At 40.4% G+C, this 72,089-nt stretch overlaps 3 protein-coding genes across 7 annotated transcripts; 2 read left to right on the top strand and 1 right to left on the bottom strand.

The window, feature by feature from the left end:
* Window positions 1–19,282: 19,282 nt before the first annotated feature.
* Window positions 19,283–21,460, top strand: LOC111259733 (uncharacterized). The gene has a single exon (XM_022831942.2). The coding sequence runs from the start codon at window positions 19,718–19,720 to the stop codon at window positions 21,317–21,319; it is 1,602 nt and encodes a 533-aa protein (XP_022687677.1). The 5' UTR covers window positions 19,283–19,717; the 3' UTR covers window positions 21,320–21,460.
* Window positions 21,461–22,599: 1,139 nt separating this feature from the next.
* Window positions 22,600–40,988, top strand: LOC111259731 (small G protein signaling modulator 3). 2 transcript variants are annotated; one of them, XR_002679805.2, is made up of 15 exons: window positions 22,600–22,927; window positions 23,935–24,101; window positions 24,628–24,943; window positions 25,994–26,191; window positions 29,481–29,560; window positions 30,660–30,807; window positions 31,085–31,251; window positions 32,133–32,387; window positions 33,047–33,208; window positions 36,815–37,042; window positions 37,233–37,366; window positions 38,410–38,632; window positions 38,845–39,053; window positions 39,396–40,353; window positions 40,648–40,988. XR_002679805.2 is itself a non-coding variant. In XM_022831938.2 (14 exons), the coding sequence occupies exons 1-14, from the start codon at window positions 22,858–22,860 to the stop codon at window positions 39,529–39,531; spliced, it is 2,493 nt and encodes an 830-aa protein (XP_022687673.1). In that variant the 5' UTR covers window positions 22,600–22,857; the 3' UTR covers window positions 39,532–40,988. The 2 variants fall into 2 exon arrangements, 1 of the variants encoding a protein (XP_022687673.1); XM_022831938.2 differs by having other exon boundaries at window positions 39,396–40,988.
* Window positions 40,989–41,444: 456 nt separating this feature from the next.
* Gyg (glycogenin 1) lies at window positions 41,445–55,016 on the bottom strand. Of its 4 annotated transcripts, none has more exons than XM_022831941.2 (6): window positions 48,898–49,996; window positions 46,570–46,886; window positions 46,095–46,403; window positions 45,662–45,817; window positions 45,210–45,399; window positions 41,445–42,422 (listed from the first exon to the last, which is right to left on the bottom strand). In XM_022831941.2, the coding sequence occupies exons 1-6, from the start codon at window positions 49,109–49,111 to the stop codon at window positions 42,313–42,315; spliced, it is 1,296 nt and encodes a 431-aa protein (XP_022687676.1). In that variant the 5' UTR covers window positions 49,112–49,996; the 3' UTR covers window positions 41,445–42,312. The 4 variants fall into 4 exon arrangements, with proteins under 4 accessions (XP_022687676.1, XP_022687675.1, XP_022687674.1 ...); XM_022831940.2 differs by lacking the exons at window positions 41,445–42,422; window positions 48,898–49,996 and adding exons at window positions 42,905–44,508; window positions 54,548–55,016; XM_022831939.2 differs by lacking the exon at window positions 41,445–42,422 and adding an exon at window positions 42,905–44,508 and having other exon boundaries at window positions 48,898–50,065.
* Between the last annotated feature and the right edge of the window lie 17,073 nt (window positions 55,017–72,089).

Raw genomic sequence — 72,089 nt, 5'->3', positions numbered from 1 at the left:
TGGGCAACTATTTATACTGGAAAATGAACGATCTTTCAAATTCTACAAAATTGCGTTCAACAACAAATACGGATCTTTAACAGTTCTTCGACTGAGTAGCTAAACAGAAAATTGTTCAGCTCTGATCTGATATGGAAGCTGGGAAGCAGATCAATTGTAATAGGAAGACGAGACAAGAGTACCAGAGTATCGAAGCTATCACATCTCAACGGAACTAATGGTAACAGGGTAATGGGTTGACGGCAAGCCAATGGAGCCACAATTTGGATTAGACAAAAAAGTGTGATACCGGCTTAATTGTAATGAAATTAGGAGTATTACGGTAAAAAAAAAATAGCTAATCTAGTTAAAAATAGAATCGCGTTGTTCTTTTGATGTTTTTGCTAGAAGATATTGCTGTTACTACGACGCAACGTATAGATGTAATGTATCTACTAAGCTTTGAGAACGTTCGTAGAAAATTGTGCATTGGGGTACCCGCTAATGAAATGATTAGGGGCATAAATATCAATTTCGTTGATCACTTCGAAGAACAACAATTCTTTCGACGACATCATCGATGGGGTACACGAATCGCCTCGGGCACTCAATTTACTTGACAGTTTTTATCTTGTCATACAACTATATCCTACCAATCATCCTTCTTAACTTTACAGCGAAACGAAAATGATCGGCCACCACTTGTCCGACGAACTTATTGTAACTAGAATTGCCAGAAGAACGTTTAAAGGTGAGATTGCCACGATATCGAGGATCATATTTTATTCTTAAAGAAAATTGATAGAATCTACTACGTCAACGACAATTCTCGTTGCAAGCATGTTTCATAACGTTTACCTACATGACTTAAGAACGGGCCATGGAAAGCGTCCTGATTTTCCTAGGCTTATCGGTGGTCAGCCATAGACTGCGCTCAGCAATGTACGAAACTCTCAGTAAATTAAAACGTCCTGTAGGAAAGACAGCTAATTACAAAATATTGTAATTAAAAGTGTGCCATTGGTTGCCAAAAATGCATGTTCAGTGGGCGACACGTATTTCGCGCATTCAGTAACCTGAATTGTAGCCGGATGTATGTAAGATAGTTAGTTAGTTAGTTAGTTGAAAATAGGAGGCAAAACCAAGTGCTTCCTCAAGCAAATGTTACCAAATAAATAAATACAATGGCAATACGTACATAAAAAGGAGCTCTTTTAGCTTTATCGAAATATATAACAATTGGGAAATTTGAATAGCGTTTAAATTACGCGCCACAAGCAGTAGATATAGTAAGCTATTAGCTATGACAATGTAACAAAAATCGATAACGATACAATGGAAAAATACGTTGCCAATGGAAAATCGTCAGTGTGTGGTACGGTATATTTAAATTGGAGCGCGGCTTTTTGTGTCTGCGTCTAATTATATTGAGAAAAATCTGTACATATCATGCAGCTTCGTTCATTCATGTTTCTCATTTCTATTTCAGCTACACATCCACAAGGCAGAGTAACGATTTCAGGCTTAAGGCTAGCATTTTTCGGAAAAGGCTCTACCCTTGGAATAGAATGCACAGTATCCAATAAAGATATCTGCTCTATCCTCGTCTTCGGTTACGAAATTAGATAACTACCGATACAGTGCAGAGGTGTATAGCAATAGCAGAAATAGGATTTCCAGGAAAGATAGCAAGAGGCTTACACAAGGACACATGTTGGGCCCTTCTACTGCTTTGAATAAAAACATTGTCGGCAACCCTTTTTAATTCTTATAGTCGATCTGTTTAAAACTAAGACAACTCTATACAAAATGAAGTCTGTAAATTATTCCGAATACCTAATGCCCATAAATTTCGGCTTGCGAAGGTCAGCTTGAAGCTAATCTCAAGGACGCTTGCATGCGTTACCGCGTCAAGGTGCCGCTTCCGAGAGGGACCTCAATGACGGCGGAAGTACGAGGTGGCTCGACCCAGATAGAGGCCAATGCCCTTTAAAACGGTAACTAGGAGCAGCAGCACTGGAAACCCAGTAGGTTTTCGTCATCCGATATAGTTCTGTTTTGGCAAAGCTCGCCGCAACAGAGCGTAATGATAATTATCGTCATATATATATATGTATATTATCTGGTGACTGTAAATGCGTGTTAAAGATCCTACAGTCTTCTTCTAAACAAACTTGCCCTTATCCCAATCCCCTCGTATCTCCAAAACAGAAATCCTGTCGCTTGTTCTTCAAGAATACCCTCTCAATTTACATTTTACTGAAGAGCAACTATCGATTGAATGACTAACGATTGAATGTGGTAAACAAACGATACGGTCTTTGTCAGGTTTGACTTATGCGAAAAATGACAGTTAAGTATGAAGGTAAAAAGTGCGCAAACCGTGTTATAATTTGAAGTTCTTCTATTTGTGCTGTCATGACCAGAAATTAAAGTTTGCATAGTGCTTTCTGCCGTATCGAGAGGTTAGCGCTAAGAAAAAGCTTTAGACTAATTAGAGATGCTTGGCCATCATCTTTTTCAGTGCAACAATCAGTGCTAGAGCGCAATTACTATGTCATGAATGACTTTTGCGCATGAGTATCCTAATAATAATCATAGTAGCGCCTTCCGGTTTGATTACTCAAAATAGGGAACTGGATCTATAACGCGTACAAAAATTTCTAAAGCACTGATATATCTATACTTGTGCTATGTAGATAATGTTTATCATTACCTGCTACTTATATATATATATAGTCTCTTTGGGGTAATTAGTCTTTTCTTGGGATGTTAGCAAGCCTCAAGGGCTTTTTTATCTCGTTTGAAAGGAATAGTTATGTATCGAGTCGCAATTGTTAGGTATATCTCGATTAGCAATATTAGTTCTGTCCCTGGTAGCCCACCATGAAATATTTGTTAATATTCTTCTTTTCTTTTTCATTTTGGTTCTTCTTTAAAGGTGACTCAAAATTTTTCTCCATTAGCCACTTCAAAAATACGCTCAGTAATCACGAATTTTTACTTTACTGTCACAGGGGCAAACCAACACAATTTTGAAATTCACACTAAAAGCCATCTCACTGAGATCTATCGATTTGCGTCAGGAGGAACTTATTTTACGTAGCACCATGCTAAATTTACACTTCTCAAAGGGCTTTTTTGCTTCGAAACCGAGTTCTACGTGTATCTATTAAAAGATACAAGAAGCCATACGTCCTTATATAATCATATACAATAGCTCATACTGCGAAATCTAGATAACTGGAAAAAATCATATATGGGTCCTTACGGAGTACCGGATCCAAGATTATTATGCCAACATCTCAGGCAAACTGATAGCTTGATATACCTCGATTTCTGACGGCAGATACCTACTCTGCAAATAGTTTGATCTTGTCGCAAGTATTGAAATTATAATTGACGGTAGTATAACAAAAGGCTAGTGTCACCGGCGAACTAATTTATATGGGATGAAATTTGGATCTTTACCATAAAATAGCAAGTAATGTTATATAATTGATTTGCTTAGTGAGCTATGTGGTGATGCGGTAATGTTTACTCGTTTGATGCCATTGACAAAGGACGGATGCTACCTTAGGACTAATACACAATGCTTTCACTGGCTTTTTGAAATGAGCAAATGTCTTTCTCTGCACTAATCGACGCTTACATTTGAAGTAAATTTGTGTATGACTTGATAATCTGCTTTAAATCTAATGCAAAAGCGGTGCGAGGCAGAGTTGGCGAGGAAGAGACGAGCTCTGACCAAGAACAGATGAAGTGCTATCAACGACGAGTAACGCAGTGTTGAGTAAGGTGACCTGAGAGCGGAGTAAGATACAGGTATTAGCTCAACATGAGTTCTATTCAATAAGGTAGTTGACACAGATATATAAGCTGAGTTAGCATCTGAAAGAGACAAATCAGGTACAGGTGCCTTCGCTATATAGGTCAATCTCAGGACCACACTATTAAAGTCAGCGGAGACCTGACAAAATTTGGATGACTTTTTACGAGACGTTCCATTTTATTTGCTATTCGTTGTGTTGGCCAGAGTGGGACAACTTGTCCAAGTTCCTACAGTGTTTTTATCTTGGAAAACAATCTTTTTGCTTCGACCTAGGCCTTTGGTCTGTACTTAGATTTACTTTAAGCCCTTAGCCAGATGGGAGAGTAGAAACAGAACGCTTTGGATTTTTCTTTGAATCTAGTAGAACATCTTAAAATCGTTTTAATTAGACTGTGACGCAATTAATGAGCTTTGCATAATGAGGTCGTCTACAGCCATACGAGGGCAGTTTTCGAACTCGACTCTACGATGACTGAAGGCATAAAGTTTACTTGACGCTTTTGCCATAAGTTGATCGGAATTAATTTTATTGTATCATCGAGACCGTGAGTTTGTTTCAAGAAAAGCCGACCTCTTATCATGATGGCGAATAAAAGTACTGTAATATACGCCCTTTTCCAAACCCTTCGATGAATGAACTCGTTTCCAGTTTTGTTTTCTATGGGAAAAACAACGGAAAGTCACTTTAGTTGCTATGTGTTTACGCATTAATGGCAATATAATGCATAATAATCAGGCGGTCATATATCCGTTTAAGACAGCAGACATTTTTCTGTAATGAGGATAGATCCTAGGAAAGATAACTTGTCTAGGGGATAGATGTTTTAAAAGATCAAACACTCCTTAGGGATTCAGTGAACATTTACATTTCTCTATTATGTATCGATGCACTCAAATCAAGACCAATGCCTCTGATGATAGAAGCCAACGTCGTTATTACACTGATATGTGGTAAAGGGGCCTATCGATATTGGCAATTTGTTTGAGCTACCCCTAAACCTCGGAGATTGTCTCCCAACCTCAGATTGATATTTCCTATATTATTGTGCCGACTTTTTCTCGTTACTGCGCTGAAAATTAGATAGCACTTTTAAACTAAGAGGCTGTTGTTCGTTCCACGAGAACTGTGACAGTCTTTCCTCCTCAAACTTTTTTCATAAACACAATTCTTTTAGTTCTAACAGACGTATGCACAACTATCATCTATGATGATAACTTACTATTTCGGCAGCCACAAAAGAAGAAAGTATATGAAGTACATGTTAATATTTAAACAATTTTACTACTGAGAATTTGAGTAAAGGTCTGTGAAAGCAATATCTTCTGAGTAACTTGTGTATCTTCTCCACGGTTATGTCTAGAATTGGATATTGTTGCGCCATAGAAAGAGCTGTTCGCCAGGTGTTACTATATGAAGCTTAATCATCATATCGTCCGTCGTTGAGGGGGCAGTGAATGCGTAAAGCTATAGCGCCATCATTAGACAACTGTATATGTACTTCTAGTGATCTAGTGGTCTATCGATTCAAGACTGGATCATTCTCTCCCTATGGCAATACAGCTGTAGCTGCAGCTGTCTAAAGGCACGTGGTAGATAACACATTTCGCTTCGCAAATATGAAACGTGAAGCGGGAAAGAGAAAAGCAGGGGCTCCCACTTTTGATCGTCGCCCAAATCATGCGTTAACCGTCTACCCAATTTATGTTTGCCTTATCTGTTTGACCGGTTTCGTTATATATTGCTATATATATATATACCAAAAATGAGTGCTAATGTTCGTGCCTTTTGAAGTAAATTATGACCTCGATGACCGCTCTCAACATTCTGTTGTTGACCTCCGTAGAGGTTCTTCCACGAGACCCGTTTTCGCTTTCTGTAATTCCTTAAACCAACGGTTTGGGGTACTTTTGGCAGTATGCAGATCGTCAACGAGCCCTAGGTTTACATGGTTCCGCCGACGTAGTTTCAAGATAACGCTCAGATTCGTAGATCCCCTAGACCTCCTGATTTTCCTATAATTAATCGTAATTTGTCTGCTAACAATTTAGGTGAACGGACTGCCTTAGACTTTAAAGAAAACAACTGCATCCATAGCACAGAAAATACGCTGGTAATAAAATAGTGCCTGATACATGCATGATTAATGTGTCTCATATTTAACGATTCAACATGTATATTTTAGAACTAGGTATATACGACACATGCAAAAGTCGAAAAATGTTGCCTAAAAGGGCCTTTCTTTACAGTTAGGCAAATTAAATTATAGCCTACCAAGATATTTATTTTAGGGAGCGTTTGTAGTATTTAACGATATATTAGAATGCCATTTACAAAATGCATCAATGACAATTCCAGTGTTAAGTTCCTGGAGGATCTGCTGAGCTCAAGTTTGCTAACTTTAAGGCTATAGGTTCAGGTATGAGTGAATAATAGTTAGTTTGCTGGAACGTAATAAGTACGCTGTGCGAGTAATAAGAAGAAACTGATTTCTCTTACACACAATTAAGTTTAATCAATATAGATGCCATTACAGATTTTGTTCCTATTTTTTGTCGGAATCCTTATCATAGGACAGAGAATCTTCTTTATAAAACGAAAAATTTCATATTCTATGTATGGTTGAGTCAAGGAGTTTCTGATATAGAGTTCAGCAGACGTTCCAGTGAATAGCGCTAGTACGAGGCTCTTTACCGTGACCCTTTAACCCTTACTCTCATCAGGTAAATCTGAGTATCCATTAAAGAAGACCCTTTCCCGATGGAGCTATTTCCTTCTAAAGCAGCCAGGCAAAGGTAGTAGTTCAGGTTTGAAGCGGTAGATAGGTTTGGAGGTGTAGTTCTGAGCTGGGCTGACGGCCATCGGGCTGTAGGAAAGGGAAAAGCGAGTTACCCTTCATTCGAAAAAGGCGGTGTCCCACTTTTCAAAGCACCCGCTCAGGGGCGATCTCCGGAATCTTGTATGTATTTTTCTGACAGAAGTTTGTCCTAGCTTTTGTCGGACAGCGGCAATGGACGCCCTTGCTGTCGCGCCGCCTGCACCGTTGTATGAGGGAGGGCAAATTCAGTTAGTTACCATTTGCTGATCTCAACAAAACCCAGGTCAATCTAGGTCTGGATACTCCGATATGGACTTCGATCTGTGTTGTACGATACTTACGTGATAATAATAACGTTACATTATCTATTTGTTACCCAATAATGAGCCTTAATAAACTTCTTCTAGAAAGAAGCGCAGTACAAGACTTGATTGAATATGAATATAGAACACAGGTCCTACATTTTTCCTTATGAAGAACAGTTAACCGAAGAGTTATGGGTTAAAATAAATGTCTAAATATTTTTTCCCATGTTTATTGTCTGGGACAAATTTATTAGTTCGGATTAAAGAATACGATGAAATTCATTTCAAAGAGCTTATTATACCTTATATCTCGAGAAAACAGCACATCATTCAAGAGGTAAGTAAGTACTTTAATGAATATAATTTAGTGTTTAACGTGGCAGGATACCTGCAGTCTTCCGTATACAAATTCAGAGAAGATCGCTTTGACTGTCTTTTCAAACGTGTAATCTTTCAACAAATACACTTCTAGACTATACTAAAGATTATCCTTAGACACTGGTTGAGTAGTAATCATTAAGTCATTGATTCGATAAGATCAACACAGCGAATGATACTCGCTAATAAACTTCTTCTTTAGCCGAACTATGTTTATCAGTTTCCATATTTAAGAATTGAACGAAAGCTGCAAAGTGGCTATTTGAAGATTAGCGCGCCGTTTCGTTGACCATGTCACTCGTCTAGCGTATGGTATATGTATGGGGTCACTAGAATATAATGATTATACACGAAGAGTACTTCGAGAACTCTTATATACTAGATCAATTTGGCCTCCGTTGCCCATAAATACTTTGCGGTAGTGCCAGTTTGCCTTACGCGCTCGACCACCGTATCTATATGACGTAACTCAAAGGAGGCAAGCGGGATGACCCTTATACACTTCTCACTATCATCATGCTGCAAATCCCTCTATGCTCAATCGAGACACGTAAAGCGATGAAACCAAAGAAGATGTATCAAAATTTGCCTCATCCATCATTCTCAACCTTTGGAGATATTCCAGAGGTTACGCTATTACGCTCACTTTTTTGCTAGAGCGACCTATAGCGTTCTGAATGGGACATATGTTTCAACAGTTTAGTCAGGTAGAAGCAGCAGTGTCGAATGTTGTTCTATGCCTCTTTTGAGTCTACATCCCGCCCAAGTATGCATCTGATCTCATAGAAATATGCCGCCTCCGCTAGCCTTAAACGATTCTTCCTATCGTTATACCGTTACGGGTGGTCGGGTCAGAGGATGCGTGTTGTATCGGTGGCTGGGTAATTTTCGTCTGTGGTTTGTTGAAACTGTACTATCATAGACTGGTCACAGGTGTAGCGGTCCTTTTCAAATATATCCCATGTTAGAAATAAGACAAAATGCAGATCAGGAGTCTTTTCTAGTAAAGGCACGTTGACTTTTGACTTTGGAAAACTGTCGAAAAGAATTTCGAAACGCGCGCAGGTTTCTATAACTAATAACACGATTTCTATAATTAACTCTTTTTTCCTTATTCAAGCTTTATTATTAGAAAAATAGGCTATATTGAACTGCTAGGTGCATCTCATGAGACCTCAGTTGAACGATAAAAAAGCCAAAAAACTAGTCAATTGGTAGGTAATAACAATTTTTAATATCTTAAAATTACATTTTTAAAGGTAGACAAAAAAGAGGTTACTTTTCGTGGCGGTGATTTTCTTTGTTCTAGGTTACAACATCACCCTGGCGATCTTTTTGTTGTTTACTTTTTAGCACTGTAATTTATATATTCTGTATAAACAAACCTGCGGAATCATCTAATTTTAGGTATAGCATCCAGCACTCGCCTCCGTCTGGAATTTAACAGTAGGTCCTGCTAGACCTATCTAGAGCTTTTCCAACAGCCTTATAAAACGACACAGCGGCCATACAAGCAGCTAGTAAGCTCAACGATAATTCCTTATCTTCCTCAACTCATTGTTTTTTCTTCGTTCCTTATTTTTTTTTATTATTAATATAATTTAATTACTTTTGCCAACGCTGGTATTTGAACCAGCGTGGCAGAATGCTATTTAGTTATGGTTACTATAGCAACACATTTAAAAAGGGGCGTTTGAGCTGCCGAAACCACCTCACCCGAGCCTGCGGAAGTTGCATAGGCCGAGATGCGGTGGGCCTCTATGAGCCACTGCATTTCAGACATATATGCAATCGGATACAGTCAATGCTAGTAGTTATTTGTAGAAAAATTGAAAGAACTTAGTGGCCCTGAAGCTCAACTTAGCTTAGTAAAAATAGATTTGAAAAATAGTAGATATCAACTTGGGCTAAGGCATCGTATTTTCGAACTCGGTATATGGTTGTTAACACGTGATTGTTTCAGAGAAAAGATCTGACGATCTTTATTCGTGTAGCGCGTCATTCGGGCAAAGCTTGGTTGTCGGTAAACGCACCACATTGCGTCAATTGTATGTACCAAAACCACGTTTGTTGTAAAAGTTTCAAAGTAATTAAGTTAGTTTTAAAGAACAGTGCACATATTGTTACTGTTGTCAACAACGATACGATTCATGGATGTACCACCATTAAAGCCATTTAACATCTGATTTCACACTGCGCAGTAGAACCTTTCGATAGACCAATCATAAGCTTTGCCTTTGGCAGCAAATGGTTACAGGGCATCGGCTTTTGGAGCGAGATAATCACAAGCCATCTTCAAAAGAACATTCTCCCTTCAGTTTTGTTGAATGATTCCACCCATGAAGTCATTGACGATCCAGGTAACTCCACCTCTGATTCGTACAACCTCACTTCGTGTGGCTAGATCAGCAAATGATACAGGTTTTAATTATTCTCTCTCTCTCTCTCTCTCTGAAATGCAGTAAATAGCATTAATCACATTTCGACCATAAAAGAGTCGCGTCTTCAACAGGGACACTGGCATGTCGTTTCTTTTCCCGTGGAACCGGTCGTATTCAACGACAGCGTTCAATCTCGGTCCATTTAGCCCTATAGCCAATACAATGCTGTACCAATAAACTATACGTCCAACCGTACTTAATATAGTGTACGCGAATTATTCTGATAGCAACGCTTAGAAAAGTTTTGGCTACCTTTAAATTGCTTTCTGTCCTTGACAGGTATGCTAAGGCAAGCTCTATCGGGCTACATATTATAAAAAAAATAGTTCCAGATAAGGATTACGACATACGGCTTGTGTCTGTGGCTGACCAATGCGAGACCCCTACTAACGTGCAGCAAAGCTTAAGGTTTCCGGTCAAAAACGTTCATCTGGATGCCGGATGTTACAACAGTAGCTGAACTGGCAGCCTTCCCTTAACGAGTAATAGCTTCTTCTACACAAAATCAGCTACACAAATAACTAAGCGCTTTGTTAATAAATTGGTCATGTTCCCCAGACCAGCCCACTCCCCCCACCTTAACATACAAAGCATTATGTAAGAAAACAGCGCAATATTGCTAGGTTAACTATTTTTTCTAGATAAGTTGTTTCGACGGTAGCCGGAGGCTTAGTTGGATATCTAAGAGTACAATACATAGCGTCGCTATAAAATATTCATATTTACGTAGTAAACGTGAAACAAGGTAAAAGTTAATATTGTCAAATCGAAGTAGTTAATAGAAAAAAAAATTCTAGGTACAGCTGCAGAAATCCCCCACTGCCGCAATGAATACCTGAATGTAGAACCAGGTGAGCCTGTAAATAAGAATTACATATTGGCCTTTTAAAGAAGTTAGGTAATGTTTCTGAGTTCATGGATTTACGTTGGGTACCATATATTTATCGTTGAGCTATCATTCACCTATTATCTGTACATTTCGCGGCAAACACTATATAAAATAAAGAAGAGAAAGGCTAGTCGGCGCAGCATTGCCTGTGTAAGAAATTACCTCAAATTATATATGATTAGCGTAAAAAAGTAGAATGTTTCTGTCTAAAAGATGTCATCATCTGGCGGAAGAGAATATTACGAATTGTGTAGTAACAGATTCATTTCTACCAGTCGGTGGGCCTATGTCTTTCTACCTGTCTGAGTTACAAGACGTTACAAATCGAGACGAACACGTCAACCGAAACGAGCTGTTTTCGGCGAAGACTAGAACAATTCGAAGTGAAAGTTTTGGCACGATTATGAAATAGGGAAATTCGCTTTATTTCCTTGAGCATAGCGTTGGTCCGCTATCATTACTCATATTTGTGTCCTGCATGTACACGCAGCGTTTGTTCCTTTAGAATTGTTTTTCTGTCCGACTTCCGCCGCTAATATCCATGGCCCGGTCCCGTCCATTGGCGGTGGTATCATTACGTTTGCTTATTCCCCTGTTGTCTTCCGCTTGCTGGTAGGTTAAGCCAGCTGAGCTCATAGCTCTCTTTTCTGAGACGGTATCCTATATCGGCACCATCCTACTATCGATAAATGTGTTGCAGAGGTTCGAAAAAGAGACCGATAGTCCGAAAAAGTTACCACTGGGCCTAATCAACACATGAAAAAGGAACTGGGATTTCACAGGGGAAGGACTATTATGCTGCAGAAGGCACTGTAATAGAGAATGACGACTTCCCAACTTCCACACAGAATGGGCATCGAAACATTTCGCTTTGCGGGTTCGCGCTATATATTGATTCACTGTTACTACATCAGAGGTCATCGTCAGACTGGAGGCTCCATCCGCATCTGGAAAGGTTGAACGAACCCCACCCGATCAGATCCCGGCTATTGTTGATCCCCTGCAACCTCCTACTTACCGATTCTCTATCCACCGGTGAGCTCTTCTTCTGTCACTCCAGAAATCGAATACGTCGTCTGTAGAAGATATCGACTGCCGCAGATGGAACAAAAAAGCGACGAGCCATTCAACGAGACTCCGCAAGCCGTCTGCACCGGTGTTTCGTTCGTATGACGAAAATTTCGCGGTGGAACTGTTTGCTCCCATCAAGCGATCTGGTTCAATAACCTCGCACATACGCGCGGGGGGTGTGAACAGAGAAAGGAGCGAATAATCATAGAACCTATGTACACTGAAGCTTAGCAACATCTGATTGTTGAACTCTATTTTTCTAGACTAGATAATATGCTTGCTAACAACCAAGATTAATTAATAAAGGCTGTTTTAATCTGGCAAACAAGCATCTCTGAAGAGAACAGTATACCACTTAGCCGGAGCTTCGTGTCCTTAATCACACTTTAGTAACCAGATTTATTATCATTTTTCTCATTTATTTGAATAATGGTATATTTCATTGATTGTAAATCCTTGGAACCAGGCTTCGTAGTTTTGTGAAAAGATTAAATATAGAAACATTACTTGGATCGTACATGTATGCTATATATGTATATATTTACTATATGTCTAGCTTATCTTAATTGGCAACATGCGTTCTGAAATACACCAAAATAACGCCCGACCGGACCCTGCAGTACTTCCGTACCCAATATATCTTCTTCTAAATCTACTTGAAATATTGAATTTTATATATTATGCTCTTATGTCCAATCGCATTGGCAGATTTATGCCTTTCGTAAGAAAAGTGTCGAAGTGCACATCTGGAGACACCTCAAACAGGCACTTCGTAATTCAAATTTTATCCCATTCAGGACTAACTATTAAAGCACACTCCATATAATATGAATATATATCCTTATACAGAAGATCGTAAGGTATACCCAGCAACAGAAGCTAGGACATCAGACCTTTTGAAGACGTCCATATATTGTTAGGTTCCAACAAAATGAATATTCGTACCAGCCAAAATACCCCCTAGGCCTCCCACACGAAACCTTAGAATATCTCCAAGACTTCGTCATGCGCTTCTATTCGCATCATACGAAGTCTTCCGCATTCCCGAATAGGCGTTACTACTTCGGTAGAGACACCTATCAAAGTGGTTGTGCGTTCTTTGCCGGATCACTGGGTCTGGCGCCCAAACAGCCCGGATGGACGATCAGCTCGGAGAGCCGTTAGGAAACGGAACGGGGTTGGATTTCAGCGTTGACCGCTTTCTCAGGCAGTTCGCGTGTTACTGGAAACTCCACTGTCTAATTTTTTTGTTCATCCCTCCAGATACGAACCGTTAATGCCACATGCAGTATCGCTTTATCGCAGGTATTCGTGCAGGGGTTGGCCCGAAAACAAAAATAACCCTGATAGCCGAATAATGTAGAAAGCATAATATTGACCATGAGATCTGCCCCAGCACCAAATAGAATATTAACAAACATGGCCTAGAAGTAATATTCTGACGGTAAACACCTTATTATCAAAGTTCACAAAATATACAAATAATTTAAAGTTCATCGAATTTGATTTTCATCGACCTATTATAGGTCGCAAGTGTTCAATGAAGCGTGTTATACGCTGATGGCTTTCAAAGCTAAGGCAAAATAGCATGAGCTATCATTTCACATTCACTGATGTAATACTGCCGCAGTTTTGCGGTCCGTCTAAAGCCAGGCTACTTGAAGTAGTAGACGAAATGTTTTATTTCTGGATTATAACATAAGTTTGGGTGCTTGAGTCACTTTTGAGTAGCTGCCATTCTAAGGGGGACGAGCTAAAATTTGGTGGTTTTTGAAATGACTTCAACAAACATTGTCATTGCTTATAATGTATAATAATTCCCTAACTAAGTATATATTTAAAAGAAAAATAAGTGAACTGCAAAACTATTGGAGAGGAATTAGAAGCTAACACGATCAATCACGTCACGTCACAAGAAATCCCCCATTTCAAGCATAAGAGGCCGGGGGGTCAGAATCGGGATTAAAAGTAGAAAAACTTTGATTTGTGAAGCTTTAACTTTGTTGCCAAGAATTTTGTAAACACCCAGGGTAGTTGTTAAAATAAGTTGATTATAGAAGGTACTAACATAAATATCTTTGTAATATTATATTATTCATGTAACGCAAATATTAATGTGTATTCGAGTACAACAGCGATTCAAGGATTTAAATAAAAATCGTACGTGACTTGATCATATTTTTTAAAAATTAAGTCAATTAAAAATCCGAAAAAAAGAAGACCGCTTATCAGCCGTTTACCGTTTACTTTTAGAAGCACGAAGACAAAATGTAAACCGAAATGAAAACGTATTTGGAAAAAACCCAAACAAACTAATGAGGCGGTGGCATTATCATCAGTGCTATGCAAAAAACATTTAGTTATTCTAAGTGTAAAATATAAAGAAAAAGCTATCTTCTTAGAAGGAAAAAAAACTGGGTTACTCCCAGCCTAGCCCAAACCATCGAGAGGATCCAAGAACATAGCTCAGCCCAATTATCAAAATTATATTCATCATGCGAACATAGTAAACTGATTATAAAATTAACTACCTAAATCAAAGTTAACGACATCCAAGCTGGAAATGCTTAGCTATAAAATAACAAATAAATGCTAGACCTAAATTACGTGTATTTTGTTAATGCCGACAAAAATGCTGCACAAAATTGAGGAGTCGATGGTGTTAAAGTCCTTACCTGTCGCTTGGAAACAAGAAGCAGGGCGCCTTTTACCTATGACTAAATTAAGTTTATTTAGCAGCAGGTTACCACCTGTTCACCGAACCGATTCATATAATAAAACGACAATATCTTTACTTCCTTTCTATAATACCTGTACAAATTCAGCGCCGAGAAGGGCATTTGAGGTATAGCTATTCCTATGCACAAACGTGGAGATTGAACTCCGGACAACCCTCGACCAACGGCCGCTCCTTTTGTCTTTAGCGAACTGCTGGTGAAGTCCTAAATTATCAAACAGAGAAACAGAATTGTTAGCAAGCATTAACATCAATTCAGGCAGGGTAGGCCGAAATACAAAGAGTGCGATGATAGTGCTTAGGGACGCTTTTGGCCAAACAACGAAAAACAAAAGGAAAGTTTTTATGATTTTCATTTGGATCAGATAAACGAATTTGATAGTGTTAACATGAAGCTGCGAATCAGCAGACTACCGTTTTGTCAATCTAGAGAACTCAATTATAAAGCTTACCTACCGACTCGTATTTAGCTAGCAAAGAACGTGTGATAAAACGCCTGTTGAAACAGGCTCTTGTCAAAATGACAAACGGGAAGCCCCCCAGGATTTCGTCACGGGATATACTGTCGTTCTCATGTATATAAATGACCTCCATGAGTTTTGTAAGGATATAATGCAGTTCGCTGATGATATATGTATCCTTATTAAAGCGACTACAAGAGACGAACGATATTATTACACTAAATTAACTGAAACTGGGTGAATAGAAACCACACGCGTAAAGCTAAGATACTCGACACTCCACTTCGATAGAATAGCCCGATCAATTTAGATGCCAAATTTTACAAATTCTTATTTGCCTTATTACTAAACAAAAAAAAAAAACAATCGGCGGATGATGCTTATACACGGTCAATCCTAGTCGTAATCGCATCATCCACCAACGAATAATTGGGACTGTTCGTGTATAGAAGAGGTCAATACTTACAACTATTGCGAAATGGCATAGGGCAGACATACATACATACATATTAAAAATATACAGAGAGAGTCAAGGGCTGGCTGTACCTTATTACGAATATTAAGGAAGATCTGTATTAAACATCTGTCGATGCTAAACTTGCCGACTGGTGTCGGTCCTCTCGCACAGTATTGGGTACGGGTTACTGTTGTCAGTCCTGCTTAAATATCTGCTAGTCGTGATTTTCTAGGTTTCAAGTACGGCAAGTTTTAACCGGTCTGCTTTTCAAAGAAGTCGCCGATAGCCGGTTACGAGTCGAAATGATCGGGAAGCACTTAAGCCAGTCCTCAACCCCGTAAATCGCTTAGAAGCGTCTTGCCTCATGTCTATTCTGACCTTCTACCGGAACAGGCCCATGTTTCGCTATTCCTCTATTTACCAATGGGCTGAGAAAACGCTTTCTGCAATGCCCTCGTACAATGACGCGTTCGTGATCTGCAAATGTCAGAACTCCGAAATTTCAAGGAGCAAGTGGTGTGAACGACGACGACGATGCGTGTGTAGCAAAGCGAACCAATATAACAAACATGTTATTTTCCATTTATGGTACAATCACAAGCTTCGTACCTTTGCCCTGTACCAAAGAACAGTTTCCTTAGAGTCTGTTTGTGAGAGATACGTCGCGGCCAAATATGTATATGCATGTAGCTGCATATATATGTAAAACTGTCACTTTTCATTCTGGCTTAGAAATTCTTAGCTATCAATGTGCGATTAAATCTAATAATAATAATAATTGAGTTTAAGGCTCTAAAACAGTTCTTACTCTATCATACTCGAACTATCTTTTTCACTTTATATATATATATATATATATATATATATATATATATATACGAAGTAAAGGTCTCTTGACATATGTATATATTTACAACAGACATTTGTTCGACACTACGTGACAAGAATGTTAAGTAAATAGATTGATAATTAACACTCTCTAGGCATCTTATTTCTTTTGTGCTCTTCATTTTCAGTGCATCTTCATCTGAATTTATCCGAGCTTAAATGAGACCGCAATCGTAGTAAGTGTACAAGTTAGTAACTCACTCGACTATATACGGGGCATTAATAAATGCTGCAGTCTGAAAGTTTTATATGGATAAACATGTCAGGATCAAACTAGCGAATGTTAAATGATTTTTCTCTCATAGACGCATAAGTACTAGCTTGTCCCGACAATTTATTGGCATATATGGGAACATAGGGCTATTTCTGTTTTCAAATATAGGCAAAAAATAAAATGGAAAGAGTGTTTGCACGCTTGACACAATCTAGACAACATTTCTACAAACTGAAAAATATGTATACATAGCGGGGTATTTGAATTCGGAATGTTCTTGATGAGTTCGTATCTATTGTATCTAAGCAAAACTAAGGACATTGTCTTCATGTCCTAGAGGTGCCGTTTACGGTCGATTTGAAAATATCGCTTCTTTGATCTGCAAACTTTTTTTCAACAGTGAGCATGCGTTGAACGATACTGGTAAATGTAAATAATGTGGCGCACGCACGTTGCACACATAGCAGGATTGAAATTCTCGAACGGATACACGACCGCAAAAAATATATGTGTATTATTGAATTACTTTAGATTCATTCATTTTAATTAAATTCGGTTTCTTTTCTCACACCGTTAACTGTAACACATATTTGAATCTCGCGCTACACGATTATAGTACACGCTTTCGACTGTGGTACTCGCACCCGCTGTACCACAACCATGCGCATCTCTTTCTCAAATTCGAAAGTTATAAATAATGGAGTCAGTCTGCTATTATCATTGTTTACATATGTTGTTTGAATAAGCCGGTAGCACCACGGAACAGCTCGCTAAGTGATAGGAGCTATAACGTTATTGTTTGGAAAAAAAATGTGATGTAAAGATACAACTAATTGTATGTTATCAGATTTGTGTAGTTTTTTTAGTAGGACAAATTGTCGCTATGATCTATATGGGCTAATCTCATTCGTGTTTCAAGATCAATGAAACTATTTTGGCATTATAGGAACATGTCCCGTGAACGTAACGTAAATATTGATTTATGTCTAATACCACAACAGTTAATGATACTGAATTCTACCAGACTGACGCGGCTGCTTCTGTATGTCGATAGTCTGTTGAGAGAATAGTCGAAATTTGGTATGAAACATAAATGAGCGACAGCCATCAACGACTCGTTGGGTAAATTGCTTTATAAGACGCTAACCTATTAGAAATGTTGATATATTCAAAGGTGAACGATTTTACTTTTGATGAGACATACGCACTGTTATTATTTCCTGCGACGCCACAAACAATAGTGAAGTTCAATTATTTATTTTGTGATAGTATTTCATTCCATATACGTGCTCGACTCATTTGTTTTCCACTGTTAACAATGGGGAAGCATGACTTTGGATTATAGTACTTGAATAAATAGCATTAAACTTATCTTGGTTGGAAGGTTGAGTGCGAGATGAGATACCGTCGCGTTTGAGAAGCGCGCACAGGCGATCGCACAGCCAGCGCAGAAACGAACCCTGTGGATACCAGCCGCCAGAAGAAGGACATAATGAGCTAACCGTATTTTGTTTAAGCGCTTTCCCAGCAGTAACAACAACAACGATGAACGTAACACGCCATGACAATGACTCTCACAGAGTAAAACAGTAGCGAGGCAACGCTCTCTGGTCGCCTCAGCGACGCCAGGCAGCGTGCCACAGTTACGACACAGCCAACTAGCAATCAGTGGAACGCCTGCGCGATCCACCGCCGTCACCGTCGTAGCCAACGTTCTCGTGCGCGTCTCACTCCACCAGCTGGCACATATTCTCAACAATAACAAGGCGGAAAGTCCTACGATCCTACTACCGTTATGGCTAGCATGAAGTGATAGTGGAAGCCTGAGCAAGTAGGAAATATTCGCGCACGGACTAAATATACACGTATCTCACCCGGCATCTTGTACATATATATTTCTGGTGACGCTAGAACACCGCTAATTTTATCCGCGAATCCGTATGCCTTGCCGCTGTTTTGTATCATATACTTCATGGATAAGTGATAGAGTAATACTCATGGAAGCAACACCTGCCGTGCAGTATACCTACTTTATGAGCGTGTCAGCACAGATCTGTTTAGTCGTTAGAATGACGGTAACTAGTGTATCAGTTATTATCTTCGCGTTCATGATACGTCGTCATATAAGTATAGACATGCAAAAATAAAACAATAATAATCACTTGAATAAAAAAAGCTTTAAAATATAATTTTTATCTTCAATAACAAACAAACCGCATGTCTCAAATAAACAGTAGTAATAATGACAACAACAAACACGCCCACCAAACAATTCGCTTATTTCAACAGCGTTTCGCCGATTTTCTAGTCTAAGCTAATTATAATAATTCACCGCTAAAATATTAAGAATGGTACTATTAAAAATTATGCTGCTGGATATGTCATTCTAAAGTCGATCCCAATAACTGCGGTAGTATTAATCAACTAGTAAGGCCGTCCCATAGTCGCTATCCTTACGCCTTTCGGAGCCTGCAGTTGTAAAACAGCATACCTTTTCGTGGCCATAAACTCACCCGAATAAAAAGAAATTAAATTGTAAGGTCTAGGTTGTGTTATGCAGGTAGGTGTTCCAAGACAAACATCTTCAGGTTAGTTGAAAGTTGTCTAATATTATAGATTTCTGAAGTAAAGCTACACGCTATGGCATAAAACATCACCGACTAGAACACTGCTGTTTGTAGTGTGTTAGGCCTCGTATGGTACCGTAGTAGCGTGTCAGGGGAACGCTTCGTAACGTACGATGATGCGCCTGAGGCAGCGCCGCTGACTCTGTAGGCGCTTGGCGAGTCTATTTATTCCTTAGAGCCGACATCACATCTGGCGGTGACTAACTGGACTTGAGTGCAGCATCTGCCCAAGCTATGATAGCTCTACCTATGGCACACTTCGTATGCGTACGAGATACGAGAGTGTCCGCTAACGCCGTTGTACGCTATGGCGACTGTCGTATATTAATAATGATCGGTTGACTTGCAGCGGCGCCATGCATCGGCCTTACGGCAAACGGGTCTCTAGACGGAGGAGCATAGCACCGAGTCGCAGTACCTGAAACATCGACGCTGCAAGGGCCTAGTCGACGCAATAGGTTAGTTTTAAACTCGCTCAAGCCTTTACCTTCCCCCACTTGACGGACTGCCATGGCAGCGTCCCTATAGCAGCGATGTTTGTAGCACGTTGACACAGAACATAACGTGTTTCGAAGCTACACCCTATTCTCGACAGTCAATTGTCAATAGTGTACAATCAGGAATGCCGAATAAGGTTTCCACAAAGATGCGGATCGTCGATTACAATCATGGAAGGAAGCTCCTTCGTATGTTTAACAAACGCCGTCTCGACTCACATCCGAGTTGTGATTTGCGAATACACAGCTGTGACAGTAAAGAGGCATTCTCTGCCCACAAGCTGATTGCGGCTGCCGCGTGTCCCTACTTCGACGCACTTTTGTCATCGAACTTCGTTGACTCCAAAGCCGCCAAGGTGGAGCTGCCCTTCTCGAACAGAGTAATCTCGGCCCTGCTTGATTATATCTACAGCGGAACGGTGCAATTTGACAACGCGAGTGCGCTGGAGCTTCTGTATGCGGCAGACTTCCTGATGATAGACTATTTAAAAGGGCCTATAGTGAATTTCATTTGTGCCGATCTGAAGAGTGTTTTTACTGAGCAAAATATTGAGTCAATCGGCGTCGATGCCTCTCTGGTAGTATGCAATATTCTCAAGTATTACGTTGATGACGATGATGTGACCAGCGCCATTGGGGACCTGCTCATGACGTTAGAGGAAAAGAGTGTGGACTCAGACACATTGGATGGCGACGACATCGTCGACCCGCTCATGAACTCAACGAGACTCGGCTCGACAAAAGGTATCAACTGTATGCCGTCGAAGACATGCGTGTTTCGCATCTTCTCTAACAAGCTGTACAGCTTTGACGGATTTGGCTGGTCCAGAGTGTTTTGTCCTGAATTTAACGAGAAAGCGCCCTCGTTAAAGAGCTTTGCTGTTGTTGATAAACACGGGAAGTTTCTTTACCACACACAGGATGAACTGCGTATCTTCGAAATTGAAGATTTGTACACTAACGGGGCTGCCCGATCACCGAGTGACCGCTCCCTAAAACCATTTCAGGAAGAAATCCTCTCAACGCAATCCAGCCGACTGTGCTTTTCCGAAAATACAATAATGGCCTTATTTACGGAGGCCAATGAAATCGAACAACAAATCCACATTTGGAACGACCTAACTCAACGTTTTCAGCCTTTTGGAGATATATGGCCGCTGAGCATTACATATCTAGACTATATCTTTGAGGACTCGGTCCAGGGTAAATCGCGTTTGTTTGTCGTTGGAAATTTCAAGACTCTCACGGGAGAAGTTATAGCAAATTCAGTCTTCGCTTTCAACCTATGCCCAATTACAGGAGCCCATTTATTGCTCTCCTATAAATCGATACCTGTCCTTCCATACATTAACAACTCGTACATTTATCATCATTTTAACGGAAAGCTGCTAGCAATTCCCCGAACGATTGGCCGCAATTTCTGTAAGGATTTTTACATGCTCGATGAAAACTCCGCCACATGGATACCGTGGGAGGAAGCAAAATTGAAGGTAGAAAACCGAACTATATTGGACGTGGTATCAACTAAAGATTCGCTATACTTAATTATGAGCAACTTCGATCATCGCTGGCAGAATGAGTTCGTGCAATGGAACGGACACGAGTTCACAGACGTTACATTTTCGACGAGTATTCCCATTGAGGGCAAGCTATTGGAGAGAATATCTTGGATCGATTACAACGTTGTTAATAAGGTCCTACAGAAGGCTAGAGGGCTTTGGCTGTAAAATAACTGCCGTGTGACAATTTCACTTTTTAATCGTTTGCATTTAACTTACAGAATATTTCTTCCCCATTGAATTACATTCTATCTCTATCATTTGATGTGTACAATACGCTAAAAAGAATAAATCTTGAATTTGTATGTATTCATTTGATGATTGTGCTTTCAACTTCTTATGCTAATAGATATACAGTAAGCCATAAATTAGTAAGTTACAGTGAGCAGATAACAACCTACTCAAATGTTCAACAAGCATATCACAAGGCAATACCATTTTTCATTTTTCTATTCGTTAGTAACTTCTTGCACATACAAGTTTCATTCCATGATTAACGAGACTAATATATATATATGTTTTTCTTTGAGCGTCTCAAAGGCGGCTTTTGTTATATTATTAAATGGTACACGAAACAACCTATAACGTAATCATTCAGCCAATATGGCGGAATTCGCTAAACGTGTCTATTTTAAGACACCGCTAAATTGGCGATTGGACGTAACCTTGTCGAAGCTTTGAAGAAGAGGAACATGAGTACTTACGCACTAACGCTTGTTATAAAAGACGAATGTATTATAGGACTATAGGTTAATTATTGACAACGTACTAACACTTTTCAGTGTTTGTACCGTTTTATCGTTAGGGTGGCGCTGCGTCTATCTAGTAGTTTTTTTACTGGACAGCCTATTTCGAGTCTGTTGTGACTGCCTTTGCACGCAAATGCCATCATTGATAAGCTTCCGGAGATCTAAAAAAAAAGTTTCATCCTTAGAATAGGTCCTCGAATAGGACAATGTAAACTGTGTGAAACGAAGGTCCGAAAAAAGAGTTATGGCTCACTCTATTTCCGTACATATTCACCATCAAGATGCTTATCATTTTTGTAAATATCCATGTACTTACATTAAAAGCAACGGGTGTGTTTGCATGTCGGATTTGTGAAGACGCTTTTTCATAGACGCTTACATGTGAATATATTGTCTCCTAGTGTATGTACCGATTTTATCATAGCCTGCCGTTTTATATTTATTTTTTTTTTATACAAATATACACTACGCAGTACGTAGCGTAGAAAGCCAAAACTTGGCATTTTTAACCCTCTAAATATACTTCAGCGCCACAATAAATGTTGAATGTTCGTAAGTCCTATTCGCTGACATATGGCGGAAGCCTACAATTCGCCAGTGCTGGCCAATGGCGATCGATCGAAGAGCCGTGAGTGAGAAAAGCCAGGCCATCACTGTCACTGACCTACTCGTAGGCAGGTTGCCTGTTGGCATGTTCGCTTGGCCTGGTGAGCCCTCTCGCCCCTCGCTGCAACCAGACCTCGCACCGTGTGTCTGCGTTTCTGCCACCACACACACACACACACACTCACACACACACACAGACATATACACGCACACACAGTTTCACTCCATATGTGTTTACTTTTTCTGCGAGACTTGTGACATTCGATGGATCCTTTAGCCACATCATTTACGGAGTTTCTGTCACGTCGTGACGACTAATAAGTGACTGGTACGAGGTGTTCGGTGGGTTCGATGGAGCTCGCCCGTTCCATACTTGGTGTGGGTGGGCAACATGATGGCTATTCAAAGGGAGCTCCCATCGGTAAGTCGAAAATGTTTTCGGAGCGCAACGTCAATACGCGTCCACTACCGTACTTTTACCTGATAGCGGCTGTTGTTTGATAACAAGACACATAGTGATAAAATAATGATTAAAAAATCAACCACAGCTTCGACCTTGAGAGCAGGAGCGGACAGTTCTGTGGTCCTTTTAGCTCTGATTGCCATCGAATTTATTTTAACTCCTGCCGCTGCTAGCAGATATTCAGATGTTTCGACGAATATACCTTGTGCTGTTGTCCTGTGACCTAGTGGCACCGCACCACTAGTCACTCGGCATAGCGATACTTTCTATTTCCTCCCTAGTACTGATGTCGCTGTTGCTAATCCTTCTAGGGGAGCAAACTGAATGAACGGAAAATCCAGTTACTTGCTACCGCTACTTCTGCTCAGTTCATATCTGAGTGCTGCTCAATCAGTCGACTAGAAGCTGTGCGTCATACGAGCTTAGACACCGACGGCAACTGTGTGTCCGTCCCCTACATTCTATAGTTATTGCTTGTTTTGATCACAATTCAACCGCTGCGGGTCTGCCGCGTCTCTTATAAATCCAGCTGCCTGACCAAGAGAACTCAGGGCGTTCAATGTTCGTTTAGTTTGTCGCTGTTATCGTTGTTGTCGTTGTACCACTAGTAATGGTATAGATGAATGTTAGATGATTCATCCGAACCCTTGCTTATTTTAGGCTCTGACCTTTCATAGGTGCCGAAGGTGGACTGGTGCGGCCGAATACAGTCCAATAGAAGGTTGACAATTTACCGCCAGGTCGACTAGCTCAAGATCGAACCTATTGTGCTATTGATAGCGTGAAAAATATTCTGCATAATCATACAAAAAATAGCGCAGTTGGTCCTCCCGCAGCAATTTCAGCGTAAGAATAGTGGTCAACGACGAGATAAATATCCAGCACAAGTAGAGAAATGTGATTGCTTTGATTGATGGGTAAAGTATCGTGCTTGTTTATGTTACCGCGCGACGACGCCATTTCAGCGGATACACTCTCGGAGGACGAAGATGAACCTGAGGTGTCGGAAGCTGTTTCGGTGCGTGCCAGTGTATTCGGTCGCAATAGCGGCTATTCACCGTCGCCTGGGGGCCCCTTCTCCGCACTCATTCCTTCCATGTGGCCACTGGACCTGTTTGCTTCGTTCGCGCAAGTACGTGCCAATACACATGAGCACGCAGGTATTCCAGTTACTTCAACTCAAACAATGAATTGTTCCGCCGCTGGCAGGACTGAATACATTTTACAGTAATAAAGTGTTGCTTCCTTGATAAAGTTGTGGCTACGACAGTTAGATAATGATAACAAAATTAAGGCTTATCTGAATGTAAGCGGCCATTGATCTCTACTATATATTTATCACAACAAAATTAGACGATAATAACTGTCTTCGTTACGATTTCGCCATGCAGGTTGACTCCATTGTTTTTTTCTCTAAAGCATATAAACCGTTAGCTCTACTCAATTTATCAAGATAATATTAATGTCTGCTAATCGGCTTCCCCGTGAGCATCCTTGTTCTTGCTGTGTGTTACAAACCTCAGTTTGACTATTTTGGTTTCATTATGGAACGAGTAAGCGAAACGGTTGGCACAGCAATAATAGCGTTTATAAATCTATCCCACATCGAATGCCATCAGCACAACTTTAATTTTGATTTTCTGTACGTCGCGCTATAGCCCGAGGATGTAGGTTGTCACCATGAGTGCCGGTACGACGAATTTGGCTTCCGTTTGGAGGACGAACACTCGCCGCACAGAAAAAGACAGGCCTCTTCTTTTACGAATAGGATAGGCAGCGTAGATGGGACGACATCGGGAAACAATGACAGCAACGACAGTGCCTCACCTCTTGAAATAGCCACGCATCGTGATGAGTGGATTGGGTACCTCGAGTTTGCGCATTCGGACAACACAAACGCTGAACTCACTTGGCATCAAATCGATCGTTACCTTGATAAAACCGACAGACTCTGCACGATGATCACTAAAAAAGGTATTTATATATAAGTTTTACAGCTACACACAGAGAACTTGGTCTTTTTCTTGAAAGTATGACTTTTACTTTGAGCAAGTGTCTTGTTATGATAGCTTTTAACCGAATATATGATTCGTACCCAAAAAAACTTGGTTTCATTTATTATATGATATGGAACCTTCAATTACTGCCAGATGAAAATTCGAGAATGGTCCAGGTCAACATTTTTACGTTTTAGTAGTGCAAATGTGTTATGCCGATCATAATAAATGCTGATAGCTAACTGATAGCATTCAAATTATATACTACTACATATGGTAAACACAAAATTTTGACGGATCATCGTAAACGTTCCCTCTAGAAAACACAGAACAAGCCCCTCTCGAACACTCTCTAGAAAAATGAGTAAATCAAAATCGAGTCTCACCTAAACCATTGCTTTCGACGACTGATTCCCAGTACCCACGCCAAGTTTTGAACCTAGGTCATCATGTGCCTATAAAATTCGTACAGAAACAAGTTTCTATTGCCCTATCACAAGCGTATGCAGTATGAGTCTAAAAGATATGTAGAAGTGTAAAAACTTAGTTTTTTAACTAAGAAAGGACATTTAAGACCATTTCTAAGGCCCTTTAAAATAATAGCAACATAGATTACAAAAGCTGGTTCATTTTCACATGGAACAATAAGTTAAACTTCTCCTCATCGTTTTAATAATAAGAACTTCTCTTTATTAGGCTGTTGTTGCTTTTGCGAATTATTTCTAGTGGATATACATGTATTGAGCTAGTAGACATTTGGTTGTGCTCCTTTCTGAGCAGGAACCGGGTCGTATAACGCGGGTATTAAGCAGAACTAAGGCAGAACACAGAAAGGTCCAAAAACTATCGTTGATGCCAACTGCAAGTCGAAAGACAGTTGCGGCCTATTTCACAGAACTCACAACTGGAAACGCTTTACTCGAAAAAGTAAATGCCAGTATTTTTTTTTAAGATAAATAGGATAACAGTTAAAGAAAATTCCAAAAAAGTATCTTCGATTACGCTCAAAACTAGATCCGCGTTTTAGGTATCCCGCACTCACTGCGGCCACAGTTGTGGATGCGACTATCGGGAGCATTCCGAAAACGCGATACCTCAGACCTAAATTACCATGATATCGTAAAGGCATCCGCTGGAGATCATCAGATGACTTCGAAACAGATCGAGAAGGATCTGCTTCGAACTCTGCCAAATAATATTTGCTTTGCTAAAAAAGACTCCACTGGTAAGTACTGCGATAATTTTTAATGCAGTTCTTCTCAGAGCAAGTAGATATAACGAAATAAATGCGTTGTACAGAGAGCACCGCTTTAAGTAAATAGCATTGTGTGGATATAGAGGATCTGCAAGATCAATACTTTAAGTAACGAATCCTTTAGCACGATCAGTTTTTAAGCAAACAGCAATATTTATTAGGTAGCCAGTGGTGTCTGTAATCTAGTCTAAATCAGTTGGGCTACAATGATGAGTTTTAGTATTATAAGTGGACCCTTTTTTACTTTCTACAACCTTCTTCTAGCGCTCTGGCGGCTTCTGGACGACCATTTTCATACCACTCGTGTTTCCATATGCAATTTTTTTATCGACGACTTCTATCAATAATATACGCTAGATCACCAGTGCTCTTTTTTATAGGATGAAAAAGCTCCGTAATTATGCACATTTGGATGGGCAAAATAAGCGCGTTGAAATCAAATATTCCTTTGATTAATTTTGCGGGAAGTGGCTAAGCCATGGCGACGCGCTAACCAGACTGGGTGCTCTCGATTTCTGTTCCAACATTAGCACACGAGTCTCTCCAGGAACAGGCTGTATTTATTATCTCATTTGGACAAGCGTCTGATTGTAGCAGATGCCCCTAATGTGCATTGCAGGTATTACCATCATTTTTGCGTCCGGACCTACTCGACACTGTCATTGAACTCAACTTCTTTGCAAAGCGATGTCATTCCCCGCCTGCTGTTTCTCTTAGTGGACCCATGCCAAAATTGGGCATATTGCGTTTGAAATTCACCACACGCGCTAATCTGAAGTCAATTCACGCAGGGTCAATTTTTTACTCAGTTTCTGGGTTTCCAGTATTTGAATTATTATTCTGTAAAATGTTGCATGCGAAATGCCGCTTTTAGCCAATAAAGCCCTTTTACTTTAAGCTCTACTCTTGCGAAAAGCCCTTTTACTTGTAGCACCGCGTTTCTGTTCTTCGGGTCCCGACATCCAGTTGCTCTTCACTAGCCCTCAACACCCCAATCTCCATCATTGAAACGTTTGCACTATTCATGTACTCAAAGGCCTCCTTACCTAATGTCTTTAGAATCTTTGATAAATTTCTGCAGCGCTGTGAACTTCGAGGAATGAAAACTTGAGCACTGGGTGTTGATTTTGATGCAAAAAATGCTCAATCGGATTTCACTCACAATATTTCCCAGCCAAATTTCGTCTGCCAGCTACACGCACTTGAAAAGTTATCGGATTCCAGAATCCGCCGGAATGGCTTTTGGCAGCCCATGCAGAGTAATTGAAAATTGGTCGCATGAAGTCCTTAAGTGTGAATTGTACCGATAAACGAACAGGTTACAAAAGAGAGCTTGAATTATATATATATATATATATATATATATAAAGCCTACATAGATGATGCGGTATTTTTAAGCTTTACCGATCCTTAATTGATTTGTCGGTGTTCAACGTAAGCCCCTGTGACGTTGAGCCGCATGCGTGCTATGATCAGGAGTTCAGAATATACGAGTCCCATATAAATGTCCCTACAAAACACTTCACAGCCGATTCTTATTAATTCTTGTGCTTCTAGGAATACGTTGTAGTGGTTGCGGAACACGATCCACGAATTTTTCTCTCAACAGTCCTTGTAACTTAGGTGTTGGTCATAATCAATTTACCTTAACTTATTCAGGAACTTAACTCATTCAGTAATTTATATATCAAGTAGTTATTCGAATATTAGGGCAGATATATAGGTGGTCTTCTGCACAGCTACAGTAATGAAGATAAATACTTTGAAAGCAGAAAATTAGTTCAGCAAATGGGATTAATAGATAAACAGACCCGATGTCATGAACGAACAAAACAGGACGTAAGGTAATCTTTCGTTCAACTATGGAAAAAGTTATGGTGAATTATTCAGTTATAAACGTCTGTGTTTGCGAAAATCAACGTGTACATATACCGACTCGTCGAAAAAGGTGTCGGCCATTTTAAGAAAAATTGAAGCAAACAATTTCTTTGCGTTTTAAAATAATATCACTGAAATAAATATGCGCCACACGATTGAACTAACTCGCCGCCATCCTATAAAAAGCCAACGAGACCTCGGCATCACCGAGCTTGGTGATACGAACTGTGACATATGAAGCGGATACATGAAAACTTCCCATTAAAAATTTTCCAATACCGGTCGACTTCTTCCAAGAAAATTGTTGTCATATTGTTAGTTATGATCGATCATTCTATTTAAATTCACCAGATTTTCGCCATAGCACTCTGGGCTTTGCCACAGGCTGCCAAGCAAATTTCTACTTGCATGTTATCGCAGACCCAAATATGATCGATTTCTTTTTGTAGCCAACACTCTTCATATATTTTAAAGCTGTTTGATAGTGGATACTTAGCCCCGTGCCGATACCCCGATCCTATCCAACTCCCGTGATAGCGTCATCACCTTTTTTCCATATTGATCGAACATTACAAAACAAACCGTTTGCAGACCCCACGCGTTTATCCTGACTATGCACAGTACGAACTTGTTTATCTATGGACCTACACAGCAAGTTGTGCCTCTGCCGAAATAAGTTGTGAGGTACGGCGAACGTTTATTTGCACTTATGTTCTAATCTGAATGAATGTATTCCATATCCATTCGTGTCGGCTTCCAAGTATGCTTTATATATCTAATACATAATCCCTGTATTATATATATAAAGCAGGATGTTACTGTCAGGAAAGACGAGTAAAGTTATGGCATTTTCGGCATATGGCACTATATACCTGTTTGATAGTTATTATAGCGTAGCAGTAATTACATAAATTATATACGATGTATACGATTAAAACATCCGCTATCCAATGAACCGCTGACTGCATTATTATACTGTAAGAAGATAATTAATCGAACTATAAATTGTATGTGAATAAAGCAAGTTATAATAAGCAACTCGACGTAAAGCGTTCGTTACCTTGTTCAGTACAAATATTCATAAAAAATTTCCATTCATTCTACGATTTTAAACCTCTGTATGTTCTTAGCGTTCAAGTATAACCATTAAATAGCAGCAACAAGAGGAGCCGAAGTTTTCAAAAACTCCTGGCCTGAAGCTTTTACAGACATGAACATGTGAGTTGCTCTTGAGAATATTTATCGAACGATGATCCTGATTTGTCAATGCGCTCCGAAGTGTTCGTCAGGTCAGAAAAACACTTTCGAAAATGTTTGCCTAATCCAAATAAGCAGTACATGACTTCTTTGCTCAATAATACTATCCAGTGTTAACTTTCAGGTATTCCACGCCTTCGTCGAATTCTCCGGGGGATCGCTTGGCTTTACCCAGATATTGGCTATTGCCAAGGGATGGGCATGGTTGGTATTAGACAATATATCTTTTCGATAACTAAATTTATAATTATAAAAAAAAAAATTATACTAAAATTAAATACTATGCCGTGATCGATTTTATACGTACAGTTCTGTCTATATGTAAAGTGATTTTGTCCTCTGACGAAAAAAATTGATGTTTCGAACACATAAAGCTTCTGATGAGTTGTCACTACACGTGGCTCAAAGCGGAATAACTATTATTATTATTATCTTATACCTGCGCTTTGTGAGCTTTTTCAACAACATATAAACAGCAAAGAATGGTTATACTATGAGCCTCGTAGGTATTATCATATGGCCCAATAAGTGAATTCTAGATGAGCTGATTCAGTTTCCTATTTGATTGACTTAATTTCTACAAGGTTTATCGTGAATAAAAGCCTCTGGTGATCAACTAAGGATAGCAGTCAGTGTTATATTCCAGCCTGTGAACCTGGGTTGAAATAAATTATGCAATCCTAACGGTGTTCATACTAGAAGTTACTCTTAAAATAAGTCAGTTGGCATTGATGGTCGCCAGACGACACTGGTCTGCAGAAAGCATCGCGTGTCCTGTGAACTTTCTTCTGGCAGTGGCACCAGAGCGGTCTGATCCGTTTACTGGGCCACCCTTCGCCTTTCCGTAGCAGCTGTGCCAACTAAGGCCCTCCCGAATTGAGCCCTTTTCGACAGCCGCTCGAGTAACCGTCAGTTGAGCCGTTCGTAAGCTTCTGTTGGAAGCGAATGTAAAGTACGCTTAAGATCAAACCACGGAGGATTCCGTCATCGTTTACTTTTGTCTACACGACCAAGTTGTGCACGTTTTCCTGACTTAGCTAAGTGATCTAGCGGTAATGCGATTTTGTGGTAAGACTTCCTGGAAAAAAAGCCAGTAGATCCTATAGCAGGACTGGTCAAAAATTTCTTTTTCGTTTGTCGATTGAGAGACCTAATGTTGAAGACACTATTTATACTGGAGGAAGTAGTCGGAGAAATCACGTACTACAAGGATCTGTGGCAAAACAGTGTCTTTTATACCTGTAGCGAATCGATCTTCGTTCACTCGTATCCTATGCTGTACTTCGTATCTCTCTAACTGTAGGTGGCAGGTACCCTTCTGCTTTTCCTTGAAGAGGAGGACGCGTTTTGGTTACTGTGCACTATTATTGAAGATCTCTTGCCACCATCGTACTTCGCGACCACTCTTCTTGGAGTGCAGGCTGATCAAAAAGTACTCAGAGCACTCATTGGTAGGTGTCATATAAGTGAATTTTTCAGATGAAGTTTCGTAACGAGAAGAACGAGAGCCTTTGTCTTTGTAGCACTGTTCCCTTTAGATTGACATCGATAGGTCTCGTATGTTCGAAGGCCATAACAGGACTTTTTAGTTAAGGAGAAAACATTTGCTTTGGTCTGTTGGTAATGTTGTTTGAATATCAATAATATTTGTAAGAAGAGTTCGTCGGTTCAAGGTTGCCACTAACGTAGTAAACAACACGGGAATTTAAAATGTTATTGTAAAAATAGATACGGAACTACCGCAGCTTCACGCACTTCTGCTGGAACATGACATCGAGTTAAGCTTGATCACTCTACAGTGGTTCCTGACAGCGTTCGCTTCGGTTCTCAACACACGATGCCTTCTTCGTATCTGGGATCTCTTCTTTTTTCACGGCTCCATCCTGTTATTTCAGGTTCGCACGAACATTTGATTTTGAGATATTATTTTTAAAGAAATTCGATCAATGAAATTTATTTGCGTATGACCTGTTACAGCTCAACAATATTTTATTAGCATATACGTTATATTAGATAATGAAAAAAAATATAATTATGTAATTTTGGTATTTTTTACGAGAACAAATATTCTCGCATTTTCTACGAAATAACCATTAGATAGCATGTAATTATATATTCAGATACGGGCGTCAAACTTCCTATAGCGCAAGTAATTAACATGTCTATATAACATATATGTTTAAATAAAAAAAATTATATACAGTGCGATATCAAAGTACTACCCGAGCATGCCAATACTGACTAGTTAATGAGCGGCATATCGTTCTGTTAATTGATTGACACTATGCTATAGATTTCAACGCTACTATTTCGTCGTTCTTCGATTAGCCCCTCTGATTATTAGTCTGTTTCGGATCAGCCACAGAAAAATGGCTTTGCCTATCTGACCTGAACGACTGTAGTGGGCAGTTAAAAACAACGGAAGCTTATAACAAAAGTATAGGGCGTCTAGGCTTTATATTTACTTCAGGATTAAAAATGATATTTGCTAACTAGCATTAACTATAATCCCCGTGTGACGGGGCAGAACTTTATGAGAGAGCAGTGACGTGTTCAGTCTTTATCACGATGAAGCTGCTCTAAAATAGCTAATAAGCTATTTTAAAAGCCGTCAAAACATATATGAAAACAAGTGGCTCGCCGGTGAGCGCTTCACGCGTAACAATTTACATTCCTTCTAATGAGTCCAGCAGCCGAGATATATCCCGTATCTGTTTTAAGTTAGCTATGTTAAATCTATTGTTGTGATCCTTATTATTAATTGCTTTGTATTCAGGTGACCCTGGCGATACTTCACAGTAAGGAGTCAGAGCTGGCTAACCTCGAGAACTCCGCGGAAATCTTTAATGCGCTGTCAGCGCTCCCTGGAGAACTTGAAAGCTCAAAGCTCGAGGAGTTGATTTCGTCTAGCCAGAAATTTGAACTGTACCAAGAAAATATAGACCAGCTTCGACGGAAGCATCTGGCCTATCTGATGGCAGATCAAGGGGTTCTCCTTAATCCTGAGAGCGTACACAACCTGCCTAAACAGGTATGCTCATCGTAACAGCCAACAGGTCGTCTCTGGGGATACTGTTTTCGTCAAACTTCTAGGTAACATTCTATAATGAACTGTAGTGTAGTAGCTTTAGCTGATCAACCTTTAAACTTCCCTTCGTGGTAAACTGTCTCTTGCCATTATCACAAGCTTGGACGCGAGTTTGTCAGCGATCTGTATGTCACTGTAAATACCTGTATCCTTTATTTCGTCGTAAGGGTAACATGGTAAAGTACGAATGTGTACAGCGTCGACTCGTAGCAGGAAGTATAATTTACCTGTGGATTATACGCTTTGCGCATTGCCATCAACAAGTATTCGAGTAGAACAAAACCTCAACGATAACACAATGAGGTAACCCTCTATGACAATATCCTAATGCGCGCCGTAGACGGCAGTAGCTCAAGACTCTATCATATGCTACGTAGCCCCGAACCTAGTCCCAGCTCTATTCAACCTCGCTCAGACTGAGCTTCTGCTCTGATAAAGAAGCGAGTGGATATCGTGAGCTGGCCAAGTTTCTGAGGACGGTCTAGTTAAACGCGCTCTATTCAACTATACAACTCTACTATACTAACGAAGTAAACTTTTGCCATTTTTCATATGCTTTGTGTTTTCGATATGTCCGCATCGATTGGCGTATCTGCGTGCAGCACCTAACAAAGCGACAACTCAAACGAGGCAAATCGGTCGTGCAAGTCATTCTTGGCACGGCGACCAATGCCATGAATGAGGAAAGTCGAGACGAGTTGGTGAGAACGAAAAACATTAAACAGACCGAAATACTCGTTGATCTACGAGAGGCTATCTTGCAGGTGGGCCTAAAGCTTAATTCTTTACACCGTATAATTACATATACATAATGGTAGTACAAAGAAGAGCGGGAAGGCTAGTTGTATATCGCCATGATGTGTGCCGATCTGGCTCTTGTATTGAGCTTATATTGTACCCGTTTGTGATCAGAAGACAGGTTGATCATTGGTTTATGTAGAACTCACTGAATATTTCTTGAATTGTCTCACTGAATAGTTTTAATATTCTCTAGTGCTCACTGTCTTAAAGCATGTCGTGCTATGTGATTATTGGAAGAACCCAGTAACAAATACAACGAATTGTCAAGGATTCATTGAAAACCAAGCTGTGCTTCCATTGAAAAATAAATGTTCCACTGCGTGCCGTACGGCCGTTAGGACATCGAGAGACCGATCATAAGCATGTGCCTAAGTCGTGACCGTGTATTGTTCGTAGGGCTCTGAGATCCTACTGTGCACTTGGACAGATGGGCTAGGCCTTTGCCTCATAGACTGGTTTGTTTTTTCTAGGACATTGGATAACCGTTGAAGCTTTAGTGAGCAATACCTGTATTATACCATGAAATAGACATTACAAGCTTACGGCTGTAGATCTGCTTTAGGACGGCGCCGCTTTTGTTCAGTTATCCGCCTAGTCTATCTTCACCTGTCGTAACTCAATAATTCATCGCGACTTATTCGCAAGTTCGTTTTTTGGCAATTTTGGAAAAAACTGCTCGTGGATCTCTCACTAAAGACAAGGCTTATAGGGCGAGCTGCTTCCTTACTTGTGGGTCCACGATGAAAGATATATCCATGACCCATTCAGACTTACTGTTTTCTTAACCTACTGGAATTTGTCTGCTACAAGCCCAAGTGACAATATCCTAGTGACCGTCCCCAGAGTCTAAAAAGTACGCGTGCTTCCTCCTCATAAGCTCAAAAACTACGTCTAAATAAGTGTGGCAGCATAAAGTGGAAATATGAGATTAATATTTGCAGCACTTGAGTGGTCTCGTACATACATATAACACGTTATTTACGATTTTCTGAGTAGACCTAAGTGCCATGAGAATGAATTACTAGTCGGCTTTGGTTTGGCCACACGTGAATTGTACGGTTACGAAAAGGTGGAAGGCTGCGATGCGAGCTGCTTCTTCATGGATGGTAGATTCAAGACAAATGAGAGATATGAAACGGCATGGGTGCTTGCAGGGTCCTACTCTGCCGCTGCGCGACGGTCGCCTACGGGACTATTTGACTGACATCTGGTGACGATTTTATCGGTATTCGCTTTTTGCTTGAAGATACTGGTCAAGAATAACTTATATCGTATTCGAATGGCGATTGGTGCCCCGACGTGTCAACACTGGTAGCGCTGTTGTCGATGATAGCTATACCGTACGCCGCTCGAATTGAAGGGCTGATTAGCTCGGTCCATGTTTTAAATATCAAATCCTTTACGTTTCGAATTTGACGTCCGCTATCGCCGTTCGGCATTCTATCAGACAGCATGAAACGAAGTCTGTCTATGCCCCGGTTTGTATCCCAAAGATCTATCACGGGGAATATCAGGTCCTATATACAATATTTCGATAGTGACAATGAGAGACGCTCGTAGCAAATTTTAGGTGTATCAGTCAATCATCGTTGCCAACTTGAGCCTTGCTGAATGTTTGGCCTTTTTGATCTTAGTGACGATGACATCTGGACTAGAAGCATTGGCCGTGTGGGACCTTTAAGAGTACTATCTCTTGAACTTTCCTTGTGAATATGTATATCCTCTATAAAGCTAGAAGCTAGTGTGTTCCGGGGCGCCCTAGGAAAATGTGCATGGCAGAATTTTCTATAGCTAGGCCGACCGAACGTGCCTGTTCCCCTTTAACTTATCGACCGCATCCAACGTTAAACATGTAAATGCGTTATTATGTGGTGGACCATTCAGATTCATTTTTATTAGCGAGAGATTTCTCAAAGAACCTCATAGTCTTCTTTTAGGTCTGTAATATACAATTCTTGCGATATCTCTAGTTCTGTTCGAAGCACAGGATATCATTAAGGTAATGCTGGCTGACAAGGTCATGCACCTGGATATTAGGTTTGTCGCTACCGGACGGAAAAATAAATATTCGATGCTATAGTGGTGTGCAAACCGCTTTCATGACTTAGCGTTTGTATGTATTACATTCAAAACTGCCGTCCCAGTTCAAATTTGCACGGCTCGAAAATACATATTGATTTGTTACATTCGTCGAATTAGACGATGACGTGTGTGTGTGGTAAATAAAACACAGGAAACAGGTGCATGACCCTAGTACTCCTATACAGTGACCGAACTGTCTAGCCGTACTCCGAAACGTATGTAGTGACCCCCTGATGCAGCGAAGTAATGGCCAGCGTTTATGGCAGCAGTAGCAGCAGCAGCAGCAGCATTCAGTCTCACAGAACTGTCACAAGCGCGCTCATTAGCAGTAAACGAAGAGGCAAGAGTAAGACAAGAAGATAAGCACATCGAAAGAAAGATTGGGTAAACGGTTGTAAAATGTTCAAGCAGTACTCACGTCGTTCATGTAAGATATAAAACTCCTATGTAAGCCTACAACAACGTTCTAAAACCTATATACCCTATATAAAAATACAGACTAGGATATCTCTTATAAATGTCAGTGTTCTTCTATGAAAATTTCAATGAAACTTTATATCACTTGATATTATGGCTAATACGAGCGAGTCTGACGGGGTTTGAAACTGAATCCCTTTCATATAGTCGAACCAAAGTAATGATTTTTTAATATACGTTACCCTTTTTTAGTTTTTATACACATGGCCTTGGTGGCTTCTGAATGGCCATTTATGATTCGCGTTCCCATATGTAAATACTCTATCTACGACTGTTTGAATTAAATTTATAACAGGATATGCTTAGCCCCTTTTGGGGGGTAAAAAGCGCTATAATCGCACACACCTAGATTGGCAGCACAAGCAAATTTAGGCCGACATTACATGACGCTTTGCCGAAGCCAGAAACTAGTAGTAAAGCATAGCGATGAGGTCAGGCATCGTCATCCTGTATCCAAATAAATAACGTACCAATAATCCATATCCAGTATTTGAGCTCTACATGTAAAACACTGGCTTGACGGACAGAGCTCTCAGACGTTAAACTCTGCCTCTGTGAAAAACCTCGTCGATTGTGCCAATACGTTCTCGTCCTTCGGATCCTGACATGTAATTGCCCCAATTAAAACTACCGTCTCCGTTCTTCAAACGATGCAAATTCTTCGCCATTTACATACTAGGTTTTCGGTCAAGTGCTCTTCACCAATTTTCAATGAATTTCTACAACGCTGTGGCCTTAGATAAACCAAAACTTGACCCTTCAGCGTAAATATTTCTAGCTAACGGATGTCTCATCCTGCTGGACTCATGTCTTCTCAGATAAGGTCAACAGACCTTCACTGAAAGCTTCTAGAAGATTCGAATCTTTGTATTGTCTGTTCTCAAAATCGTCCGGGTTCGCTTGTGGTGATCGGAATAACTTTCAGGTATTAACACTAGTCCCAGATACGGTGTATAAAATGGTATCTTCGAAGAATAAATCCGTTGTGGTTTTTATGTTTTGATGCGCAGATAGCACGTCATTTCACGTCTTTAGACCCGAAGTTGAAGATTAACCTTACTGCTGATTATTCAATGGAATCACACGCGAAGGATCATCAACAGTTTACTATCGCTATCGGTAACAGGCAAAAGCGCGCCAAGGCATTGCTCGATTTTGAGCGGTCAGACAATGACGAGCTCGGCTTCAAGAAAAACGACATTATTACCGTCGTCAGCCAGAAAGATGAACACTGTTGGGTACGTCTAATTCATGATTATTTTAACCTTGTAAAGAGCTGTAAATGTGGAATTGATCCAAAGTCCTTTTTTGGTTGGGTACCGGTAATTTTCGACAGACTGCCATCTAGCCTAGTCATATCAAATAACCTTTACCTCTATCATTATATATAGTGTATATATATATATATTTCTGTGTTCCTTCTTGCAGATCGGTGAACTGAACGGCTGTCGCGGCTGGTTCCCTGCAAAATTTGTCAAACTGCTGGACGAACGTTCGAAGCCCTATTCGCTGGCGGGAGACGACACCGTCACAGAGGCCATCACGGATCTTGCTCGCGGCGTGTCAGTAATCATCTTCTACAGGCATCTATGACTAGGCTAATCCTCATCTTATTTCGTAGTGCATTTATCTTTTTACTTTCCATATCCGTATAAAATAGGTAGGACAGGAAGTGGTGCGACTATTCAGAGTCGAATGTGTGTGTCGCTCACAAATAAAACCAATACAAGGTCCTCGTGGGTTGAGTACGGTGAGAAAACGCTCCGTTAGTTTACGTTTGTAAAAGTATTTCTATTGTTCAGCTTAAGGTTGCTTTGTTAGGGAATGATGAATAATTGATGCAGTGTAGATTCGTGCCGACAAGGTTGACCTGTAGCATGATATTAGCTAACCTATAGCTGCACTTCGTCGGAAACTTCCTGGTGGCTTTTGTGTCTGTTTCAGTAGACAGTTTGGTACAGCCCATAAGTATTGCATTAGATAACTGGCTTCCGGCACGCTACGAAGTGTCTTCCTTCGGTTTCGAGGCTAGGTTACTTCACGTGTAGCCGTGCTTACTAGGATTGCCGAGAAGAATTTAGTGAGTGCGTTGTGCTCTGTATTAGCCTAATGTTGCTATGGGCCAAAGGGATTTTTTGTACATAACAATTCTTTGTTTCGTTATCCGACTGAACACGGTAGTAAAAACGGTTGTAACCATAAAAAGTGTCTACCGACTCTCACGCATAAAACAACAATTGTATGACAGTGGTGGTGTCGGCAGCCGTAACCACTGCAATACGTCGCCTCGCACATATCTTCATCTAGAAGGGGCATATGTATCGCGGGTTCATCTTTCCCTGATGTACTAATACGGATAGCCAATAACGGGTAGAAAGAAACATCACATCGAGCACTTCACATCGGGGCTGAAACTCCGCAATGTAAGTCTGCTCTCCGTAACGAACTAAAATGGGCCCACTCATGCCGTGGGCTCCCTTCTGGGTAACTTAAGGCTTTCTGGGTGAGAGTTAGGCACAAGTTAAACGACATCGTTTGCTCCAATTCCGGCAGAAATAGTTACTGGTACGAATACGCTGCTTTACACGATCGGTACGTATTTCAGCCTTTGTCCGGCTATCAAGGCTGTTCTGGAGTACGGAATGCGTCGGCCCTCGTTCGGTCAACTATCTATTAGTCCACAACATCCATGGCAGTTCATCGAGGAGGCGGCTAGTCGCCAGGTTGAAAAAGACCTCGATTCAGTCTACTCGAGGCTCGTGCTCTGCAAAACCTTCAGGCTGGACGAGGATGGGAAAGTGCTTTCTCCTGAAGAGCTTCTATTTCGGGTTTGTTAGCTACGATGATGTAGTTTCATGCCGTTTCTCTGTATCGTGTAACACACTCATGAGTACATTTTATCACAATTTATCTGGATGATCTCTGCTCCTATATACCCACGTTCAGATATATCTATTGAAGTATGCCATAACCGAAAAGACCTATTCTAAGACTTTTTTTTTTACTCTGGCTTTGACTGCGCTTGGATGTATGGACGCAGTCAGTACAGACGATTAATGTGACACACGATGCGGCTCAAGCTGCTTTAGATGTGAAGTTACGCACACTTGTGTGCCTTGGTCTCAACGAACAGCTGCTTCACCTTTGGTTCGAGGTGCTCTGCTCACGAGTGGACGTCGTCCATAAGTGGTACCATCCCTGGTCCTTCGTCAACTCCCCGGGCTGGGTGCAAATCAAATGCGAACTCAGGTTACTTTATTTCATTAGTAATTATCACCAGTAGCAAAGCTCATTTTAGAATAACAACATGTTAACTTCTTCGGAAGCCCTTTTGCATACTGCTAATAACCCACACGTATTATTTATTTGTAAAGGTAAAGCTGCATATTTCACCTCTGTGTGCTTCTAAAAGTGACCTTTCTATGAATGAACTACGTCGAACATAGACGTGATGCTGTCCTGCTAATTAAAAACAGACCTATTTAAATGAAACAGGTTTGCCGAAACAAACGTTCGATCGGTTTGACAGCTGAATGACGGTCTACTATTTCGAACATCAATTAATAACTAATTAAGGAACTTTGCTTACAGGTTATTGAATCAATTTTCATTTAATTTGAGTCCAGACTGGGAACTACCGAATAAGACTCCACCGTCGCAGGAACCACTCCGGGAAGGTGTTCGTGACATGCTGGTGAAACATCATCTTTTCAGTTGGGATCTCTGAGCAGCAGCAGCAGCAGATCAGATCGGATCAAGACGGCTTTGTTTTTATACCGATATGGATGTCGTGTTGCCTTCAGCAATCGACAGAGTCAACTTCTTCGATGCCTTACCTTTTAGCGTTTGGCATCCTTGTGGAAAGAATGGATATTGAACTTTATCTATAAACTAAGGCAGGGACAGAAATGGCCTGCATAGAACATTTTCCAGTCACCACTAAATTACTAAAGGGAAATTTCAAGTCTCGGAGCAGGATATCTGAAAAATGTGATAAAAAAAAAAAAAACATTATTTTAGATACACTTTTTCAAATTAGCACTAGGAGGTACGTTTTATTACAACATTAGTTCGAGCTTTCAAAAATAAGCCTTATTAGACGTTCTGGCTATCTACGATACAGTAGTGCAAAATGAGCAAATTTCCCCATTTAGCATCAAGCGTCAAACAATATTTTCAAGATGATATCGACGAAAAGTGTTGCCTGAGAGTTGTGACTGACTTCTGCACAAGAGACTATTTGACGGCCACATTTGGGTATACGGCCTCTGATCTCGTCGTGATCAAGGCGCATCCATCCAGAAAAGGAAGAGGAAGAGACAAAGCGAGAGGGTATTTCAAATTTTACACGTTTTCGTTTGCTCTACAAGGCGCAGTAAATCGAACATAAAAATTACCTGCCTGTTAGACGACGTAGCAACGTCGTGAGTCTTTTAGCCTGGCGTTTTGCACAGTCGGGGATCGAGGAAAAGGCGGATGTTCATGGGAACGTCGAAATACCCAGTAACAATGACGGGAAGAGTGATACGTCGAAAGAGATGCGTCGAAGGTAATGATAATAGCAAACAAAGATGCAATGTAGCGGAACGAATTACTGTTTACTTACTGTTGATCCCTCTATTGTGTGGATGCGGGGTGCGCTATATTCAGTGCGGACAACCTGCAGACCTAGCCACCGCATAAATTAATATGTAATTAGTTCGATGTTCTATAGAAACGAATACTTTATTCATTTTGTGCTACCATGAATAGGGAATCTTCCATATCTGTACATATAATATACTTTATCTTACGCTCCTGTGTTTCTCGGTAAAAAATGTCGATGCTGTTTACTTTGTCTCAGCAATGCTGGATTGAATTTGTGCGGAAGTATAGACCGACCGGGTTGGAACGTATGTAAGCACTAAGGGTCAAATAAATATGCCATACGGAAACAGGTCGACATCGATGTACGCGCGCCCAAAACGTGCGACGCGCCAGCCGAATTGTCGTATTGTTCTTGTTTCTATCCAGCCCCGTTTCTGCGCGACCCCGACTATTTATACTTATGTAGAGTGCCTGTTATATTCACACAAAGTTAAACTTGACGTCCATCTTGCCATCAGCGATGTACATTATCAACATTTTTTGTTAGCAACAAGAATTTACGAAAAAATAATAAATACTGCGTTTTGAAAGTTGTCATACTTCACATATTTATTAAACTCTCTAGACTAGTTTGTATGTAATGTACCACTAAATACTCCATTTGTGTGAACGACTCCTGCATACGGCACTATACTGGGTCAACAATATAATGGGCCTGCTACGATCGATAGGAACTTTGGACACGGCAGAAAACCAGCGCGTAGGATATTTTCGATGCGTTTTACCTAAACACGCAGGTACACTAGACAAATTACATACAATGACAGCTTCGTTGAGTAGAATTTTTTTTGACGTTCATCTGTTACTCATTAGCAATCGGTAGATAGTCTACGGCCCTGTCCCTGAGCTGTGATAAATATATTTCTAATTTTCATTGTCAGACAGAACTTTCTAAGAATAGTATATAGTAGCTTTGACATCTTTCAACTAACCAAACTCAGGTTGCCCCGATCTTTTCTTCATAATTTTACGTTATATAAATGAATAAATCCATTTTGTTTGTTGACCGTTTATTATTTGCTTACTTTTTTATATTATTTGCTAGAGCAACAATTAAAAATTGTTTTGCTTTCATTTCTTTAAATATTATATATTTCCATAATGTATATATAACTATATATATAATGTATATATAATATTTGTGTGTGTTCATTTTCTTCGTGTCCCGTGTTTTAGTAAAATATGTCGGTGTAACGCTTTTGCTCAACTTAACAATTGATGTTGAAGTTATTGCACTCAACATTTAACATTTCATATGATTTCAATCATATGAACCAGTGATAATAAATAGTGTTCTATATATATATATATATATATATATATATATATATATATAGTGTTTGATAAGAATGCCTAAAGCGACCTCTGAACAAATCCCGCAACACTTTGTCCCTCAGGCTATGAGACGTTACGTCGAAAGACTGCATCGTCAAGTTCAATTTACTACAGTCAGCGTAGCCAGTAAGCCCATCATAGTATATCATATATATATATCTACTTATGTAACTGTTGTTGTACAGGTTTAAAAATGAGTGTTCTATTGGAAAAAAGGCAAGCTTCGTAAAGGTAAAATGACATTATGAGAGAGCAGTCGGGACTCATTCCTTTATTATCGTCACCATTGTCGCGCATCTAAGACATTTAAAAACTATGTAATTAAATTGATAATTCGACTAATGTCAATGGCTTCCATGCTGCTGCTGCTACTACTACTACTGTTATATCCATGAACGTCTTGAATCTAGTAGTTGTGCGGGTTCTCGTCCAGCGAGTTGCCAGAATATTTCTAGCTGCTTCATACGGTGCTGCTCTCCATAAACCACCATCAATCATCGTCACCTCCCGAGCCTAATGACATTAATTACGCCTGAGGCTGCTGCGGCGGTTGCGGGGTCGACACCCCAGGCCCGGAAGTTGGGGCGGCTGGTTGCTGGGCTGAAGGGGCGGTGGTCACGGCGTCAGGCGGAGCGGCTGAAAGTCAAAGACCTTATCACGCTCGGCTTGGTATTATCTTCAGTTCTACTATCATCATCATATTCATCACCACCATCAACAACAACAACAACAAGAATTCTTTCGCGCCTCTCGCTACATCATCGTCATCATCGCCATCATAACGATCATCATCATCATCATCATCAACAACACCACCAACAACAACAATGACAACAACAATAATAACAACGACCAGCAACATCATCCAGGTTAGGTCCAGGCCACACCATCCAGGCCTGAGAACCCCACATCGCACACTCTGTAGTAAAGTAAAAACTATGTATGTATGGTTGTCATGTGATGTTAGAGGTAAATCGTACATGTTACTCATCCTTCCGCAATCGATTACAAACATAGCTCAAGAAACAGCTATGAACGCACGACTGCGCTGGAATGTTCTGCCACAGCGACCTCAAAGACTCGATAGTCATGTGCCCCCCACCCCTTATGCATGGCCATTATTTTTTTTTCGAATATACAAAATGCAACGAGTTCGAAGAGATCAGCATCGCTTGTCTTTAGGAGAACAGCGTTTTTGCAAAGACGCTCAGCAGAATTGTACAGCAGCAGGATCCGCAACAGCAAACAGAGGATAATTCTACAGAGTTTTAATGAAGGGTAAGGAAACAATAGGAAGCGCGAGTCATTGAAGATCAAATCACATAGTACGACGATTGTGATAATTTATCAGATAGACTAGGTGGCAGTTTTAGGAGTTTAATACGAGCGTGTCTGCACGAGACGTCTGTGTACATTGGACACGGAATACATACGGAAATAGCTTGCGCCTCATCTTGACGGAACCGCATCAACTGCCTTGGAATGCTAAATTGGTATCACTGCTTGGACTAGCACTTCTTTTGCTTAAAAATGTGCATGCTCAGCTTGTCTATCTTTTTTTTATTGAAGGAGAGCCAAATCTCTGGTGAAAACGAGCGTATGGATTAAAGTTCGCCGGCGTTGGGGAGTGGGGTGGACTCCGGGGTGGACCGCCGTTACGTCATGCTACAGTAGCCTCCATCAGGTTTCTTAGCTGGATCTTCGCGGCCGTCCGTGACGATCGCGTTCTGGGAGTCCTCACTCTGCTTTTGACGGTCCTCGGTATTACTGGTCTCTTTCGAGTCGCTGGCCTTACTCCGTGACGGGGTCTCGACGACATCCAGGCGCGCATCAATTGTCCCTTCGCTCGGTCTAGCTAACAAAGCTTGCTTTTGTTTATGACGAGATCTTCCACCGAGCGACGTTGGCGACAGCAAAAATAAATCCTCAGGAAAGGCTTTTCTCACCGTGCCCCCTACGAGGTCATCTCTACTCGTGTAGAGGATATCGGTAAGCGTTAGGTCGGTGTTGACCGCGGCATCGACGAACGTACGGAAGGGAACAACAACCGAGTTAGGGTCGACGTCTTCAATCACTTCGTCGATCTTCGGAAGGGATGTTAGGCTGCTGGCGCTGCTTCGACTCCGATCTGGGTCAATCTCATTGAAGCTAGAATTAGTGGTACTGATCGAAAGGTTATCGGGGCCAAGCGTTAATGGAGGTTGCTGGGGTACGTTCAGTAAGCCAGCGGTGTTCGTCCGCATGGGAAAAGGAAATGGGGTTGGCGATGGTCTACTTGGCAATGAGCTAGTTGCCCTTGGAGGTGTGGGTACAGCCATAGCCAAGCCAAAAGGAAATGGCAAAATTTGTAAATGATGATGATACGGAGAAACTCCAGGCAGGAAAGGAAAAGGTTGCGTTAGGGATTGAACAGAGGCTGTTGTTGACAGTGAGTGAGGTACTGGGGACAGCGCATGTGCTGGCCGAATATTGCTAGCAGTAGCAGTAGCAGTAGTAGCAGTAGTAGTAGCAGCAGCGGAAATACTGATTAAGGGACGTGACAATGTAAAAGCGGGAATGTGGAAATGTTGCTCATGGTCGTGGGGTTGTGATGATTGTGGGCGGACTCGGGAGCCGCTGTCGGGAGTCTGTGAAGGCGCCACCAATGGCGTTTTATCGTCGTCTTCGTCTGCCGTCGTCTCCATAAGCGAAGAGAGCGCCACTGGTTTGAGCCGCGACAGCGCTGCGCACGTTGAATGGATCGATCGATTGGACGAACAACGATGACAGCGACCGGCGAACCAAAGTAATAATTAAGCAACAACTACTATCGAACATAGAAGAACGTGTAGTTTTGGCGATAATGATGATGATAGTGATCATTACTGTACTGGTGGCGTTGGCGCGTGGTTTTCTGTCCCGTAGTGGGAGACCTTACCTCGCAAACCAACAAAATAAAAGAGAATAAGCACTATGGCAAACGAATATATCCATGCACTCGATCAATAGGAAGTAGAAGTGACGAACATTGAATCTTGTTATCGAAAGCATTAGATGCGAAACAAGACTTACTCTCATATTTGAGCAAAGAAGTTCCCGCTCAATTCAGCTTGTCCGGCTGCACGTTTCACAGTGACGTCAAATAAAGCAAATTTAATCTGTTTTGTCGTGCTCATTCTCATTTTAGTGTATTCGCTATCACACGGTTCAGAAATCTCGGAACCGTACGACGAATCGCTAGTTTGCAAACGGCTGACATCACAGGCAGTGCAATCACTAGGCTCAATAGCAGATAGATAGGCCTCCACTGTGATTTGAGCTTGCGCAACATAAGGATCAAACAGCAATGCCATGGGGTTTAGCGGTGATCTTCGTATGGCATAAAGAACATAATTTGCCTAAACCATAATTGGTCTACAGATGTGAACCGGTTTATTTACTCACCCGATGGTTCCATGGCGGCGTCGAGCTTCTTCTGGATGTTGGCGAAGGCGTCCGCACCTAGGTAGTCTATCTGACCACGTTCCCACGCGAATTGCCGTGCTTCTGGCCCAAGTATTTGCTCTACGGGATAGTTACGCAACTCCTCAGCGCTCCTGATGCTTAGTTTGGACATCTCGCCAGCGAGCCCAGCCTGTGTACCGTCAATCAGTGAGGTGATTGCATGAAGAACTATTAATCGGTGTGTACTACTGCTGCATTTGAAGGAGCATTCCTATACTTATGATTTGAACGTGTTTACATGTACGGCAGCAATCAATTGGCATGTTATATTGGTAGAGCAACCTCAACCAACGTGTACGTTAGTTTGTACTATTGAACTATGCAATAAAGGAAGAAATCAATAAAATGTCTGCCTGTATAATAGGAAAAAATCCGGCCTGTGATTCACTTACACAGTTGGGCGTAAGTCTTGGTTGAACGTGACTCATGAAAAGGTTCCACCACACTCGCAAGTGTTCTTGATAATTTATATCGCCGCAATCTACGTGGTTTGTTAGAAGATTGTAACTGTAATGCCACGGCTTACGCGCACCCAAGAAATGGACAATCTAGAATATACAAAAGACCAAAATAGAAACCTGTGCCTTCAGCAACTACACATGTAGGGAGCAAATATTCTCTAATTACGGTTTGGATATGTTCAAAGATATGTTTTCGGCCCGTTACGTACATGTGCAGAAGGTGGAACGGGTTTCTGAGACAATTGTTGAGACAATCGACAGCATCACTGATAGGAATTGAGTTCGTTATGAAAATTTTGAGCGAAACGAGCATCTAGCTAATGAATCTTATTATATCTCTTATCTTATATTACTAAAAGAAAACCTTGACTGTGTGTCCGAATTTCAGGAACGCAGGAAGATATGAATAAAAGACGCTTGAATTCATGTTGTAGATAAATGATAGGTGTCGTGCGATGTCTTTGGTAGCCCAGTCACTGAAATAGCTGTTGAGTAGGCCCTGGTCACCTCCGTCGTAACTGCCTTCGCGATCTGCAAGCGCGACGAGTTCTTCAAAGGTCTTCACTGAAGGAACAAACACAAACACACCAGAGTTGAAGCAATCAGGCCATCCCACATCGGGAACCGCACTCAGCTCTTCACGTTGGAATAATTCATCGCAGTTTTTCAGCACCTAAAACATGTAAGATAAAAATCGAGTTACGAGTAACATTTTCTTACTTGTTAATTCTAATAATTCTTTATAATAGTAATCAAATAATGTAATAATAATAAATAAACAAAAATAAACCGAATGATTCAAATAACGTTTGAAGTGTTTCCTAGTAAATTCCACTTACAAGCGTGTCGGCATCCAAAAAGACACATTTTGTGTATTGAGTAAGCGTCCAACAATGGATTTTAGTGAAAGTAATGCCAAGCTCAGGTCGTTTGAGGACCGCTAAATGGGCGGCGTCATTCGAGTCTAACAGATTGACTTCTTTGACGAGGTCGAAAGATTGCTCGAGCAATCGACGCATGGGGGTAGTCACATGCGACGTGATCAGGATCGCCAACTGGCGGCATGTTCCGGCCTTCCGTAACGAAGCACTAAGCACCAGTGCACCGATTCCATACGTATCGTTGGTAGCGAGTGTTACCCACGCCTGGTCCTGACCTACGTCAAGTACACAAATAACGATGGAAGAAATAAGGATTTAGTCATAAGGTACAATGATACTGCTATGCTATACTCAGTCTCAAGTTTTTTTTTTTTTTTTCGTTTTAAAGCCTCGTTATTTAAAGCTGTTGTCGAAATACACAGATGTTTCATTTGCGGTTACGATGCACGTCAATCCACTGAAAAGTTCGACAGTAAAACATTTTTTTCAAGTGCAGCAAAAGAGACGCTCTTTTAACGAAAGCGACCAACCAGTAATACAAAAGCGATAGCACTTGTTTCATTATTTATAATAAAAATACCAACATTTGCAGACCCAGTACGGTAGTCACTATAAAACCCATTGTACCTGCAAAACTATACACCGCATATCTGTAAACGTTTTCTGTCCCTGCGACAGTTCTATTAACGTTCCTGCGAATACAACAAAATAGAGACGATTGTGTTTCAACGCACTGAGGGTAGCGATGAAACTAACTTATCAGTCCCAAAAGCACTCTTTGCTACTCTTTTTTTTTAAATATTTCCCCACTTCTCAAATTTGGTATTAGTATTACCGTTTGTACTATTACACAAAAGCGAATAGGCTACTGCGTTAACTTGTCGTACAAGATCCCTGCCACGAATCGATCGATGGGGCTTGCCGACATCGGCAACGGGAAAAACAAACATATATACAACCCCACTTTTTTCGATTATCACTATAATAATAACAACAGTGATCGCGAGCAGCTACTAGTGCCATTTCCGAAGTGGGGAAATATGACGGTCCTCATGTGGGCGACTAATCGGAAGATGAAACGTCTCTGTAATCTGGAGCACCATTTGGTAATGATGGGTTTTCTATGTGCAGCCAGCATAACACGAAGGAAACAGTTAGTTAATGAGCACGGTGACGTAGAGACCAAGGTATACTACGAAATACACAAATGAAGCTCTTTCGCGGTTACATGACAGAACTCGTACTGTAAACTGTGGTTTCTATTTGTTTTTATCAGCAATAAGGCAATGCTTATTGCCAATAGTTGATCAGTTACCTATTACATCATGTGAGCATTTTCGTTTTGTTAAGGTTGAAGTGCGTAAGCGTAAACGAACCTTTTGACAAAAAAAAAAGAGTTATAATTTATATTCCACCTTCCGAAGCACATATCAAATAATAATCGAGATTATGATAATAATAATAGTAAACTAGACAAAATACGAACAAGCCATAAAATTCGCGCGTCGTCTTCAAAAACCCGCGTGACGTTACCACTAACGTGACCGCTACTTCACGATGACCACTGACCTTCGAGCTTCTGTTAGTCCGAGAATTCTAGCAAAAACAACAGCTCTTCGTTATCCACGAAAATAATGATACGATAGCGATAGTTGGATAACAATTTCGACACCTATACAGGTTGAATTTTAGCAGCAACGGCAGAATTAACCGCACAACGAAACGGAGTGTGTTAACATCTTCTTAAGTGATACAAATAGTTCCTTCCAACGAACCTAAAAATTGTTTTTGAAGTAAGCACGCTTGCCAAGAAAGGTTTCGATAAAAAAAACAAGGACAAATGATGTTACAAGCAACGCTTCGAAGATATCAGCAGTCATTATCAGATATAACCGACGCTGTAGCGGTGGTGCCGTTGAATCATTACTGGCGTGTCGTGCCACTTATTTACATTGAGAAAAAGTGTTTTTAAATTTTAATCATTTTCTTCGCATTAAAGCCGTTCGAGTTTTGGACAATGTCGAATTACTACACATAGACTAATACGGAATGGCTAAAAAATAGATATCGTCACTAGGTGTTGACATGCAGCTAATGTCGCGGTATATATGTCCAGGCTGATCTGCAAGATTTGTACTGGGAAAGGTACAACCGTGTTCATTGGCTGAATACCATGGCCGCATTGTATCATAACTCTAGTGCATGTGTGGTGTGTGCGTCGCCCCTGCTCTTCCTATCGACAACAGCAATGAAGATGATTGTAATATTCAGCAGATGAATACGCACCAGTAAAAGCATCGTTGTAGGCTTCGTCTTCTCCCCAAGGAGGCTCAATAATGCGGATCTCCGGCGGTGGGGTACCTGACCAGCATGGTTTCCCCATCACGTCGAAGAGATCCTGCCCTCTACGCTTCTTCTTTTTGAAGGTCTTCAGTTCATGAGACGATATAAGGGTCGTCCGTGTATAGGATGATCCAGCTACGCCAAGCGTTCCACCCATCCTCTCAGTGGTAAACTTTTGTCAGCTATTGTTAATGTATAAAAGACCTCGCCTACGTGACTGCCGTAGCACGTCGAATGATTTCGTCTTTTTCTATTTTTTCTTGGCCCTCAGTCACCCGTCGTATCCAACAGGACACGATAGCGACGACGAGGATCTCGTCATCAAACAGGTCCTTACAGAACCTGCCGCTGTTAACCTGCCGAATAACGGCCGTTTGTCTATACAGCAGATAATTGCGATGGCAGAAGCAATTCGTAATAGTGGGAGTAAGTCGCCGGCTCCTGGGGATATGTCGGGGGCGATGCAACATTCAGTCGATGCAGCAGCGGTCCGGCGCATCGGCGTATTCGCACGAATGAACCGATACAACTACTCTTGGGGCAGCTAGGGAACTTATTCTTGCACAGCTCCCACAGGGAGTTGTACGATGAATTTGTTCTCACACGCACCGCTACACGGAAACAGACAGACGGTCAGACAGGTACATGTACATACATAAGCACACACGCACGCACCTAGAGTAGGCAGTGGGTTGGGACGGTGACCTAACGACCAGGCCTCCTAGGAGGTCACTAACGGTTGCACGCGGAGGCCTGATGCCTTGCGAGCCATCTCTCACGATTGCGATCCTCGCGCCCACCACAGGCCGTAGCGTTTCGCTGTCAAACGCACGCTGTGCAGCTTGCTGCACGTAGCAAACCGCCTGCCATTAGGGAAGTGATTCGAATCGAATGTCCATCGTTTACATGACTCAAAGAAATGACGAGCTTTTTAGGTGTTCGCTCGACAATTACTTGTTGGCTAGCTTGCTCTTCAGTTGTTCGTTCACTGGCCGCCTCGGGGTGTCCGTCCAATCTACAACAATTCGAAACCAGTGACGAAGGAGACCGAGGACGTTGGGGTTTGCCTTGCCCTCGAAGATGTGGCGCGTATCGACTAGCCGGCGTAGCACGTACTACAGCTGGATGGTGCTATGTCTGTTTGGCATTCAGCGATGGATAGAGCTAACCCAACGTTGGCAGCAACCAACGCGCAAGGGAAGGAGGGTAAAGGAGACAACAGCCCCGCGCGCGTGCGTGTGGACCAGGCAGATGGGGGAGAGGCCCTGGCATCATTAGCGGAGAGTGAGGGCACTTAAGCGCATAGCCAAGATAGGTGCCTTCGTTCGTTCGTTTGTTTGTTTGTCTTGAATGGAGAAGTGCCTGAGTGAATCGCACGTGCCGCTGCGTGTGTCACACAAGCGTGGCGATGACCACATCATCAGAATATACTAAACAAAGTGCCCATGTTATGCATGCAAGACTAGCCAATAATCAGTTAGGGAACCACGTGCCTTTCGAGGCAACACAGGCGGCTAAACACAGGTAGCTCACTGTCTCACTGCCTGGTAGTCTGTGTCTCCGCCATTGGCTTATAGAATTCCAAGCGTCCCATAAGCGCAAGCCGATCTAGTTAGCTATAGATAAGCTGATGCACGTTTCTTATGAGATTCAATTAAAGGTCGCATGGGTTAACTCTGTAGACATCAGCAATGGCATCACAACTTAAAAGTTATAGGCTCCAAAAGTAGATTTCTATATTGCTAAATAATTTTTTTAACAGGAACCAGAGACCTGAACGATGAGCCTGAATCTGTTCAGTCACAGACTGGGTAGGAGCGATCGTATTCTATCGATAAGATTACAGTATCGATTCATAATAAAGACAGGATGTAATTAAGACATGACCTATTATAAGATATAATATAATATCGCGTGTGCGTAAATTTTGTAATATTGGACACTGATCAAAGGAGCTGTGTAAATGAGGCAGGTACAAAATGTAAGACGATGGAGGTTTGATCAAAACATTTTATTTTTTCGTTTGAAAATATCATGTTAACGAAGTAAACCATAATCCTTCTACAAAACGCGAGGGTTTCTATATCGGTCCACAAAATTTAGAGTTCGAAATACAATAACTCCTGATGAGCTTTTTTTATCGGAGACCACTAAAAGCGGCTACAAGTCTTGTAAGTATCTTAGAAAGCAAGCATGGCACGCTTTGCACGAAACAACTCACCCTTTTACCTCAAAGTACCTCTCACGAATTTCAAGCCAAAGCCTTCTTACAAAATGATTGATTTGGTGTTCTTCAAAACTTAAGTTATCGATGATGGAAACACCCCACCCAACGAAATCACACAATCAGCTTAATATAATTATATTATTTTACAGTTGCGATGACAATTACGTTAATAGCACATTTACGTAGAGGTGATATCGTCTTTATTTAATATAATACCAGGAAGAGGTAGTCTACACTGATAACCACATGATGGGTTTGTACATAAACATGAACTTTCGAAATAACTACAACGTTAAACAGATAAAAAAGAATTACGTTTCAAGTTTGATGATTCCACGGTCACAATATAATAACGAGGCTTCGTACGCACTTCAGTTTTCATCTTTTCACAATAGTAATCGTATAGGCATTTTTTATATTCCTCGCCTTGCGCTAAAGGTTTACAAATATGTAGCATCTTCCCGTGACAGGACGGGTCTAATTTTTGTGTTCTCGCAAGGATTTCTGCAAATGCAGGAGTGGTTGACGCATTCATGCACATAACAGCGGACATATCGACCCATCCATACCTGTTTGGGTATTTAAAGAAAAAATGAGGTAATAATAATTATATTAGCCAAAATACCAATGACTCAACAGATAGCGGTGTTTTTTTCGAACCGTAACTGCCGGCGTTGATGTATTGTCCAAAATAGAGGTCTTCCTCTTTTCTTTCGTACTCGATGGCACGACATGCCCTGCTACTGCCCATTCGTATACACTATATACGAACTAATATAGGAACTAATATAGATGACAAGGCTAGTTCGAGCATAGCGGTCATAATAGCGCCACGAGCGGTAGCGGCATTGCTACACTGGCGTACGCAAGTTGATCTACGTGGTAGTGGGTAGAGGGCGCCCATTCGCCCTGAAGACAACGAAAGCAACATCTACCAAACCCTTGGTACGGTCTCAGACAAACGATGCTGCGATGTCGGCTACGAGAAAGATAACCGCGTACTGTTCCCATTGCTGAGTAACGACAACGATAACAGTTATGCTGCGCGACGTGCCCTTTGTCTGTCAGCTTAATCCAGCCAACCTAAAACGTAGTGGTCGATGCATTGCGTTACGCTATACGGTAGTTCAACGTTGCTACTCTTATGGCTGCCGTTGTTTATTGCTGAGTCTAGCTTGGCCCATCTCAAGCTCACTGAGGAGAAACCAGCCGAAAGTAAATACTTTCGGCTTTGCGAACAAACACGTGAAGAATTTTCGGTGTTATTTATATTCTCAACGGGATTTTCTTCAAAATATTAGGACTCAAAGAATTTTTTAGATTATAAATATTTTAAACAGGTTTTTCTTAATATCAGAAATAACCACTGATGCGCTGACCTATTACGCAAATATCTATGGATCCACATTGTTATGGCAATATTTACGTTAGGCGTGTTATTGTTGCACTATAACACTTGTTACGGCAAGAGAATCACGGTCTATATCAATCTCGTTTTAGAGATCCAACTTTGACATCTTTATTTACCGTAATTTAGCTCATTTACATGATGGATCTTTATTAGCTCGATTTCTGCATATTTATCCAGTATAACTAAGTTTAATTCAGAAGCGTGAAAATTCATTTTGTGTTTGGAATCCCACGGGCTACGCGGTAAGCCTTAGAACGGTTATAATAAAGCAACATTTATAAGTCCTTCAATAGACGCGTGTGTGTGAACGTGGTGACCAATAAGATATATAAAAAGAAAGCTCTAGCTGCCCATAACTAAGGGTACCCGACGTTCTCACTCAAATGTGCACACACACAGACGCCCATAAACCACAAACTCTGGTTTGTGTATCTACCGTCACGAAAAAAGCACTAGCTCTAGCTGCCCATAACTAAGGGTACCCGACGTTCTCACTCAAATGTGCACACACACAGACGCCCATAAACCACAAACTCTGGTTTGTGTATCTACCGTTACGAAAAAAAGCACTACCAGCCGTGCTGGTTTAAATCCAATTGGAAAGCTGAGTTATTTTTTCTGCTACTGCTATTAGCAGAAGTTGAAGCTGGTGAACAGGTAACGAACAGCAAACTGTACATGGTATATGTAGCATCAAGAAATACATCTACATTTCGAAAAGGGCAATAATTTATTTTCTATATATAAACACTGCAATGTTCTCTTCTGGAAGTTATCTCAACACCGATTCGCCGCTTAGGAAAAGCAGATACATGAATATGTGACCGGCAGTACACATGTTAATAGCTCCTCAGTGATCACGAAGATGGCCTAAGTATTTTTCCAACTATTCTGTCCGACTCTCCGACGACCGAAGTTCTAGGCAGGGGGCACATTTTGTGCATGATTTCTTGTGTTTTGCGAAAGAAGAACCGAATTTAAGATGTGATTATTTATAACAAACTGTGCTGTTTCTGCTTGAAAAAGATCCCTCCGATAATAAGGAATCGCAGCAGTATAAAGTGCCAATTTAATTAAATTGATCGGTTCATAATTAGAAAGCTGACCTATAATCGATCCTGTATTAGGTTAGTTGCAGTTAATTTTTCATAGAAGGTTACGAATAAATCTAAACATTATCGATAGACAAGATTTGCGTTGACTGTCATAAGTCGTTGATTAGACCAAGGAACGATTGACATCAATCAATCAATCAACCTTATTTGAGCTTTTGGCTCATCGTGCTATTTCAAAACGGCTTTCGATTATAACTGAAGTAATTACATATGGTTTCGGTTAAGTGGTGAGCTATTATCATTGTTATTACTCCAGATATTGGTTTTTATGAAAGTGCTCATCGTTTAAGATATCCTAGATGTGGTACTGGACGCGTGCCATCTATTGATCGCCTCGATTTTTTCTCTTGCGAACAAATTTGTTAGCAACTTTCGGTTTATTACTAATTTATAAAAAATTTATTATTTTTTTAAAAAATATCTTGCATATTGATCTGAGCTAGTATCATTTGAAAAAGGCATAATTTAAAGGCATACTGAATACGAACGAGTGGCGAAGGTAATGGCCACCCTGAGATTCAATTTTCATTATCTATTCTACAGAAACGCACTGCTTAATCAAAGATCTCGCGTCCTCGGGTTAATTTAGTCGTCAATATGAGGGTCTGTACATGAACGATTTTTAATCAAATGCCGCTTATTTGCACGTTCTATTGGATCATCACTGCACGTCCACTCATTAAGCCTATCGCTTGACTGATATTCCTTTCGGTTCGTGTTTTGGAAAAATCGTCCTCAAGCTTTAGATTTAATTGATATTAGTGTAAAACGTTTGAGACGATGCGACATACGATTTATATCGAGCGATTAATTTGTATGTAATTTACGTTGTTAACTCACCCATAATTACTTGGTTTTTTTTTGGCCTTTTGGCTGAGGAACGAAACTGTTGTAGTTTACTTCAACACTGAACCAAAACTATTCGCTGCGTGGCCGGGAAGGCAAGAGATGCCGCGCGTATGAACACCACCAGAGATAAATTCGCATTAAGCCTTTTAGGCTCTTTGCTTGAGCTTTCGTGGGGCAATGCACGGGCCAGTAACGGCCTTCTGGTTTACCGCTTTGCTACAAGCGTTGGAGAGGAAGACATCAGTAGTCCTGCTTCGCCTAGCGTCTTTCTATATTCACTCACCACAGTCAACACGCTACACTGACTTGACTCGGCGAGAAGATCTCAGCCGCTAGCCTTTCCTGGCTGGCTTTCTTTGCTGTTGCCCCTGTAATGACGTTGCAGTGAGCGTTCGCTTGGAGGCGACGGTGTTCTTGTATTGTCTCATCGAGTACTGCAGAGTGCGTCATCGCGCAGTCGTGCTCTCTTCGAAAGAGGCCACTGGGAAGCCCTACTATGGCGAGGCGGTTTTCGCGATGACAAGGGGCAGCTATCATGCACTTAGCTACGTCAACCGTTCCACGATCTAAGAAACACACTTTCACCACATCTGAGCATTCTTCCCATACCGTGGTCACATCAGCACGACCCCAACTAATTGTCAGACAACACATTCACAACAACGTCGATATGGGCGAAACGTATTGGTTCTCCTTAGTCATAGACATGCGGTCTAGAACAGCACCGGCTGTCAGAAAAAGTCAGCGAAAGAAAACAGTCTCACTGAATTTCATGTTGCGTCCTCTTGGTTGATATTTTTATCCCACAATAGGTGAAACTATCCAGGGATGACTGGACTAATTCAAGAGACTTCATAGTCAGCAACGCCTGCCTTAGCGAGCGGTTGCTAATGCGGCACGAGTATAAAAAAACAATGTAAAGAAACTCCTCCAATCGCAGCGGACAACATGCGATAATAGCACGATATTGCAGTCGAGGCCGACCGACCCACTTTGATCTGGAACTCTCGTAATACGTTCAATATTTACTGGCTGATAGTTAGACGCTTCGTATGTTTGTACTGATCAATTGATTATATGAATATATCCTGTATATTAATAAATACATCAGACGTTTGCTGCTGGGTGGAAAAGTAGCATAGCTATTATAAACTAGCGCGCCATTTGATCGCGAAGTGCAATATCAACAATTTTACTATATTTAGCTGCTCGAATGTATTAAGTGAGCGATTAAAGCAAAGTGCCTATAGCGGGATACGAATGCTAAGACCAATTGAAAACAACTTGTTTATCTATAGCGAACTAAAAGGTAGTCAGTGAAACCTAATTATGATCCTATAATATTGATGCTCAATTTAGCATATCGGCAAGAAGGATCGGTACCGATTTCAGGTCTCTAGCAGCCTCACGAATTACCTATGGGCGGCACCTTGTTGTGGTAACACAGAAACCACTAAAATGCATCACTTCGAATGCATAAATAGCCGTGCCATCACAACTTGTTGACATAGATATTGTACACAAAGATCACTAAATATTGCCCCATGGTAGCAAATATATTCGTATGGCTCAGATCAATTGTTCATCAACCAAAGGTATAGTTTTGTATTAATGCAACCCTTTATTGTTTCTTACTAATAAACAACACATCTTTTCCGCGCCAAAATCAAAGCAAATCTCTCCAATGATCCACCAGCACAATACTATTGCAACAACTAACGCAATTTAAACATAATATAGAATTATTTATAGAATATGATACGAATCTTGTCAAACTATTGCGCTCAAATCACAGCATAGTGTACGCGAAGGCTTCCTTGTAATTCGTGTAAATTAGAAAATTGTTTTTTAAAGTGGAACTTTTCCAGAAACTGAAAGCTCTGGCGAGGATACCTAAACGATTTCATTAGGAATACAGAAAAAAAATTATCAATTGTTGTGCTCCTCGTTTCGGTTATGCAAAGAAAATTTAGGACGACATTGTTACAAACATAATAGAAGACACTATATTTTATGATGAGTCTCAATATAACGTATTTGAATCTAGTTAGACCTTCATCAAAACAGGGTTCAAATATACATGTACGTAAAAGTCGTGCGTTCTATAGTCTCTCGAATGGATGATCATATGTAGCATTGCAAGTGCTGTCGAGCTGCACGACTATATAGCGTTTTATAGCGATATACTTTCTAAGCATCATTTAAAATATTATGGTTTCCCTATACCATATTATGGTTTCCAGAACTCTGTAGAAAATTATTCAAGACACTGCACTAGACCTGCCCATGTAGCGCTTCGGTACGACTATAGATGCACACATGAAAATTATATTATTGCATAAAGGTACCGAATACTTGTCTTTTGTTTGGAGCTGTACCGGTGTATATATAGTAAAATTATATTCCAAAGTCAATATTCTCAACTTTTCGGGACTTAGCATTTCTTGCTACGCGAGGTGGGAACCGACCCACGTGCGAGTTCTCGTGCAGCGATAATGTACCTCTAAATATATCCCGCTGGGTATTTTGTTTTCATGAATAAATGAAAAGCAACCGTAAATATTACAAAATAATATAATATACGTATTATATATGTAAATCATAAAAAAAACACCAAACGCTATAGTAAGCGTAGGTGTACGCGTGTATATTTGGTCTATTCTAGATATATACATGGTACGGCGCATAAATAGGCTCTTCCTTATGCTTTATTTTAAAGATCATATTTAAATAAAAACAAATATTTCAACAATTACTTCAGACGTGCTAGAAGTCACATTCCTGATGGTGGCGCTTGTATGGCATAACATATATACAGCTGTATCTCGGAATCTAACTATTTACTTAACGCGCAAATATCTTTTTTAAGACTGACCATGCATCAAGCAATATTTGTAGATACGAGCTCGTTGAAGTATCGCTCAAACACGCTCACGCTACATTCAAAAATATTCCAACAAAACTATGTTTTGTGCTGAGAGCAAGGTTCGAAAAATGCAGGCGGTCAAATGGCCGCAAAGCCCAGAAAATACAAAAATAAGCAAAAAGCTTTTGTTTGAGGTTATCTGAACGGTTCAACTGACAATTAATATCATCCTCTTGAATACGATCGTTAATTTTTGTATTCAAAAGTTTAGGCTTATCTAAAATGACTTTTTGAGCCATTTCGATGGACTTTTAATTCTTTTAAATCCAAAACTTATTGAAAGCCTTTCCGCTTATTTATCGATATTTTTGTCGGAATTTTCAGCAGGCACATCAGAACTAGTAATCATGTAGGCTTGTCAATTATATCCGACAAAAAAGAAAGTTTTTTTTATTTTAATGTGGGGTTCATTAAAAAAGAGGGGACTCGATAATAGCTAATTTTTGCTCGAGTTGCGAAAACGGCGTTCCGCTCGACGAGTTTGTTGTTTGGCTTAGAACATTACAGACTTGGTTCTAGTACTGAAAGTGGCGGATCAACGCATCTTCGTAACGACAAACAGCTTTCCAAAGTCTATGCCGATGACCTGTATGTATGCCTTCAAATATGTAGGAGCTTTTTCGCCAGAAAAATCTCCTACATATTTATCAAGCGTCGGTTAGATGTAACGTTTAGGCATTATAAAAACATAAAGCATTACACTTACAAATTATCATACCAAAGTAAATTATTTATGGTCGAATTTATGATAGGCTTCTGTACGTGTAGTCTGATATGATGGAATATTTAGCGGCTATACACTGACTTAAATTTGGTGCACTAGAATCATACTTAACGATCGAACGGCGATATATATTATAATATTACACACAACAATTTGTTGCTAGTTACAAACGAGGTTAGCAGCCAGTTATATCACATAGCATTAAGCCCTGCTCTAAAAAAAAAAAACCCAAGAAAGGTTATATCTGTCTTTGAGCACAATACATGTTTCATTTTGACGTTTGTTTGTTGTGCCAAGCGATGGAAATATGGATCTACGAACTCATTCTTTGTGCTTTCAAATAGCTTTAATAAATGGTGACCAAACCAACTTAACGTTCGTTAAGTCTTAAATTTTATAAATAAACTAAACGAGAGCGCTTTCTATTAGTTGTCGTTTCACAATGGCGTTAGAGGACAAATTGTCCCGAATTAGCAGGAAACATCTTATATCCTGCTTAAAGGAGATTTTGTTTCAATTTCACTAACTTTTCTGACAGCAGTCGATTCAGAGGTCCTCTTGTCGCCAATACAGAACGATCCATCCAAGTTATTCTCAATTTATACATATAGTGACATGGTGTTATTCAACTCACTTCTATGTCAAGTAATTGTTTATGCCATCATACATTGATGTTTTATACGCTGTCTATTTTGTACTGCGTGTGGTATTTTGTCGTCTCCGTACACCAACATTTTTTAGTAAGACCACGTTTCCGCAAGCTTTGCAGATGCTTGCGATGAAGTGGGCTCCTTCGTAAGTACGACACTTGAGGTAACTTCAAGAAGATAAAGAACAAGCAGTAGCTAGACAAGTATGAACAAATGTCGGAAAACGCACAACAATATCGTATGATAATGTCATTCAAGGCTAGTTCTTTGAATCTTTGGGTAACGTCAGGTCAACGAAAAGTGCCCATTTTGTCGCCAGTCTTTTCCATGCATTGTAAAAAGATGACAAATGATGAATATATTTTTCGCGTATTAGTTAACAACTTACTTTCGAGGCCCTTGTAAATGTTGTCTAAAAATCGTCTTTATAGATTGTATACGTTTTTAGTTTGGTTGAAAGTTTAAGTACTGAAAAATTATTTCTTCTCCAATAGGGTTCAATATTAAAAATCTTAGCAAAATTATTTTGATATATAATTTTTCATTGCGCAGAGGTTGAAGATAATCTTACATGTTTTTTTGCGCCATTAGTTATTGTCTATACATGACCTTTGGTTAGGACTTCTTGGCGTTTTGTGAACTAATTGCGGCTGCGTAAAGCTATAACCTACGTGACTCATTTCGTCAAGCTATTCTTAAGTAGCGTCTGCCTTTGCACCTGGGACAGTTCGACCATTGGCTGCGATACCCACACAACAATTGGCTTCTTAGACAACCAAAGCAAACATTTTCTTGGACCACATGTGGATTTTTTTTTCGTCTAACATTAACAGCTTTTCGTATTCTGCACTGAAATGCAATTTTTTTTTGCGGAAAACGTACGAATAATCCAATAAGAGGGGGTTAACTTAAAGTGAGTATTCTCTATTCGACTTCTGCGTACGCTTACTAAGGCTCTTACGTTAGGCAGCTGTTGTAAATCTCCTAATTTCGGGCTTATTATTTAGAAACTTAATTAGAACTTTCGCTTTGGGCTTATTGCAAGGCTATCATTACTCTTTCTCCCTGAAACTAGGAATAAACTTTAAGTCCTTCATATAGCAAATCGGATTACGAATTTAGTCAATATATTCTAACCCTGAATCTTTTTAATTTACCGTATTTGTCTTTCAGAATATTGACGGCGATTTCATACTGATCGTCAGAGAAACCTAAGCGGCGGATGTCATTACTAGAACGCGAAAGGAAGGCCTTTTTAATTCTTTTAAATATCGCAGTATTAAAAAAGATTTCTTTCTTGTGGACCTGTGTATTGAAACACAAATTTAAGTTTCTCAGTCGTTCAACGTCACTAGTGAATTTTTGGATTCCGTTTAATTTATCGCTATGGGCCACTACACAAGGAGAGAAAGCTGCTATTTGAGATGGGGATTGATCTGTGTTAAATATGCCATTTGCTAAACAGTTTTTAAACCTTGATTCATGTTAATAGATAAGAAGGAGGTTATAGGGGCACGATTTCTGTAACCTTTTTTTTTATTAACCTCATATTGAGCTATATGAGCCACAGTTCCGTCGAATTCTTTTCCTCCTTTCCTCCTTGTAATTTTGAAGCCAAAGGTTCCTAGGGAAGCCCATTTCACTCCTTATTTTTGGCAAAAAAATGTTCGCCTCCTGAACAAATTCTCTACAACCGTTCCAAGACTCCATCTTTAAACCTAGCAAATCTTTCCTAACAGTTCTCTCAGTTATAAGCGCTCACCCTATACGACACGAACACCCCGGATCGCACTGGCAGCTTTTTAACCTCAGCAAAAGACAAAATGAGGTAGCTGCCAAAATTATAGTTTTTGTTACCTTTGTCGCAGTAGTCCACCTACTACATAATGAAATCACAACGGGCTTACGGTGGATATAGAGCATTTTCAAATGGTATATTCTTTTAAACAAACAGCGGTAAGGATTTATTTGAAGGAACGCCTATACTTACGCTACAATCCATCAGATTTGGTTGATTCCGATTGCTTAATAAAGGATAAATCCTATGAGTCATGTGCTCTCCAGCCCTCTACAGAGGTGTAACGCAAACCGAAGCCGCATCAATGGCAGCTTCATCATAGCAACAAAGGCACTAGTTTTGAAGAACGCTTTACGGCAGTACTGAAAGCACGGATTCGAATACTGCAAAACTGACTAAAAAACGTTAACAAACTAAGACCAGCGCAACTTAGTACTGCTTGGCTGTGGACCGTATTTGTTACTCATTTGTGTGCCAGATGTTTTGACAAGAAAATGCCATTGGCCTATATGATCGCCTTAGAGACATTCCGTCTTCACGGAATAGGTCATGTTTTAAGATTAGTGTGTCTTTTATTGAAGGTCTCGAATCTAAATGCTTCAAGTTTTATATACTTTATTGCTGCTAATGCAGCAGAAATATACAAAGTTGACCTCACTGTGTATTTTTCCGCTAGAAATACAATAAAAACGACCTTGATATTGTTCGAAAAGACGCTAGCAGTCTTTACAGGTTTTATCTCAAACTATAAAGCTGAAAGACCGGTACGCATTACCTAGAAAACGTATGAACTAATATACGCCATAAATGAAAAGCGAAATAGCAGCGTACGGAGTACGTCAGACCATTATATTATGTTCAGTATTGGTTAGCGAATTGTCAGTCATCATTAGTTGGAGTACTTAGTAAATAAAGATTGCTGATTACATAGTGTAGCTTTTATCGATTTACTTCAACTGAATATATAAGGGCTAGTGGATTTCACTACCCTCTGAAGTACTTGTCTTGATGCTACTTTGCGAATAAATGTTGCCAGAACTTATTTCAAAAATTACCTCGCGCTTCAATATACTGTCCTTGGTGAAGTGGCACACATAAGACGGAGCGCCAATATGACCAGTAGCAAACGCATTCATTTCAACAAAATGACAGAAAAACCTTCCAACAGTTTAACAACACATTATTCAAGATGTCTGCCATATGGCGCAACTCCAAATCCGAATGAAGGCACTTATCGGTAAAGCTCTGAAGTGAATTAATAATGAGATTGCTTTATCGAACTTCACGGATATAGCTGAAAAATTATTAGGCTGTAATGAATAGTAGGAGACAAAATATATAGATAAAAAGGCATAAAACTAGAACGAGACATTGGAGTTATGTTAAGGATGTCGAATGTTGCATACATCCTACAACCTCATAAACTAAGATAAATGCAGTTTTTCTTTTCCTGAATCTTTTTTTTCTATTCCATATTATATATATTAAAATTCTATACCTTAAGTGCGATGTGGACCTGTGAAAACCTGTGGAAAATCCTGTACAGATCAGTCATCTACACCCATAGTGGATACCGCACACATCGACGCAGTCGTAATTGAACGCCTATGTTCGCTCTATATTTCTATCTTTTCGAGAAAATAATCACTAATCATAAACGCTCATCGTTACATGAATATATATTTCATAATGCCCTGAATTAGAGCGATCTATTTAAGGCATAAACTGGGCCACAAAGCCAACACTGACATTGTTTCAAAACAAAGTGAATTGCAGATCTTGTATTCAAAGATAAAACTATTAACTTGGTGTCTACTTGATTTTAGAGAAAAACGTTTGCCTTCATTGAATTTGGTCCTGGGTGTGCAGACCACCATAAGTCGGGGGTCAATCACGTAACAGCTTAATTGTAACAGGCCGGCCTCACTTTCGAAGCTATCCTAGCATTTACAAAGCTTTGTTCCCTTCGTCAAAAGCAATAACGATCCATGTCAATGCTTGCCTACATACCGTGGGTAAGACCCATAGTAGCATTTCGTGTTCTCATTACTCGGCAGTCATGTATAGGTGATGAGCACGACGCCTTCTAACAAATCAAGTTGTTTTCCATCACGTTGCTGAGAATATTGCCCAGACGCTATTGTTAAATGATGTAATGCTAAATAAATGAATAATATTCAGATATTAAAACTACTTCACTATGTAAAAAAGAATCGTTCTATCTCCTGATCTAATCATATAAAAGTTCTATACTTTTTGTGCGAAAGCGATTATTACATGACCAAGTAGTTGCAGGTAACTGGTGTTCGTTGTCTACAAGGTAAACTTCTTTCGGCCTTACTTTTTTTTGAGCCTTCAAGCATCAGAGGGTCGATTAACCTACAGACGAATGTCTTCGTTTGTAAGATGTGCCACAGTGATAACAAGTACCGACTGGTTCGATATTACTTGTGGCTCTACGGATGACTACTATAATTAATCAATATTACACGCTAGTTTATATAATGGACCTTCTACGGAAACCTCTTTTAGCGTTACATGTGTTTCGTTTTTATGACAAAGGTAAAGGTGAAGGTGAATACATTTACACGCGATCTGGGGGACCCTGAACCATTTTCTCCTAAACAGTTTCCATGTGTAGGGTCCAAATATGCAACGCCCCTCTGTGCCTCAGAGAGTACTCATTAAACCTCTGTTCCACGCAATTGGCCTTCATTGAAGCCCAGATTTCTGTGCACATTATATCGGAGCTTTGAGAAAACATATTAAGCACTACTTTTTTTCATTTCGATAACGGCAAAAGTTACCTGGTTCCTCTCAACTTCCCAACTTTGTTCCCGTTTCAATTTCGGCTTCAATTTCTTTGTCGATAGATCTTGTTCAAGATTTTGTTGCATTCGCCGCGGGCTCTAGAACGGTATCGGGGATGGAAACAGCGAATATGGTCGAAATCTCTAAAGCAATAACCAGTGAACACGCGCAGCTGTCACGAAAACTAAAAACGTGTCTCTAAAAACGTAGGCTGTTTTTTTGGTTAACAACGTTTGGTTACCAATAAATACCATCGTCTGTTGCGTAAAAGTGGAAACTTTATTAGCAGAGTTGTCACATGAGGGCCGACACACCACTCAAACATTTTTCCATATAAAACACTAGGGCTTCGTACTGAGGTTCAATATAGAATTAATCAAAACTCTTCCATAGCATACATATGTAACTTCAATATAATAAGGTCAATAATAATAAATAAAGATCAATTATTTATTATTTTTAATGTATTAAGTTATTAAAAATATTAGTTTACATGGAACCTTAGCCTTATTGAAAACAACATGCGAGCGAGTACTCAGAGTTGCGTGTATACGATTTATACTTTCTAAATGGCCAAAGGTTCGTTTATAATTACTGGAGGTAGTTTTATGATATCTGCTTTTATTCTGCCAAACACAGTCTATATTTGAATAGATAACTTTTATATCTGAGATTTACATCCCTTTTGGCATGCTACACATTGCCCAGATACCGTATAGGCTCAGGTGTACTATATACGATGATACATTGAATACTATTTGTAGAAGCTATCTGGTCGTCTTGAAAGGGAATACATGGAAGAATCGATAATCCAAGCACATATGCTTATGTCATAGTGTTTAGTAGTAAGTTTAACATATTGACCTTTCAAAAACTTGCAGCTTCTTCTACATCCGAATCGCGGAAATTGCTAAGTCCTCTAGTTTATTGCTATATAATTCGTTATTCCTATGTAAACAAATAAATGTACCCTTTTGGATCAAAAAAGCGTCCATAGCTTTCCTAGGAAGTATTTAACATCCAATGCGATCTAGCCAACATGGTTCCCTGACGGTCGTAACCGTGGTTGTGATACTCCACTTTTCCAAGGTAAGCAGGATAAGTACTATTGTAACTCTGTATTCATTTCTTTGTCACTACGTATGCGTAATATACGTCGCCGTAGCGAAGTACAGATATTTATAGCCTCGTGAGTAAATATGCATGCTGATGGACCTATTGATCTATATCTCCAGTAGTTCCATGTCCTTTCTTTGAACTCTAAATGCTCAAATCCACAAATGGACGAAATAAAGATATTAATTGAAATCCGTTTTATTGCCAAATAATAAAAGATCGCTAGATTCAAGACTAGGGTTACTCTTCAGTTGTTAACAGCTATTACTTTAAGCGTCTACAATTGGGCGGATTGCCAGTTAGACCGTCAAATCGCGGCCAATTTCCCATGCTAGAAAATAGTCGGGATGACTTTGAGTTTGGCTAGGAGCGATAGCTATAGATCGAAGTCACGATTCACCCTCTTACTTAATCCTAAGGAAGCGTTTACCTTCTCTCAAAGCTCATTGAACCTCCTTCATCAACCTCTCCAGGACAAGTTGGTCAAAGTTTACTAGGTTGGTCAAGATGTACTCTGTTGCAAATGAGTTTACCGTTCGCATGACATACCTTTCAATGGATCGGGGACAAATTACGTACTGAATAGCATTTTGATTTCGAGCCTGTTTATTTTCCAACACGTAGAAAAGAGGGAAAAGTTTAATACCTGATCGCGGCCTTACGGAACAAATTAAATCAGCAAATAGGTTTATCTCAAATCTCAGCTCATTACTTCGCCAATCCAACATCGTTGCTCTATGGTTTTCTAGTAAAGACCCCAGTGCTTTTGTATCGGGCCTTTTAATTCATCCGTCCTAGCGAAAATGTTGTAGTGCTCTCATCCTTGTCCTGTTACTCTAAAAGAGGGATTTTGTTGGTATAAAAAGACCTCCGACTTATGTGGCAACAATATATCTGGATCAAATATATCATGTATAGAAATAACGGGAAAATTCAAAAGAGCCAATATTAAACTATATTATTATGTTTTTTTCATGTATGAAAATTAGGAGAAAACGTATTTGTTTCATTAGTTAATGCATGTTTGCAAAAAATTATACACTACTCGTAAAAGAGCGGATATTAGCTTGTGCACTAGGATTTTGTCTGTCTGCCTATCTGGTTTCATTCTCAATCGGAGCTTGTTTTAGTCCCATTAGAAGTTTTGCTCGCTGAACATGTTCACTCTATAAAGTCAGTATGATGCATAAAGTCACCATAAAAGGGTTTTAAAGGGGGGCAAATGCTGGATCATGGAAATACAGGATCTATTGCAGTATTGCAAGATTGCTGTGACACCAGCCAACCATCTAGCCTAAAATATAGTTTCTATTACTGTTATCATCATTCGTCGTCATGATCAAAATTTGAAAAATTTACTAATATGTCTCGCGATTTTCCTGAAAGACGTTAAGATACGAAATAGCAGCACTTTGAAGTTTCTATTTTTCGCGAAGTTGAGTTGACACTTCTGACATATTCTTCGTGCGAAGATCCTGACGCTAACAGCAGGACAAAGAAATAGTTTAGGGAAATTAGTGCTATGAGTACAAAGCTCATAACTAAGGTCTAGCCTAATCAACTTTTGGCAAAAACAGTCACTGCTGTCTTATTTTTGTCTTAAATATTAGAATCTGTGTAGATTATAGTTAAAAGTTAGTTACTCGACCGGAAAATGTTTTTTATTACTATGGACCGCGTAACATTGGCATAATTTTGCTTGGAAACAGGTGAATTCGCTTAATTTTGCCACATTTTTATTGTTAACGTTAGCCGTCAAGTCTATCTTCAAGACCTAAACACTTCTATATGGCTCAGCTTTTTTTTTCGAAATTTTTTTACAGATAACTTATCTTTTTCGTGGCCCCAGGGCAACGTTATTCTTAAAACGGAAATGAATTTTTTTAATCCGAAATCAGAGCACATTCGACATACGGCAGCGAAGATAGCAGAGTCTACCTACGCCGTACGTACGGATGATCCCATAGGCCAGAAGATATCGACTATTGCTGATTCGTTAAAGTGACATAAACAGTCGTTGTCGTATCGCTCAGCGACGGGGTAACGAATCGCTTACCGCAGTGCAACTATTGTTGCCGGACATTGCGAACGTTTCATATCTTAATTTAGCTTATTAAAGTTTGCATCCTTGAGGAGGGTCTATATAGACTGCGCTCTTGAAAAGCTACGAGACGGCCCAAAAGTCTATCCGGGATGGCAGTAGGATATTCGGTAGGAACCGTTAATGAAGCCACCGGTGGGGTATGGCTGTGCGATTATGACCAGATTAAGCTAAAGGTAACAATATTAAAAATTTAATTGTGTTAAGTAAACAATTGTTATTTTCTTGTCCTACTATGCAGATAAAGTCGAACCTCCCACAGGGTTTTTAATTTGCAGACTGCATTTCAAAGGAAGTTTGGGAGTAGGTTCAAGTATTTCTTAGTCAGAATTAATATCAGCAACGACGTGATGTGTGACTGATTGTACAACAACAAATAAAGCAACAAATGGCGTTCTCTTACACAAACTGAAGATCACCGCGAAGAACATTTAACACAAAAAAATCGATGTCATACTTCTAGGAGACATGACTTCAAGCGCATTGCGTGACCGAAGTGGGTATTGACTCATTGGAAAGCACATAACGCTCACCAGCTTGAAACACCACTCGTGTCAAAGCAGCATCTGTTAGCGACTCTAAAGAGAGTCATATTCACGCTGGACCACAAGAATGTTTTTTCATTCTTCAATCAATCTAATCAATCATAGTTACATAATATAAACATCATCAATATATAAGTAATAGAGAAACTGTGATGAACAAAACGTACAAACAGAATATACTCCTACTGTTTATTATGAGGAGAAGTGGTATCTTTCTCCCATCGAAAATAAATCTGACGACAAGTGTCAAGTGATATTTCGAATTTGTGCGGGGATGGTGAACGTGATTCTTCATCCCCGCAGAAATTGCACTCCTGGGGGAGTTCCCTCTTCAAATATAGGTCCGCTATATAGTAGCTAGCAGTAAGTATAAGCAAAGCAGAAAGGCCACAGGAAATTTAACCACGTTATACTTACAGAGGTAGTAGTAGTAGTAGTAGTTTGAAGTACTGGAAAACAATGAGCTATGCGTCTATTTTAGACAAACGAAAAAGTGATGCTTACGTATATTCGGTTACCTCTACATTAGGATAATTCTCAATTGTCACTGTGTTCGTCCTATGACAATAATGCTCGATCATATATTCTGAAAATCTGGACAGCCATAATTAATTTAGCTGCAGCTATCACAACAAACGTGGATCATAGACCGCAACTGAGCAAGTACAATGACGAATTTTCACTCCATCGTCACCAGTAGCTGAACTTCAAACGGCACCGCATCGGCACGTCGTCCTCGTTCCGTAGGCAGCCAGTATTCACAAGGCTGGTCAGCAAGCCACAATCAATTATCATTCGCATCTGTCGAATTGATTTGAGGGAGTATTTCTATTGAGGTGTTAAGTACGATTCAACCAGATTTCTTTTTTGTGTCCTGCCTTTTCCTCGCTTCTTGGCTCCAACGCAAAGGTAATCTCAATAGAATACCTTTCTGCTTCTTTAGACCCAATGCCAGAAGTCCGCTTCGCTCCTTCCGACCTTTGTCCTTTAGCAACGGTGGCGGTAAACATCAAACAAGCCTCGCGGTGTCGACGCCAACTAGGAGCATTTGTCATGTCATGTTTTTGTATGGTGTCGACATAATCCGATGCGCGTTGGAGCTAGCCAATAGACTCGCATCCGAGTGAGCAGCCCTGGGTGGCGTCGCCACTCTGTCTGAGCGGACGTCTCCGAAGCGGTTGCCCGGAGGAGCGTTCCGTAAGGACACGCACCGCAGGAGGACATTTCGTCTACCAACCGCGCTCTTTCTGCGGTGATCAGGATCAGTCGCCTTTGTTGTTATCGTCGTCAGTATCCCTTCGCCTAGGCGAAAAAAACCTACGGGTTGCTATTTCTGCAATCGGTTAGGCTGCAAAAACCTTCATAATCTGTCGATTGAATACGCAGATCTTGGTTCCTTTTACGGCTGGCGATCGAAAGAAAACTAGATATGGTTCTTGTCAACTTTCGACAAAAAAAAAGCGACAAGATAGATGTGCTCGTTTCTCTGCTCTCGAATCTTAGTCACGCCTGAACGACTCACCAGATTCCCCACTTGTAGCAGAACTCACGTTAAACTAGTACGATTTAATGCGTGCCTATTTCCGCAGCTTCCGTGACGCTCACCTCGTATATAGAGCATTATCATTACTACTAAGAACAATCGGTAATTACGAAATAAGATCTGTCAACAAAACGTCTGAAAAGTCACTACGAAATCAAAAACGAACTAATTATATCCCACTTTGTCATTAATTAACCTTTACGAAATCAACTTCGTTAGAGTGTTCCTTTAGCTATCCGATTTCTTCGGGACCACAGCGGCGTTTTAAAGGACATCGCTGAAGAGGAACTCGCTGTAACCCACAATATGAAGCTTTAACGTATGGGACACGTTAGGATGATGAATATGAAATGTATACATTTGTTGTATAAATATAGGGTTTCTTAAAAGGTTAATCGTCATCTTCATTCAATAAAAGGAAATATCATATATTACCCAATAAAATAGAACTACGTTTGTAGACAGAAGCAGGACATCAAAAAATTCATTTGGTGATGCTGCATTGTCCTATTTGTTCACTGTCTGCAGTTGTTACGGGCAGATCGCAGGCTCAAACGTTACGACGCGCTAGTGATGTTGAAGATCATTAACAGCTACGTATCAGCTGAACGCGTACCGTGTAACACGAGTATACTCAGTGGTCATTGAGAAGCTTCTTTTGCGAACTTTATCATTAGTTAAGACCACTTTTGTTGGCATACCTGACAATCAAAAGCACAACACGAGATACATTTGATTAATGATAGCCTCCGGGTCGGCGGTGTGCGTTAAGAGACTGGCAGAACGACGGCGAGCAAAAGAAGAAAACTATAATATTATCGGACCAATCAGTATGAACTGGGTCGCACTTTGTTGACAGACTTCAAATTACACAATAGAAGGGGGTGAGCTACCTTCATTGAAGAACGCCCGCATGCTTCTTGGTGGGGTAGTCGTAACCATAGGTTCGAACAAGTAATACCAAACCAACGGTAACTGAAATGATACATAGCGTGTAACATCTACAACACGTTTATCATGGTTAGCTGATAACCTCGAAATAATTTGTTGACGAGCCAAGCTTTGCTCAGGATGTTGAAAACAGAATGTTACCCTGCATTTCAGGTTCGGAGCCAAGAGCCGAACGCCAAAGAGATTAACGCTAGTAGAATATGTCAAACCAGAACTATCCGTAAATCTGATTCGTCTATTTACTAAACCCATTCGAACTCCCATGACTTGTGGATCTCGTAGTGCGTATATATGAACGGTTTCCCCTCGAAATATACAAAGTCAATTCTATCTTTCCTTACTATACATTAATTATCTAATTCTTTGATGTTCCTACAATCTGAGAGCACCTATAAGCGAAATCCGTAGTACAGCCACTTCGAAAATTGACTGAGGAGAAAACAGACACAGGCAAATGTAGGACGCGAAGGAGGTCTACGTCATCCTGGCAGTTTTTAATCGTATATCTTTTCTGATTCTTCTTGATCCGCTCGACGTAGGATACCTCGAAAAGTTCGCATGATAAACGTTCTGAATAGGATCTAGAAAAATAGCTCACAGAAGGAAATTGTACGTAAAAAACGTTTGAGTTTTCCTCAATATATGCTGCCACCATAGACACCACACACTCGACATTTATCAAATTGATCGAAAAACACACTGTATTTTTTGAACTAACGTTTCGTTAGTTAGTATTCACATAAGGAAGTAGATTTTCCCGATCTAAGCCGAAGCGAACCCAGACTCCTTTGGATTAACGCTTCATAAAATTTGCCTATACGGGTGCAGAGCATATTTCCTTTACAAAAAGATAGTGACTATCTTGCCTAAATTAGACTAATCTGCTGTATGCTAACTGATCACATTCTTCTTTTAGACATTGTCTAACATGAAACCAAAGGCGCAAAACCCAAAATGAAATTTGGAAAAAATAGCTCTACAGGCGAACTATATAATAGGACATCGAACAGAAGCGGCTATCCTGGACTTACACGTGGAGACCATAACACATAAACGTGTTAGTTTCTTGTTTATTTAACCTAATTAAACAAGATTCCTCAACGGATGACAAAAGCAAGGGTTCCGTCACTCAGGGGGTGTTTAGTTATGCCAAGACAACGGGGGTTTATTCGGATACAAGTCCCGGTTTTAACTGTTGCTATGCAAACCACATGGCACTTTACAGTATTTCGAGCAAAAGTTGGACTGTACCTTTCATCTCAGAGAAAACAAATGGCACCGCTACAGCTGCTCATAGACTAACAAAAACCCGCTGGGCTGTAAGCGTAGTACATGCTGATAGAGACGTAAGAAAGAAATCTATTGTTAACACCGCATTGAGTCTAAGGTATATCAGCCTATCTGGCATGTGGCAGTCACCATGATAAGCATCTTTAGTGAAGAACGTGCAACAGTATATGTGTTTGTGTGTGTAAAAAACAGATGAAACAGAAGTACAATCAAAGTCTTCTTTTGTGACATATCGTTTGCGAAGAGTACTACCTTGCGTAGTGCCATGACTGTGAATACGCGTTCCAGACTATGGTGGGGTTGTACCTCATGTAGTTGGGTAGAATAATACCTAAGCCGGATATTCTAGCTTGGCACCCTACAACAATGCAGCCACAACCTCCAGTTTTCATGGCAGAAACGATACACTCTTTGCCGAGTCGTCTAGTCGCACCCCCCCCTCCCCCCCGCCGCCTCGTTCAGAATTCTGCAAGCTATATCTGAACGACGCCATCAGCCTTTTCCTTCGAGCACTTTCGAGCGCAAAGTCTGTGCCTGTGAAGTGGCTGAGTGGCCACTCCACAGCCACGAGTGGAGACCAGTTCTTATATTTTTGATGTCACATACATTGAACAAAACAACTCGGTTCACTTTTGCGGACCGACACAGAGAGAGATGATTGTCCGAAGCGTGAATATGGCTCGGCAGCGAGACGGCCAGCAAAGGTACAAAACGCGGTTGAAATCGACGGACGGCGGCTGTTCGTTAAGAAGTTGCGGATGAGCGACAACCTGGGCCTGTAGCGGAATACAAGCGACATAATCCTATAATCCTCAAGGTGTTCGCACCTCTGCGAAGTCTTCGTAACACTGAATATTCCTATAAGATGTAAAGCCACATACGCTTTCGTTCGATGTTTATACACTACTCGTCGTAATTTTGCATGGTAGACGTATTACGATGGCGCGTTTCCCCAACGATCGGCCAAAGGAATAGATTTTGACCTGTCAGTTCTTATGCTGATTGCCAATTGTCTGCGTGTTTGACGCGCGCTTATTCAACTAATTCGAGTATTGTTATTATTTGACTTTCTGCTCAA

The sequence above is a fragment of the Varroa jacobsoni genome, unplaced genomic scaffold (genome assembly GCF_002532875.2).
Source record: "Varroa jacobsoni isolate VJ856 unplaced genomic scaffold, vjacob_1.0 scaffold_360, whole genome shotgun sequence".
In the NCBI taxonomy this organism is placed as follows: domain Eukaryota; kingdom Metazoa; phylum Arthropoda; class Arachnida; order Mesostigmata; family Varroidae; genus Varroa; species Varroa jacobsoni.
This window is presented reverse-complemented; position numbering and strand designations above follow the sequence as displayed.

What these genes read in the sequence shown, in the direction of transcription:
- LOC111259733 (XM_022831942.2), top strand. Translation starts at nt 19,718, where the DNA reads ATGCCGAATAAGGTTTCCACAAAGATGCGGATCGTCGATTACAATCAT.
- LOC111259731 (XM_022831938.2), top strand. Translation starts at nt 22,858, where the DNA reads ATGGAGCTCGCCCGTTCCATACTTGGTGTGGGTGGGCAACATGATGGC. An exon ending in TGTTTGCTTCGTTCGCGCAA is followed by an intron (nt 24,102 to 24,627) that starts GTACGTGCCAAT and finishes GTCGCGCTATAG; the next exon opens with CCCGAGGATGTAGGTTGTCA. An exon ending in GCTCCATCCTGTTATTTCAG is followed by an intron (nt 31,252 to 32,132) that starts GTTCGCACGAAC and finishes CTTTGTATTCAG; the next exon opens with GTGACCCTGGCGATACTTCA.
- Gyg (XM_022831939.2), bottom strand. Translation starts at nt 49,111, where the DNA reads ATGGGTGGAACGCTTGGCGTAGCTGGATCATCCTATACACGGACGACC. An exon ending in TTTTGGATGCCGACACGCTT is followed by an intron (nt 46,404 to 46,569) that starts GTAAGTGGAATT and finishes TACATGTTTTAG; the next exon opens with GTGCTGAAAAACTGCGATGA. An exon ending in CAAGACTTACGCCCAACTGT is followed by an intron (nt 45,400 to 45,661) that starts GTAAGTGAATCA and finishes GACGGTACACAG; the next exon opens with GCTGGGCTCGCTGGCGAGAT.